At 44.0% G+C, this 55,036-nt stretch overlaps 4 protein-coding genes across 7 annotated transcripts; 2 read left to right on the plus strand and 2 right to left on the minus strand.

Moving 5' to 3' along the window:
* Nucleotides 1–22,899: 22,899 nt before the first annotated feature.
* LOC100382150 (putative protein phosphatase 2C 48) lies at nucleotides 22,900–27,149 on the plus strand. The gene is made up of 5 exons (NM_001174910.1): nucleotides 22,900–23,226; nucleotides 23,478–23,913; nucleotides 24,483–24,850; nucleotides 25,946–26,182; nucleotides 26,704–27,149. Exons 2-5 carry the CDS (start codon nucleotides 23,592–23,594, stop codon nucleotides 26,848–26,850), a joined length of 1,074 nt encoding a protein of 357 aa, NP_001168381.1. The 5' UTR covers nucleotides 22,900–23,226; nucleotides 23,478–23,591; the 3' UTR covers nucleotides 26,851–27,149.
* A 1,905-nt stretch (nucleotides 27,150–29,054) lies between these two features.
* Nucleotides 29,055–33,435, minus strand: LOC100286089 (uncharacterized). 2 transcript variants are annotated; one of them, NM_001414391.1, is made up of 5 exons: nucleotides 32,970–33,435; nucleotides 32,226–32,662; nucleotides 31,436–31,803; nucleotides 30,613–30,849; nucleotides 29,055–30,102 (listed from the first exon to the last, which is right to left on the minus strand). In NM_001414391.1, the coding sequence occupies exons 2-5, from the start codon at nucleotides 32,545–32,547 to the stop codon at nucleotides 29,830–29,832; spliced, it is 1,200 nt and encodes a 399-aa protein (NP_001401320.1). In that variant the 5' UTR covers nucleotides 32,548–32,662; nucleotides 32,970–33,435; the 3' UTR covers nucleotides 29,055–29,829. The 2 variants fall into 2 exon arrangements, with proteins under 2 accessions (NP_001401320.1, NP_001152449.2); NM_001158977.2 differs by having other exon boundaries at nucleotides 32,226–32,670.
* Nucleotides 33,436–44,538: 11,103 nt separating this feature from the next.
* LOC103631685 (probable protein phosphatase 2C 28) lies at nucleotides 44,539–50,452 on the plus strand. Of its 3 annotated transcripts, none has more exons than XM_008652578.3 (5): nucleotides 44,539–44,906; nucleotides 45,213–45,649; nucleotides 48,081–48,448; nucleotides 49,030–49,266; nucleotides 49,851–50,452. In XM_008652578.3, exons 2-5 carry the CDS (start codon nucleotides 45,328–45,330, stop codon nucleotides 50,121–50,123), a joined length of 1,200 nt encoding a protein of 399 aa, XP_008650800.1. In that variant the 5' UTR covers nucleotides 44,539–44,906; nucleotides 45,213–45,327; the 3' UTR covers nucleotides 50,124–50,452.
* An 855-nt stretch (nucleotides 50,453–51,307) lies between these two features.
* Nucleotides 51,308–54,676, minus strand: LOC100275476 (uncharacterized). The gene is given in 3 exon segments (NM_001149540.2): nucleotides 51,308–51,734; nucleotides 53,148–53,508; nucleotides 54,342–54,676. Coding segments are annotated over 3 exon segments (831 nt in total). The 5' UTR covers nucleotides 54,636–54,676; the 3' UTR covers nucleotides 51,308–51,558.
* Between the last annotated feature and the right edge of the window lie 360 nt (nucleotides 54,677–55,036).

The following is a 55,036-nucleotide window of genomic DNA, read 5'->3' on the forward strand; positions in this document are numbered from 1 at the left end:
TGTGTAGGAGCTCCAGTGGCCTGTCGGTCGTCATGATGTTCTTGTGTGGATGATGAGTGCCAACTTGCTTCCCTGCTTGGCATGCGCTACAAATCCTGTCTTTCTCAAAATGAACATTTGTTAATCCTAAAATGTGTTCTCCCTTTAGAAGCTTGTGAAGATTCTTCATCCCAACATGGGCTAGTCGGCGGTGCCAGAGCCAACCCATGTTAGTCTTAGCAATTAAGCAAGTGTCGAGTTCAGCTCTATCAAAATCTACCAAGTATAGCTGACCCTCTAACACTCCCTTAAATGCTATTGAATCATCACTTCTTCTAAAGACAGTGACACCTACATTAGTAAAAAGACAGTTGTAGCCCATTTGACATAATTGGGAAACAGAAAGCAAGTTGTAATCTAATGAATCAACAAGAAAAACATTGGAAATAGAATGGTCAGGAGATATAGCAATTTTACCAAGACCTTTGACCAAACCTTGATTTCCATCCCCGAATGTGATAGCTCGTTGGGGATCTTTGTTTTTCTCATAAGAGGAGAACATCCTTTTCTCCCCGGTCATGTGGTTTGTGCACCCGCTGTCGAGTATCCAACTTGAGCCTCCGGATGCATAAACCTACAAAACAAATTTAGTTCTTGACTTTAGGTACCCAAACTGTTTTGGGTCCTTTGGCATTAGAAACAAGAACTTTGGGTACCCAAACACAAGTCTTGGAGCCCTTGTGTTTGCCCCCAACAAATTTGGCAACTACCTTGCCGGATTTGCTAGTAAGCACATAAGATGCATCAAGAGTTTTAAATGAAATGGCATGATCATTTGATGCATTAGGAATTTTCTTCTTAGGCAACTTAGCATGGGTTGGTTGCCTAGAACTAGATGTCTCACCCTTATACATATAAGCATGATTAGGGCCAGAGTGAGACTTCCTAGAATGAATCTTTCTAATTTTGCTCTCAGGATAGCCGGCAGGGTACAAAATGTAACCCTCGTTATCCTGAGGCATGGGAGCCTTGCCCTTAACAAAGTTAGATAAGTTCTTTGAAGGGGCATTAAGTTTGACATTGTCTCCCCTTTGGAAGCCAATGCCATCCTTAATGCCAATGTGTCTCCCATTATAAAGCATGCTACGAGCAAATTTAAATTTCTCATTTTCTAAGTTGTGCTCGGCAATTTTAGCATCTAGTTTAGCTATATGATCATTTTGTTGCTTAATTAAAATCATGTGATCATGAATAGCATCAATATCAACATTTCTACATCTAGTACAAATAGTGACATGTTCAATGGTAGATGTAGATGGTTTGCAAGAATTAAGTTCAACAATCTTAGCACGAAGTATATCATTCTTATCTCTAAGATCGGCAATTGTAACTTTGCAAACATCAAAATCTTTGGCCTTAGCAATCAAATTTTCGTTCTCTAATCTAAGGCTAGCAAGAGAAATGTTTAATTCTTCAATCCTAGCAAGCAAATCATCATTATTATCTCTAGGAGTGGGAATTGAAACATTACAAACATGAGAATCAACCTTAGCATTTAAACTAGCATTTTCATTTCTAAGGTTGTCAATTATCTCACGGCAAGTGCTTAACTCACTAGACAATTTTTCATATTTTTCAACTTGTAGAGCGTAAGCATTTTTAACCTTAACATGTTTCTTGTTTTCCTTAATAAGGAGGTCCTCTTGGGAATCCAAAAGGTCATCCTTTTCATGAATAGCACTAACCAATTCATTTAATTTTTCCTTTTGAGCTATGTTAAGGTTGGCAAAAAGGGAACGCAAATTATCTTCCTCATCACTAGCATTGTCATCACTAGAGGATTCATATTTAGTGGAGGACTTAGATTTAACCTTCTTTTTGCCGTCCTTTGCCATGAGGCACTTGTGGCCGACGTTGGGGAAGAGGAGTCCCTTGGTGACGGCGATGTTGGCGGCGTCCTCGTCGTCGGAGGAGTCGCTTGAGCTTTCGTCGGAGTCCCACTCCCGACAAACATGGGCATCTCCGCCCTTCTTCTTGTAGTACCTCTTCTTCTCCTTTCGCCTCCCCTTCTTGTCGTCACCTCGGTCACTGTCACTAGATATAGGACATTTAGCAATAAAATGACCGGGCTTACCACACTTGTAGCAAACCTTCTTGGAGCGGGATTTGTAATCCTTCCCCCTCCTTTGCTTGAGGATTTGGCGGAAGCTCTTGATGACGAGCGCCATTTCCTCATTGTCGAGCTTGGAGGCGTCTATTGGTTGTCGACTTGGTGTAGACTCCTCCTTCTTCTCCTCCGTTGCCTTGAATGCAACGGGTTGAGCTTCGGATGTGGTGGCATCATCAAGCTCGTTGATCTTCCTCGAGCCTTCGATCATGCACTCAAAACTCACAAAATTCCCGATAACTTCCTCGGGGGTCATTTTAGTATATCTAGGATTACCACGGATTAATTGAACTTGAGTAGGGTTAAGGAAAATAAGAGATCTTAGAATAACCTTAACCATCTCGTGGTCATCCCACTTTACGCTCCCGAGGTTGCGTACTTGATTCACCAAGGTCTTGAGCCGGTTGTACATGTGTTGTGGCTCCTCCCCTTTGCGAAGCCGGAACCGACCGAGCTCCCCCTCGATCGTTTCCCGCTTGGTGATCTTGGTGAGCTCGTCTCCCTCGTGCGCGGTTTTGAGCACATCCCAAATCTCCTTGGCGCTCTTCAACCCTTGTACTTTGTTATACTCCTCTCTACTTAGAGAGGCGAGGAGTATTGTTGTTGCTTGAGAGTTGAAGTGCTCGATTTGGGCCACCTCATCCTCATCATAGTCCTCATCCCCTACTGATGGTACCTGTGCACCAAACTCAACAACATCCCATATGCTTTTGTGGAGCGAGATTAGATGAAATCGCATTAAATCGCTCCACCTAGCGTAATCTTCACCATCAAAAGTTGGTGGTTTGCCTAATGGGACGGAAAGTAAAGGAGTATGTTTGGAAATGCGAGGGTAGCGTAGGGGAATCTTACTATACTTCTTGCGCTCTTGGCGCTTAGAAGTGACGGAGGGCGCGTCGGAGTCGGAGGTTGATGTTGATGAAGTGTCGGTCTCGTAGTAGACCACCTTCCTCATCCTTTTGTGCTTGTCCCCTCTCCGATGCGGCTTGTGAGAAGAAGATTTTTCCTTCTTCTCTTTGTGGTGAGAAGAGGAAGACTTTTTCTCCTTCCGTTTGGAGGAGTCCTTTTTCTTCTCCTTCCTCTTGGTGCGGGACTCTTCCGATGAAGTGCTCCCGTGGCTTGTAGTGGGCTTTTCGCCGGTCTCCATCTCCTTCTTGGCGTGATCTCCCGACATCACTTCGAGCGGTTAGGCTCTAATGAAGCACCGGGCTCTGATACCAATTGATAGTCGCCTAGAGGGGGGGGGGTGAATAGGGCGAAACTGAAATTTACAAATATAAACACAACTACAAGCCGGGTTAGCGTTAGAAATATAAACGAGTCCGCGAGAGAGGGCGCAAAACAAATCTCAAGCGAATAATGAAGTGTGTGACACGCGGATTTGTTTTACCGAGGTTCGGTTCTTTCAAACCTACTCCCCGTTGAGGAGGCCACAAAGGCCGGGTCTCTTTCAACCCTTCCCTCTCTCAAACGGTCCCTCGGACCGAGTGAGCTTCTCTTCTCAAATCAAAGCCGGGAACGAAACTTCCCCGCAAGGGCCACCACACAATTGGTGCCTCTTGCCTTGATTACAATGGAATTTTGATCACAAGAACAAGTGAGAAAGAAAAGAAGCAATCCAAGCGCAAGAGCTCAAATGAACACGGCAAATCACTCTCACTAGTCGCTAGGGCTTTGTGTGGAATTGGAGAGGATTTGATCTCTTTAGTGTGTCTAGAATTGAATGCTAGAGCTCTTGTAGTAGTTGGGAAGTGGAAAACTTGGATGCAATGAATGGTGGGGTGGTTGGGGTATTTATAGCCTCAACCACCAAAAGTGGCCGTTGGGAGGCTGTCTGTTCGATGGCGCACCGGACAGTCCGGTGCACACCGGACTGTCCGGTGCCCCCTGCCACGTCATCACTGCCGTTGGATTCTGACCGTTGGAGCTTCTGACTTGTGGGCCCGCCTGGGTGTCCGGTGCACACCGGACAGGTACTGTTTGCTGTCCGGTGTGCCAGCATGGGCGAGCCTGCCATCTGCGCGCGCAGAGCGCGCATTAAATGCGCCGCAGAGAGCCGTTGGCGCGGAGTTAGCCGTTGCTCCGGAGTCGCACCGGACAGTCCGGTGCACACCGGACAGTCCGGTGAATTATAGTGGACGAGTCGTTGGCTTTTCCCGAAGCTGGCGAGTTCCTGAGGCCGACCTCCCTTGGCGCACCGGACACTGTCCGGTGTACACCGGACAGTCCGGTGAATTATAGCCGAGTGCCTCTGGAAATTCCCAAAGGTGGCGAGTTCGCGATGGAGTCCTCTGGTGCACCGGACATGTCCGGTGGTGCACCGGACACTGTCCGGTGGCACACCGGACAGTCTGGTGCGCCAAACCAGAGGTGCCTTCGGTTGCCCCTTTGCTCCTTTGTTGAATCCAAAACTTGGTCTTTTTATTGGCTGAGTGTGAACCTTTTACACCTGTATAATCTATACACTTGGGCAAACTAGTTAGTCCAAAGATTTGTGTTGGGCAATTCAACCACCAAAATTATATGGGAACTAGGTGTAAGCCTAATTCCCTTTCAGAGCCGAGAGCTGCGCAATACGCACAGTTCCCACATTCATCGCAGCAACATTATGGTGCCCCACCAGCAACACATTATAATCATGCCATACCACCTCATGGACATAGGGCTGAATACTATTCGGCCACAAGAGAGCCTGAGGGGTATAGGGCAGGAGCTGGTGACATTAATAGGACACCTAACACACACCTCAAACATACCTGGGAGGAAAGCCGACAGAGTAATGTCAGGCAACCTGAAATCTCCACCCACAAACTCAATGGATGGTCGCCAGACATGGCAGAGAGGGTCAGAGACGAGGTAGCCGGGATGTTCAGGGACAAACTCGGTGTTAGTGTGTCAGGTACAGGGCAATCGTATCGGAAGCCTTATAGCCACCGATTCGACACCGTGCCATACCCACAGGGAACTAGAATACCAGACTTCTCTAAGTTTTCTGGTGAAAGTGGGAAAAGCACACACGAACATATAAGCCAATTCATAGCACACTTGGGAGAATTGGCTGATGGGGAAGCCTACCACGTTCGTTTATTCTCGTTGTCCCTTACTGATACTGCATTTGCATGGTACGCTGCTTTGCCACCAAATTCTATTAACTCTTGGGAAGAATTAGAGCAGAAATTTCATGAACACTTCTTCTCAAGAGAACATGAGTTAGAATTGGCTGACTTAGCTTCAGTCCGACAGGGGCCTGAAGAATCGGTTAATGACTATATTCGGAGATTCCGGGACACTAGAAACCGATGCTTTCAGATTCATGTCGCAGAAAAACAACTGACAGGGCTAGCTTTCAATGGGTTGCGACCCTACTTAAAAGAAAAATTAGATGGCACCCAATTCTTTTCACTAGTGCACTTACACCAGCGGGCTATGACCTGTGAAAGCCGAAGTAAGGAAACATCAAAATCGGCTAGCCATAAGATGCATCTAGTGGGATACGATAATTCGGACGATGAATCCACGGATGTATACACCGCCGAACTGGTTTGGCCAGGACAGGCTAAACCTTCAGCGTGTTCTGCTTTACAGTCAATTCGAAAGAATCGACAAGAGGAAGTTAAGTTTACTTTTAATGTTGCCAAATGCGATAAAATATTTGACGAGTTACTGAAAAACGGCAACATTAAATTAACTCATACTATTCCTCCTCCTGATGAATTAAAGAGGCGTGCTTATTGTAAGTGGCATAATTCCTTTTCTCATGCCACCAATGATTGTAATGTTTTTCGTCGACAGATACAATCGGCCATAAATGAGGGCCGATTGACTTTTCAGGAGATGCAAGTAGACACACAACCCTTTCCTGTTAATACAATAGAACTCACATGCAAAAAGGTCTTGGTTCGGCCCGAAATTGCCGATAAAGGCAAAGGCAAGGGCATCGTCATCAGCAATCCTCGCATGTCAGATATATCACAAATAGAGATTACTCGAAAGGCTTCGGACGAGAAGGCTAAAAGGTCCGAAGACGCCGGGGGGCAGGCACAGTTAATAAACCAAACACATCAGCCTAGCCCCAGCATCATAGATGGTCCGGCACCTACGTGCGGACAATCCGGTGCTCAGACAAACGGTCCGGCTAACTCAGCTGGACAGTCCACCTATGACCAAAGGCGTCAACCTCTACACAAAGCAAGGAAAAAGACGCAAGGTCAAAGCACATATAATCGGCCGATCAAAGCCGATCCTACTTTTGATCAGTTGCTCTCCAAAAATACTAGCAAAAAGACTGTTCCACATGATCGGTCAACAAAGAAACCCCGGTCACCTGCTAAAACAAAACGGTCAAACAAAACGACCCGAAAGGCGACACAACAAGCATCGCCTATTCATTCTATGAGACCATGGTACTTTCCACCTATTTACTCATCGTCGGTATATTATCCTGTTCAAACATGGAATGGCACGATGATGAATCCATGGTACATGTATAGTCCCTTCGTCTATCCAGACTGGGGGGCACCTCCATTCTATTCCTTTTGATCCATTGATCAAATGGTCATGGCCGAGAAAGATACAATCCGAAACGGCCTTTATATTGGTGCTTCATTGAATAATCTCCATATCGAAAAGCCAGTGACCTACATCAGGTTTAGTTCATATGCTTTTGGTTCGTCAAACTTCACCAAAAGGCAGGGGGGCATATGTTGAGCTCTAAAAAGAGCAGTGCGGACGGTCCGGCCCCGAGGCCGGACGGTCCGCGGTCCGGACTGTCCGCGGTGGTGGCGCGGACGGTCCGCGCGCGCGCAGAGTCAGTTAGGGTTCCTAGTTTCTCACGGGATTTGTTACCTAAAACCGCGGGATTAACTCGGGAAACAGTTGGAAACGGATCCAGACCTCCTGAAAGGGAATTAGGCTTACACCTAGTCCCTAATTAATTTTGGTGGTTGAATTGCCCAACACAAATAATTGGACTAACTAGTTTGCCCAAGTGTATAGATTATACAGGTGTAAAAGGTTCACACTCAGCCAATAAAAAGATCAAGTGTTGGATTCAACAAAAGAGCAAAGGGCCAACCGAAGGCACCTCTGGTCGGGCACACCGGACTGTCCGGTGTGCCACCGGACAGTGTCCGGTGCACCACCGGACATGTCCGGTGCACCAGAGGACTCCAACTCCAAACTCGCCACCTTCGGGAATTTCCAGAGGCACTCGCGCTATAATTCACCGGACTGTCCGGTGTACACCGGACAGTGTCCGATGCGCCAAGGAAGATCAGCCTCAGGAACTCGCCAGCTTCGGGAAACTCCAACGGCTAGTCCGCTATAATTCACCGGACTGTCCGGTGTGCACCGGACTGTCCGGTGCGACTCCAGAGCAACGGCTTTCTCCGCGCCAACGGCTACCTGCAGCGCATTAAATGCGCGCGCAGCGCGCGCAGAAGTCAGGCGCGCCCATACTGGCACACCGGACAGCAAACAGTACCTGTCCGGTGTGCACCGGACACCCAGGCGGACCCACAAGTCAGAAGCTCCAACGGTCAGAATCCAACGGCAGTGATGACGTGGCAGGGGGCACCGGACTGTCCGGTGTGCACCGGACTGTCCGGTGTGCCATCGAACAGATAGCCTTCCAACGGCCACTTTTGGTGGTTGGGGCTATAAATACCCCAACCACCCCACCATTCATGGCATCCAAGTTTTCCACTTCCCAACTATTACAAGAGCTCTAGCATTCAATTCTAGACACACCAAAGAGATCAAATCCTCTCCAAATTCCACACAACGCCATAGTAACTAGTGAGAGTGATTTGCTTGTGTTCTTTTGAGCTCTTGCGCTTGGATTGCTTCTTTTCTTCCTCACTTGTTCTTGAGATCAAAACTCCATTGTAATCAAGGCAAGAGGCACCAATTGTGTGGTGGCCCTTGCGGGGAAGTTTTGTTCCCGACTTTGATTTGAGAAGAGAAGCTCACTCGGTCCGAGGGACCGTTTGAGAGAGGGAAGGGTTGAAAGAGACCCGGCCTTTGTGGCCTCCTCAACGGGGAGTAGGTTTGCGAGAACCGAACCTCGGTAAAACAAATCCGCGTGTCTCACTTACTTATTCGCTTGCGATTTGTTTTGCGCCCTCTCTCGCGGACTCGATTTTATTTCTAACGCTAACCCGGCTTGTAGTTGTGGTTATATTTGTAAATTTCAGTTTCGCCCTATTCACCCCCCCTCTAGGCGACTATCAATTGGTATCAGAGCCCGGTGCTTCATTAGAGCCTAACCGCTCGAAGTGATGTCGGGAGATCACGCCAAGAAGGAGATGGAGACCGGCGAAAAGCTCACTACAAGCCACAGGAGCACTTCATCGGAAGAGCCCCGCACCAAAAGGAGGGAGAAGAAGAAGAGCTCCTCCAACAAAGGGAAGGAGAAGAAATCTTCTTCTCACCACAAAGAAAAGAAGGAAAGATCTTCTTCCCACAAGCCGCACCGGAGTGGGGACAAGCAAAAGAGGATGAGGAAAGTAGTCTACTACGAGACCGACACTTCATCAACATCAACCTCCGACTCCGATGCGCCCTCCGTAACTTCTAAACGCCAAGAGCGTAAGAAGTTTAGTAAGATCCCCCTACACTATCCTCGCATTTCTAAACATGCAACTTTACTTTCCGTCCCATTAGGCAAACCACCAACTTTTGATGGTGAAGATTATGCTAGGTGGAGTGATTTAATGCGATTTCATCTAACCTCACTCCACAAAAGTATATGGGATGTTGTTGAGTTTGGTGCACAGGTACCGTCTGTAGGGGATAAGGATTATAATGAGGATGAGGTGGCCCAAATCGAGCACTTCAACTCTCAAGCGACAACAATACTCCTCGCCTCTCTAAGTAGAGAGGAGTATAACAAAGTGCAAGGGTTGAAGAGCGCCAAGGAGGTTTGGGATGTGCTCAAAACCGCGCACGAGGGAGACGAGCTAACAAAGATCACCAAGCGGGAAACGATCGAGGGGGAGCTCGGTCGGTTCCGGCTTCGCAAAGGGGAAGAGCCACAACACATGTACAACCGGCTCAAGACCTTGGTGAACCAAGTGCGCAACCTCGGGAGCGTAAAGTGGGATGACCACGAAGTGGTTAAGGTTATTCTAAGATCTCTTATTTTCCTTAACCCTACTCAAGTTCAATTAATTCGTGGTAATCCTAGATATACTAAAATGACCCCCGAGGAAGTAATCGGGCATTTTGTAAGTTTTGAGTGCATGATCGAAGGCTCGAGGAAAATCAATGAGCTTGACGAACCCACCACATCCGAAGCTCAACCCGTCGCATTCAAGGCGACGGAAGAAACGAAGGAGGAATCTACACCAAGTAGACAACCAATCGACGCCTCCAAACTTGACAATGAGGAGATGGCGCTCATCATCAAGAGCTTCCGCCAAATCCTCAAACAAAGGAGGGGGAAAGACTACAAGTCCCGCTCCAAGAAGGTTTGCTACAAATGTGGTAAGCCCGGTCATTTTATTGCTAAATGTCCTATATCAAGTGACAGTGACCGAGGCGACGACAAGAAGGGGAGAAGAAAGGAGAAGAAGAGGTACTACAAGAAGAAGGGCGGCGATGCCCATGTTTGTCGAGAGTGGGACTCCGATGAAAGCTCTAGCGACTCCTCCGACGACGAGGACGCCGCCAACATCGCCGTCACCAAGGGACTTCTCTTCCCCAACGTCGGCCACAAGTGCCTCATGGCAAAGGACGGCAAAAAGAAGGTTAAATCTAAATCCTCCACTAAATATGAATCCTCTAGTGATGATAATGCTAGTGATGAGGAATATAATTTGCGTTCCCTTTTTGCCAACCTTAACATAGCTCAAAAGGAAAAATTAAATGAATTAGTTAGTGCTATTCATGAAAAGGATGACCTTTTGGATTCCTAAGAGGACCTCCTTATTAAGGAAAATAAGAAGCATGTTAAGGTTAAAAATGCTTATGCTCTAGAAATTGAGAAATGTGAAAAATTATCTAGTGAGCTAAGCACTTGCCGTGAGATGATTGACAACCTTAGGAATGAAAATGCTAGTTTAAATGCTAAGGTTGATTCACATGTTTGCAATGTTTCAACTTCAAATCCTAGAGATGATAATGTTGATTTACTTGCTAGGATTGATGAGTTGAATGCTTCCCTAGCTAGCCTTAGAATTGAAAATGAAAAATTGCTTGCTAAGGCTAAAGATCTTGATGTTTGCAATGCTACTATTTCCGACCTTAGAACTAAGAATGACATGCTACAAGCTAAGGTTGTAGAATTAAAATCTTGCAAACCCTCTACATCTATTGTTGAGCATGTATCTATTTGCACTAGATGTAGAGATGTTAACATTGATGCTATTCATGATCATATGGCTTTAATTAAACAACAAAATGATCATATAGCAAAATTAGATGCTAAAATTGCCGAGCATAACTTAGAAAATGAAAAATTTAAGTTTGCTAGAAGTATGCTCTATAGTGGGAGAAGCCCGGGCATCAAGGATGGCATTGGCTTCCAAAGGGGAGACAATGTCAAACTTAGTGCCCCTCCTAAAAAATTGTCTAACTTTGTTAAGGGCAAGGCTCCCGTGCCTCAGGATAACGAGGGTTACATTTTATACCCTGTCGGTTATCCCGAGAGCAAAATTAGGAGAATTCATTCTAGGAAGTCTCACTCTAGCCCTAATCATGCTTTCTTGTATAAGGGTGAGACATCTAGCTCTAGGCAACCAACCCGTGCTAAGTTGCCTAGAAAGAAAACTCCTAGTGCATCAAATGATCATAACATTTCATTTAAAACTTTTGATGCATCTTATGTTTTGACTAACAAATCCGGCAAGGTAGTTGCCAAATATGTTGGGGGCAAGCACAAGGGCTCCAAGACTTGTGTTTGGGTACCCAAAGTTCTTGTGTCTAATGCCAAAGGACCCAAAACCATTTGGGTACCTAAAGTCAAGAACTAAACTTGTTTTGTAGGTTTATGCATCCGGGGGCTCAAGTTGGATACTCGACAGCGGGTGCACAAACCATATGACAGGGGAGAAAAGGATGTTCTCCTCCTATGAGAAAAACAAAGATCCCCAACGAGCTATCACATTCGGGGATGGAAATCAAGGTTTGGTCAAAGGTCTTGGTAAAATAGCTATATCTCCTGACCATTCTATTTCCAATGTTTTTCTTGTAGATTCTTTAGATTACAACTTGCTTTCTGTATCTCAATTATGCAAAATGGGCTACAACTGTCTATTTACTGATGAAGGTGTCACTGTCTTTAGAAGAAGTGATGATTCAATAGCATTTAAGGGTGTGTTAGAGGGTCAGCTATACTTAGTAGATTTTGATAGAGCTGAACTCGACACATGCTTAATTGCTAAGACTAACATGGGCTGGCTCTGGCATCGCCGACTAGCACATGTTGGGATGAAGAATCTTCACAAACTTCTAAAGGGAGAACACATTTTAGGACTAACAAATGTTCATTTTGAGAAAGACATGATTTGTAGCGCATGCCAGGCAGGAAAGCAAGTTGGAGCCCACCATCCACACAAGAACATCATGACGACCGACAGGCCGCTTGAGCTACTCCACATGGATCTATTCGGCCCGATTGCTTACATAAGCATCGGCGGGAGTAAGTACTGTCTAGTTATTGTGGATGATTATTCTCGCTTCACTTGGGTATTCTTCTTACAGGAAAAATCTCAAACCCAAGAGACCTTAAAGGGATTCTTGAGACGGGCTCAAAATGATTTCGGCTTAAGGATCAAGAAAATAAGAAGCGACAACGGGACGGAGTTCAAGAATTCTCAAATTGAAGGCTTCCTTGAGGAGGAGGGCATCAAGCATGAGTTCTCTTCTCCCTACACGCCACAACAAAATGGTGTAGTGGAGAGGAAGAATCGAACTCTATTGGACATGGCAAGAACCATGCTTGATGAGTACAAGACTTCGGATCGGTTTTGGGCAGAGGCGGTCAACACCGCTTGCTACGCCATCAACCGGTTATATCTTCACCGAATCCTCAAGAAGACATCATATGAACTCCTAACCGGTAAAAAGCCCAACATTTCATATTTTAGAGTCTTTGGTAGCAAATGCTTTATTCTTGTTAAAAGAGGTAGAAAATCTAAATTTGCTCCTAAGACTGTAGAAGGCTTTTTACTTGGTTATGACTCAAACACAAGGGCATATAGGGTCTTTAACAAGTCTACTGGACTAGTTGAAGTCTCATGTGACGTTGTGTTTGATGAAACTAACGGCTCTCAAGTAGAGCAAGTTGATCTTGATGAGACAGGTATTGAAGAGGCTCCATGCATCGCGCTAAGGAACATGTCCATTGGGGATGTGTGTCCTAAGGATTTCGAAGAGCCTCCAAGTGCACAAGATCAACCATCCTCCTCCACGCAAGCATCTCCACCAACTCAAAATGAGGAAGAGGCTCAAGTTGATGAAGAAGAAGATCAATCAAATGAGTCACCTCAACATGACGGCATAGATCAAGGGGGAGATGCAAATGATCAAGACAAGGAGGATGAAGAGCTAAGGCCGCCACACCCAAGAGTCCACCAAGCAATCCAACGAGATCACCCCGTCGACACCATCCTCGGCGACATTCATAAGGGGGTAACTACTAGATCTCGTGTTGCACATTTTTGTGAGTATTACTCGTTTGTTTCCTCTATTGAGCCACACAAGGTAGAGGAAGCACTTCAAGATTCGGATTGGGTGGTGGCGATGCAAGAGGAGCTCAACAACTTCACTAGGAATGAGGTATGGCATTTAGTTCCACGTCCTAATCAAAATGTTGTAGGAACCAAATGGGTCTTCCGCAACAAGCAAGATGAGCATGGTGTGGTGACAAGGAACAAAGCTCGACTTGTGGCCAAGGGATACTCCCAAGTCGAAGGTTTGGATTTCGGTGAAACCTATGCACCCGTAGCTAGGCTTGAGTCAATTCGCATATTATTAGCCTATGCTACTTACCATGGCTTTAAGCTTTATCAAATGGACGTGAAAAGTGCCTTCCTCAATGGACCAATCAAGGAAGAGGTCTATGTTGAGCAACCTCCCGGCTTTGAAGACAGTGAGTATCCTAACCATGTCTATAAGCTCTCTAAGGCGCTTTATGGGCTCAAGCAAGCCCCAAGAGCATGGTATGAATGCCTTAGAGATTTTCTTATTGCAAATGGATTCAAAGTCGGAAAGGCCGATCCTACACTCTTTACTAAAACTCTTGAAAATGACTTGTTTGTATGCCAAATTTATGTTGATGACATTATATTTGGGTCTACTAACGAGTCTACATGTGAAGAGTTTAGTAGGATCATGACACAAAAGTTCGAGATGTCTATGATGGGGGAGTTGAAATATTTCTTAGGATTCCAAGTGAAGCAACTCCAAGAGGGCACCTTCATCAGCCAAACGAAGTACACTCAAGATATTCTTAGTAAGTTTGGAATGAAGGATGCCAAACCCATCAAGACACCCATGGGAACTAATGGGCATCTCGACCTCGACACGGGAGGTAAGTCCGTGGATCAAAAGGTATACCGGTCGATGATAGGTTCATTACTCTATTTATGTGCATCTCGACCGGACATTATGCTTTCCGTTTGCATGTGTGCAAGATTCCAATCCGACCCTAAGGAATCCCACCTTACGGCCGTAAAACGAATCTTGAGATATTTGGCTTTTACTCCTAAGTTTGGGCTTTGGTACCCTCGGGGATCCACATTTGATTTGATTGGTTATACAGATGCCGATTGGGCGGGGTGCAAAATCAATAGGAAGAGCACATCGGGGACTTGCCAGTTCTTGGGAAGATCCTTGGTGTCTTGGGCTTCAAAGAAGCAAAATTCGGTCGCTCTTTCCACCGCCGAAGCCGAGTATATTGCCGCAGGCCACTGTTGCGCGCAATTGCTTTGGATGAGGAAAACCCTGCGGGACTACGGTTACAAACTAACCAAGGTCCCTTTGCTATGTGATAATGAGAGTGCAATCAAAATGGCCGACAATCCCGTCAAGCATAGCCGCACTAAGCACATAGCCATTCGGTATCACTTTCTTAGAGATCACCAACAAAAGGGAGATATCGAGATTTCTTACATTAACACTAAAGATCAATTAGCCGATATCTTTACCAAGCCACTTGATGAACAAACTTTTACCAAACTTAGGCATGAGCTCAATATTCTTGATTCCCGCAATTTCTTTTACTAGATTGCACACATAGCTCATTTATATACCTTTGATCATATCTCTTTCATATGCTATGACTAATGTGTTTTTCTAGTCTATCTCAAACCAAGTCATAGGTGTATTGAAAAGGAATTGGAGTCTTCGGCGAAGACAAAGGCTTCCACTCCGTAACTCATACCTCGCCGACGCTCCAAGTCACTCTCCATTCATGGGGGAGAAAGCATGAGCACCAAGAAAAGGACTTTGTCTTTGGAGAAGAGAGTAGGAGCCCAAGGCAAAAGGTCCGGACTTCGTCTTTGGTATAATCTTAACTCATTTATTTCATGACCAAAGGGGAAGATAGCACTTCAAGGGCTCTAATGGTTCCGTTTTTGGCGATTCATGCCAAAAAGGGGGAGAAATGAGCCCAAAGCAAAAGGACCACACCACCACCTATTTCAAATTTCAAAAACTCAGTGTTGAATATTTTTCAATTGGTATTCTATCGTGTTCAAAAGGGGGAGAAAGCAGTATTTCAAAATGATACATCAAAACCCTCTTGAACACTAAGAGGAGAATCTCATTTAGGGGGAGTTTTGTTTAGTCAAAGGAAAAAGCATTTGAAACAGGGGGAGAAAATTTCAAATCTTGAAAATGCTTCTCAAAATCTTACTTATTTGCCTTTGACTATTTGCAAAAGAACTTTGAAAAGGATTTACAAAAGAGTTTGCAAAAACAAAACATGTGGTGCAAGCGTGGTCCAAAATGTTAAATAAAGAAAGAAACAATCCATGCATATCTTGTAAGTATCTATATTGGCTCAATTCCAAGCAACCTTTGCACTTACATTATGCAAACTAGTTCAATTATGCACTTCTATATTTGCTTTGGTTTGTGTTGGCATCAATCACCAAAAAGGGGGAGATTGAAAGGGAATTAGGCTTACACCTAGTCCCTAATTAATTTTGGTGGTTGAATTGCCCAACACAAATAATTGGACTAACTAGTTTGCCCAAGTGTATAGATTATACAGGTGTAAAAGGTTCACACTCAGCCAATAAAAAGATCAAGTGTTGGATTCAACAAAAGAGCAAAGGGCCAACCGAAGGCACCTCTGGTCGGGCACACCGGACTGTCCGGTGTGCCACCGGACATGTCCGGTGCACCAGAGGACTCCAACTCCAAACTCGCCACCTTCGGGAATTTCCAGAGGCACTCGCGCTATAATTCACTGGACTGTCCGGTGTACACCGGACAGTGTCCGGTGCGCCAAGGAAGATCAGCCTCAGGAACTCGCCAGCTTCGGGAAACTCCAACGGCTAGTCCGCTATAATTCACCGGACTGTCCGGTGTGCACCGGACTGTCCGGTGCGACTCCAGAGCAACGGCTTTCTCCGCGCCAACGGCTACCTGCAGCGCATTAAATGCGCGCGCAGCGCACGCAGAAGTCAGGCGCGCCCATACTGGCACACCGGACAGCAAACAGTACCTGTCCGGTGTGCACCGGACACCCAGGCGGACCCACAAGTCAGAAGCTCCAACGGTCAGAATCCAACGGCAGTGATGACGTGGCAGGGGGCACCGGACTGTCCGGTGTGCACCGGACTGTCCGGTGTGCCATCGAACAGATAGCCTTCCAACGACCACTTTTGGTGGTTGGGGCTATAAATACCCCAACCACCCCACCATTCATGGCATCCAAGTTTTCCACTTCCCAACTACTACAAGAGCTCTAGCATTCAATTCTAGACACACCAAAGAGATCAAATCCTCTCCAAATTCCACACAACGCCATAGTAACTAGTGAGAGTGATTTGCTTGTGTTCTTTTGAGCTCTTGCGCTTGGATTGCTTCTTTTCTTCCTCACTTGTTCTTGAGATCAAAACTCCATTGTAATCAAGGCAAGAGGCACCAATTGTGTGGTGGCCCTTGCGGGGAAGTTTTGTTCCCGGCTTTGATTTGAGAAGAGAAGCTCACTCGGTCCGAGGGACCGTTTGAGAGAGGGAAGGGTTGAAAGAGACCCGGCCTTTGTGGCTTCCTCAACGGGGAGTAGGTTTGCGAGAACCGAACCTCGGTAAAACAAATCCGCGTGTCTCACTTACTTATTCGCTTGCGATTTGTTTTGCGCCCTCTCTCGCGGACTCGATTTTATTTCTAACGCTAACCCGGCTTGTAGTTGTGGTTATATTTGTAAATTTCAGTTTCGCCCTATTCACCCCCCCTCTAGGCGACTATCACCTCCCCTTTATATAGATGAAGGGCTACGGCCGATTGAACCCCCGAACACATTCCAATCGAACCAATTACCTTACTTACTTTTCCTGCCCTAGGAGTAGATGTAGCATAGTTCTAGTTGTAGCCTTCCGCATATCCACCTTCACCCCTAGTCGACTCTACGTCGTCTAGATCCGTCTTGGGTGGCCTGCCGATCCCAAGACGACCCTAGGATCTCACCCCTCCCGGGGGGGCAAGATCTAGTTGTCCATCCAAGACCTCTTCCTCGATTTGATCTCTTAATTTCTAGGCGACTCCACGTCGTCTGGGGACGCCCCGGAGTGACCTGTCGACCCGGAGCACCTTAAGATCTTTTCCCCCCAGGGAACGAGATCTAGATTCCAGCAAGGAGGAGGAAGACGACCCTGTCGCCAGGTCGCGGACCGTCCGACCCAGAGCTGCGGACCGTCCGGTGTGACGCAGGGAAGACACCGCTCCTGCGCCCAGGTCGCGGACCGTCCGGCCCAAGGCCGCGGACCGTCCGCGCCGTCGCAGAGGGCACTACCAGGCGATCCGGCGACCTATCGCAGGCCGCTGCTACTGTTCACCTTGCGGAGCCGAACCCAAGGTGCCAAGTACCGCCAAGCGGTTCATTATTGTGTTTGGTGACCAAAAAGGCACCAACACAAACCAAACAGAAATAGTTTTGCCTTAAACTACATTTTACATGGCCGAACGAGAGCGACTGGGCGTACGTGAGTTGTGACTGGTCGGCGGCTTCGCCGGCCAGGCTGGCGGTGTGGCCAGTACAGGCGGCATCAATCGAGGTCGAGGGCACCCGGCCTCCCTACAGGCGCATACGACGGCTATCAGGCCAGGACAGCCAATCGCTCGCTCAACCATTCGTAAGGTGGGCCCGGCATGCAAGAGGCGAGGCTCCGAGTCTCCCATAGAGAGGCGCGAGCTGGGCCGTTGGACAGGACTAGCTGCCGGGCATTCGGCCATGGGGGTGCTGGACCACTCGGCACTGTCACGACCTAACCTGGTCGTTCTCGCCATCAAATCAAATCCCACGCATTTTCTCACCGACCCTTTTGCTTGACCCCCCGGCGAGACCGGTGCGGGGGAGGTCGTAGCGTGCCATCACGATGCTGACCGACGCCATGACCATGTTGCAGCTCACCGCCGTGCTGCCCAGCGCTTTATTACCTTTACTCCACTGCTGCCTACTGTACATGCCTTCGTCTAATCGTTCTAGCTTATAAAAAAGTCAGTTGGATCTGATGTACTGAGAAATGTGACAAGAGAAATAAAAGCTGACCATTTCGAAGGATAACCCTTATTTTGGAATACAAGCTAGGCCATGTTTAGAATCTCCTCGCTAACAATTAGCCCGTAAATAATTAGTTAACGACCAATTAGCCATAGAATGTTTGAAGTCTTGACTAATAGGTGTCTTTTTTTTCTTTTTTATGATCTATTAGCACCTATTAGCGAGGTCAAACCCCTAATGGGTAAATAATTTCCAAGCTCTTCGGCTAACAATTAGCCGATTTATTAGTCAGTCTGTTTGGAGTATAAAGTGCTAAAATTAGCCTGCAAACTGCTTGTCAGAAAGATCCAACCAGTCCCTTGTCGTGGATAAGATCCCAAGCCCCTGGGCCCCACGTGTCAGATGAAGAACGTAGGAGGAGTACGCCTCGGAGGGACCCGCCCTCGAATAACCCTGAGGCACCGAGTCTAGGGTCGGGCGAGATGGAGCCAGAAGGGGGGTTTTGTATTTCTCGTATTCTAGTTCGTGCTCAACAACTTTTGCTTCTAGTTTTGCTACATAATTATTCAAACTTTTCATCATAGCAACATTATCAACAAAAGAATCAATATTTGCACATTACCATCTATTGCAAATATAAACATGTTCAACCGAAGATGTATAAGCATGGAAAGAGTTTAATTCCTTAATCTTACCATCAAGACCAGCATCTTTAAGCTTAAGACAAGTAATTGAATCATTGCAAACATTTAGCTCATTAGTCAATATTTTATTGTTCTCAGTTGCATGAGCTAGGGCCTTCTCTAGTTTAGTGCATTTCACATTTTCATCAAAGAGTAGGTCATCTTGCTTTTCCAAGAGTTCATCCTTCTCGTTGATGGTTTTGATCAATTCGTTTACCTTAGCTATTTGATCTTTACTAAGGCCCTTGAAAAACATAAACAATCCAACCCATCACTATTTTCATCATTTGATTCATCATCGGAGGATGTGTATTTAAGAGAGGAATGTGTGATTGACCTTTGGCAAGAGGGCACTTTTGTTCAAGGCAAGGGTGGCAACATCTTTGTCATTGGAGTTGGATGAGCTTTCGTTGAAGTCCCACGCCTTGCCAGCATGGGCTTTGCCTCCCTTATTTTTGTAGAAGAATTTCTTCTTCTTTCTCTTCTTTCCTTTCTTGTCATTTCCTTATCATCATTACTGCAATATGGACATTATGCTATATAACGACCGATCTTACCGCACTTGTAGCACACCCTCTTTCCACGGGGCTTGTAGTCCTTTTCCTTCTGAGTTCGTAGAAATTGCTAGAAGTTCTTGATGATGAGGGTCATTTCCTCATCGTTAAGTCTAGAAGGATTGATCAGGAGCCCTTTGATTGGGGCCTCCTCCTCATTTGTTGCCTTAAAGACAACAACTTCTAGCTCGATGGTAGTAACATTTCCTTGAACTAATTCTTCAAGATGCTTGGACTCATTAACCATCATCTCATGGCTAAGGAATTTACCAAACATCTCCTCTAGAGACATCTTCTCTAGAGACATCTTCTCGTACCTAGGATTTTCACGAAGTAAAGTTACAAGAGTTGCATTATAGGAAATAAGGGACCTTAGCATGAGCTTGGCAACTTCATGGTCTATCCACTTTGTGCTCCCATAGTTGCAAACTTGGTTCACCAATGACTTGAGCTAATGTACATCTGTTGTGGGTGGCTTGGGAGCTGCAATGAATAATTTGGGCCTCCTTCTCGTAGTATTCATGATCGCTCTCTGGTATTTGTATCCCTAATTCAACAACATCCCAAATGCTTGGGTGGAGTAAGCATAAATGACTCTTCATTTGTGTGGCTCCACCATGAGTATTCTTCACCATCAAAATATGGTGGGTTTTCCAATGGAACCAAAAGCAAGGGAGTATTTTTAGGAATGCAAGAATAATGAAAATGAGTTCGGTTATAGTTTGATTTAACTGGTTTGCATTATTTACACTTTGAAGAGGCTGACTCGTCGATGTTTGAGGTAGATGGCGACAAGTCAGTTTTGTAGTCGATGACCTTCCTCGTCTTCTTCTTTTTGCCATCCCCTTTCTTTGCGACTTAGAGGAGCCTTGGGATTCTTCTCCTTTTTTTTCCTCGTGCTTCTCCCAGGAGGGCACCTTTTGCTCTTTCTTCCCTTCCGAATTTTCTCCCGAGGACACCTTTTCTTCTTGATTCTCTCCTAAAGGTACCTTCTTCTTCTCAAGAGGATTTTCCCCTGACATCACTTTGAGTTGTTAGACTCTAAATGAAGTGTCGGGTTCTGATACCAATTAAAAGTCGCCTAGAGGGGTGAATAGGTGAAACCTAAAATTTATCACTTAATACAAAAGTTTGAACACCGATTAGGCATTAGAACGAGAGACAAATTAATCAGAGTGAGGGAGAGGTGTTCTCTTTGCTAGCGTTGCTCTTATGATATAGGAATTTCTCAGGAGCAACACAAATGATTTAGAATCAAACACAACCAAAAGAACTTAAGAGAAGGAAGGGAGGAATAAATCACAAGCAAATGCAATACAAGAGACGCATGTGATTTATTTACAGGAGTTCGGTTTCCCGATGAAACCTACGTCTCCATGTTGAGGTGTTCTAAAGTATAGGGTCTCTTTCAACCCTCTTGAGTGATTCCAAAGATCAATCCTGAGTTCTCTCTTTCTTCTCGAACAATGGATCTAAGTCCCCGTAAGGATCTCCACACATAGAGTCTCTTGCTGGCCTTTTATAATCTCAACGGGAGTCAAAACTCTAAGCTCAAGAGCACACAAAGCAACAACAAACTCTTCTCTTGATTTTCCTCACATAAGGTACTATCTCAATTCACTAATCTCTCTAAAGTAGCACTTGTGTATTATTGATCTTTTGGAGGTGTTGCTATGGATTTTGGAGTAAATACTCTAGCTCTTGTATTGAATGCGGGTGAATGAATGCTTGGATGCATGAATGGGTGGTTGGGGGAGTATTTATAGGCCTCAACTACCCATATAGCCATTACACCCTTTCTCTAGTTTATGCGCACTGGCGGACAATTTGCGGGCTAGGCCTGGATGGTCCGACCTCTCACAATGGCTAGATTTGACTGCTCAACGAACATAACTAACAATCCAACGGCTAGAACGAGATAGTCCGCCCTTTGGCCCCGGACGGTCCACGACATGCTCTATAATTCTTTTCTTCAACTTGTTACCTTCAGGTTGATCCAATACTGAACTGGTGGATGGTATGCTAGTTATAGCCGGACAGTCTGCACAAGGGTCCAGACGATACTTGGCTTGGATCTGGACACTATGTAGTACAAATTTGTGGATCAACATAGTTCCTGTCTATTTTCTGAAACTTGCATTGTGGACATTCCACCCTTAGTGCCAGACGGTTTGCGACCGGGCATATTTTCAGACTTTGAGTTTCTCCACATGGTTTCACAAACTTTGAATAGTTATTTTATGTAATATGAACTTATGATTATTTACTTAGCAAATAGTTAGTCCAATAGATTGTGATAGCCATGAAGCAACAAAACAAATGCAAAGGTGTAACTTTGCCCCTAATCAGGAGATGGTACATATGCCTTGTGGAAATTGGTTTTAGGCTCCCTCTCACCATTCGTCCTATAGATCTCCTCTTATCCTTACTTTCTAATATATTTACTATCTTTTTTCAAAAGTATTTTTTTGATACAGTCTGTCTCCAATCATTCTCCCTAAACAACTCCCCTTAGGCTGTCACCACCAGATCATACACATGGCTATACAAAACATTGTTCTTGTACTATAGACAATAATGTTTACATAATAGAATTTAAAATAGGAAGTGAGATTGGAGAGCTACTCGAAATAGCCTTATACACTACAACTCAATCAATTAACATATATGTAACATTTTTTTGAATTTTTAAAAAACTATAAAATATTTTACTACCACAATGCACATTATTATTAAGTTATGAAGCTTAATAAAAATTAATATTGGTGTAATTAAAAATAAGAGCTATATAAAGAAGATGGGACACAGTTCAAGGCTTTTGATGCCCCAACGTTCAGCCTGGCGTGCAGTGTCGGGAGCTATTGGAGTGAGCGTTATGCTATCTTCAACAACCTTCATATCTCTATCACTATTTCAAACTTTACTATATAAATAGTACATCCTAAAGTGCAAAACAGTGTTTTGTGTGCCCACATACACGCTTCGCTGGAGATGGCCTCAGGGAATGAACAAATGACCTACGTCAGCACTCATCACACACAAACTACAATTGGTAGATACACATGTACATATGGCCTGATACAAGCTGGACATTGCCTAGACACATTACGTCACAGCTCACTAAAACATAACTCCAATTGTGGACCATGTTGTATCAGGCCACATGTCAAGTCATTGGCCACGACACAACACACAAATATTTAAGCGGGGCAGACTGGTCTAGATAGCCCAAAAATGTTGTAATATGTTAGACCGACCTATATAAAAAGAACTACAATACAAAACAATTCATTCAATCATTGAATCATATCACATGAAATGAAGCATAAACAAAAGTATATAACATATATGATTAAAAGAAAACTGGGTCGTTTTGTGGTGTCTTATTAAAAACATTTTATCAAAAGGAAAAAAAGAGTGAAATTAGCCCAAAAATGTTTAATCTTAAGTTCAATGTTTCCGGAGTACAGTTCAATACTATAAAGAATAAACTCACAACATCATTTTTATTTTAAACTAACACCTTCTATTTCAAAATAAATTTAATTATATAATCTGAATAGATTATAATTTCAAACATACATGCCCATAGTTAGGGTCCTGTTAGGCGGGTTCATATGCATGCCTTTATGTCCAAACACGGTCCACATGTTCTGCTGTGCCGCTAGAAATAATTTATATCATGCCAGTTTTGAATCGTGCCTCTGCCGCGGGCCAGTTCGTTAGGCCCAGATGTACCTGTATATTGATAGAGCCCATCTCTGCCTTGCTTCCTCGGTTGTTCCTCCCCCTTCTTTTATTAGGTTTTTTTTGTCTCATTGGATTTGCGCCTGTGCTGCTCACCTGAGCGCATACTAGTCTCTGCATCAGCTGCATCAGAGAGTAGAGACCTCCGAGCTGCTCTTCAACACGCAGATTGGGCAGAGCCGCAAGGTGCCTGCCGGGAGAGAGTGAAAAGTGAGAGAGCGCGCGCTCAAGGGGGCCAAAAGGAATTTTTTTTTATCCAGCTTCTTAGCTTGATTCTATCTGATCCGGGAGAGCAGCCGCCAGTCCAACTAATCCTTGCTGTTGGTGTGCCGGGGCTTTGATTGCTCTCCAGATCTGAGGCACCTGCTGGGTGGATTCCAGGAATCCTAGCACGAAGTTGACAGTGGAGTTCTCAGGTAAAAGGTGAGCTCCTTTTTCTTCTCCCTCCCCATCCGTCCACCATTGTTAAGCTTCAGCTGTCACCTCTTGTCCCTTGACATGTTTCTGCCGCCTACACTGGACGACGCTTGATGCATACGAGATGATGAGTTGGCCGCAAGTTTTCTTGGATCCCAGCATACGATACGATCCACCAGCTCACCCGCACACACAAATTATTGACTTTTTTTTTAGCTCGCTTTGATTTGGTTGCATCCGTTGTTTCCGTTAAGCAGGGAGGAAGGAAGAGGCTGAAAGGGCGGCGGAGAGAGAAAGGCTATAAGAGCGAGCTGGGTCCCTCGAGGATGCCATCAAGAAACCGCGTGGAGGGGAGGGCGATGAGATGAGGGATGCTGGCCGCGGTGATGGACTACTTTAGCTCCTGCTGGGGCCCGCGATCGGGTGCCGGGCACCGGGAAAAGGGCTCCGACGCCGCTGGCCGGCAGGACGGTCTCCTCTGGTACAAGGACGTCGGGCAGCTCGTCACTGGGGAGTTCTCCATGGCCGTGGTGCAGGCCAACCAGCTGCTCGAGGACCAGAGCCAAGTGGAGTCCGGATCGCTCTCCCTGGCTGACACGGGCCCGCAGGGCACCTTCGTCGGCGTCTATGATGGCCATGGCGGCCCGGAGACGTCCCGGTTCATCAATGACCACCTCTTCAACCATCTCAGAAGTAAGGACTCGATATGTCAAAGTTACCGCTGATGATTCCTCTCTGTTTTTTTTGCTGGTTAGGCTATCTCGAGCAGGTTACTCATCCACGTCTATTATTTTTAAAGCTTACTCATTCACGTCTCTTATTTTTAAACACCACTCTATAAACAATCTCAATGCAAAACAGTGTTTTACACGACCATATGCACGATCTATAGCCTTAGTTTTAGAGGTACTGACGATGAAGCAATGATAAGTCCCAACCTTTTCTTGTGTAGCTTTGATGGGTAGCATTTCTATGACTATTAGCATGATGACGCTGACTGTCTCAAAAGGTGTCTTTGTACTTATTGCCTTCAGAATTGAAATGATAATTGGTTTGGTAGATCTGATTGGTAAACTTGCATGTGATGATCGGATAGTACGGCAGTTGGAGTTGTATTAAGGTTATCCCAGAAAAATAAAACACTGATTTATTTACTTATCTAGTTTGGTTCTGATATACTGTCTTGGCTCGAGTGTGTTACAGTACTTACTCTAAGCTTTATCAATCTGTTCGGTGTATTGAAACTATTAAGTGTTTTCTAGGGTTTGCAACTGAGCACAAGTTTATGTCAGCGGACGTGATCCGGAAAGCTTTCCAAGCAACTGAGGAGGGCTTTCTTTCTCTAGTCAGCAAGGAATGGTCTTTGAAGCCTCAGATTGCTTCAGTGGGCTCCTGCTGCCTTGTTGGTGTAATCTGTGCTGGGACTCTCTATGTTGCAAACCTGGGCGACTCACGTGCAGTTCTTGGAAGGCTTGTTAAGGCAACTGGAGAGGTTTTGGCCATTCAGTTGTCATCGGAGCACAATGCGTGCTATGAGGAAGTTAGACAAGAGCTGCAGTCATCACATCCTGATGATCCACATATTGTTGTTCTCAAACACAATGTTTGGCGTGTGAAGGGTATCATCCAGGTAGACAAAAATATTATCAGGTTGCTAATTATTTACTCAATTGTGTACACACGTCTAGACAATTAATCTTTGATTTTTGAGCTTTGATGTCATCTATTGCTCTCGTCCATAGTTATTAAGGCGGTAAGGCGAGACATAAGGTGTCCGACACCTTTTTACCTTTTAGGCGGTAAAGCGTAAGGCTAGGCGACACCTTATTTATAGAATAATATAAAAAAATTAGTATATCACTTAGACCAAATAGCATAGAATTTGTTGGCAACTTTCCACAACTTTCAACAACTTCCCTATTTCGTCCCTTAGTCCGTCACCTTCCCTACTCCCTATTCTGTTAAAATTGAAAAAGAAAAGGGAAGGAAAAGTAAATGAGAGATGGATATGCTTCAATTCAAATGCCCATCCAACCCACTTAGATCACCGCCAAGCCACCACACATATACCCTAATCCAGTTCTCATGCACACACAGTCAGAAGACGGGCGGGCGAAGCAAGAGGAAGCACGCGCGCGTTGTCGCTAAGGGAGAACGGAGCCGCGCCGCCGTGGAAGGTTTGACTGGCGGGCAGAGCAGGAGGGTCGTGCCACTGCGGAAGAGGGTTGCTGCCACCACCTAGGGATGTAAATGGTACGAATATTATCCGTCCATATTCGATTTCGATCCGTCTAATAAGAGGGCTGGGATCCGATCCGTATTCGAGTCCAGGTTTTTAGTATCTGATCCGTGTCCGATTTATACTCAAAGTTGGATATTAGGGTCCATCATCAGCTGTCAGTAATCACTGTGATACTTTTCATATATGTCAAAATTTATGTGGATGGTAAAATGTAACTTGTGGTGCAGTATACTATGCCACTATCTAATACTGTCACTCCTCGCCCTTAACCCTCATTGTACAGCTTCAGCCTTTCACTTTAATGAAAAGTGAGTGCACCAACCATGTCTAGGAGAAATGATGTATTTAGTGCTGCTATTGTTTATTTCTTCACAAAACCATCAAGCTAGCTTGCACCCTCATTTTCTATTGTTGGTTCTTATTCATGTAGCTTTGTCAGCATACTTTGTGTGATATTTTTATGAGGTGAGGTCATTTCTGCAGATCTCAAGATCTATTGGAGATGTATATCTAAAGAAACCAGAGTATAATAGAGAACCGCTTCACAGCAAGTTTCGGCTTCGAGAAACCTTCCAGAGGCCGATCCTTAGTTCTGAACCTCAAATTACTGAACATCGAATACAGCCAAACGATCAATTTGTTATATTTGCTTCTGATGGTCTATGGGAGCACCTCAGCAATAAGGAAGCAGTTGACCTTGTCCAAAGTAGTCCCCGAAATGTATGTTTTCTTCTCTCGCACTACAACTTCTATGAGTTGAAATCCACTTTTCTTTTGACGCTTGTTACCGTTCAATCTAATTGGCCTTTTGATAAATATATCCTGTGGATTATGTTGTGCTTTTATTGGATAGCAATTCTCTTAAATTGATAGTTTGCAGATTTGGCTTTTCAAATGCTACAGTTGAATGAATCGAGTCAAACTGGAACTTTTGAGTAAAATATATAAAATGTGGATGTAACTCACAAGAATGTCATACAAGCTTTTACATAATCTGCATTGCGAAGCTTAAGCATACCTAATGCCTGTGAAAGTGTAGTTAATTTCGACAATTTCACAACGCTTGATTGTTCTGTGCTGTGAAACATATCCTTCAGTGATTTGACTAGTTTGTTCTTGTGAAATAACCCAGTCACTATCGCATTATAATACCTTCAAGTTTCTAACCGTCTGTCTGTCAGCATGTTTCCCCTATCCTCATTTATTCACTTCCTCTGAACCTGTAATTCCCTTTCCCCCAGGGAATCGCTCGGAGACTAGTGAAAGCCGCGATGCAAGAAGCTGCCAAGAAGAGGGAGATGAGATATTCAGACCTCAAGAAGATCGACCGTGGTGTGAGAAGGCATTTCCACGACGATATAACTGTCGTCGTGGTGTTCATGCCATGAGCAAAGCTAGCTGGAGCAAAAGCCCCTCGGTTTCTCTTCGAGGGGGCGGTGTCACCCTTCCTGCGGAGTCCCTCGCACCTTTCTCAGCTCCGGCATGGTTGAAGAGCACCAACTGAAGCTGCTGCTACTCTTGAAAGGAAGAGCACAGTGCAGGTCTGCAGGAGAGATGAAAAAAGAACAGCAATCAAGTGTAGCGTTACACTTGCACCTGCTGTGTTGTTGCTCTTCGCGAAACTACTGTCTTGACTCTAGACTACGCCTGGTAATTAGTGCACTGATAGCGACGCAAATCCTTTCACATTCTTTTCTCTCCCTCGACATGAGATGAGAATTGAGATACTCCATTCATCCAGGAAAATAGGACCGATTATGGAGAAAAGACAAAATTTAACCAACAATTACTCAATGTATGTGTAAGTTTAGGATACAACTTATATTAGTAGATTTATTATATTCAATTGACTCCGAGATTATATTACTAATTTCTTTTAGAAATTGAAAACACTCCATTCGTTCCAAAATAGTAGTAATTTTAGAGAATTAGTAGGTTCATATAATTCTTGATGCATGTGTTTTATATGTGTCTAGATTTATTATCATCCATTCTAATATAGAAAAAAAATCAAAAGTTAAAAGGACTAGTATTTTTTTGACGGAGAGAGTATATTATATGGCAGATTAATGGGTAAATTCTACTCCATCTTAAGATATACTCCTTCCATTTCAAAATACTATTTGTTTTAGCTCTAGGTTGTAATGTCTACATTCAAATAGATAATGATGAATATATATATATATATATATATATATATATATATATATATATATATATATATATATATATATATATATAAAGCATATACATCAACATACATCAAGTGTTGTATGAATATATTAATAATTTTAAAATGAATTTTAATTTAGGACGAGTAGTTCTAATCTTTTTTTTTCATCTAAAAATATAGATATACATGATTTATTTACTAATAAATATAGTATGTTTAATCTAAAATAAATACTATTTTGAGGCGGGTAAGTATTATATATGAGTTTTTGATTGTCGAGGTACCTCTTGCACTTTTGGACGAAGGGTGTAGGAAACACAGGACGTAGTTTCTCCGCTTTAGATTGTAAGGTGTGCATATATGTTAAGATTTAAAATTTACAATCTTTGATCAATAATTTATTAAAAATAACTACTCTCCATTTTAACTATAAGATGTTTTAGCTTTTTAGACGTATTTTTTATTATATATTTAGACATAATATAAATACATAAATAAGTAACAAAAGTCATAAAAAAACTAAAATATATTATAATTTAGAACGGAGATAATATTGCTGACAATGGGAGGAGCATGTGGGTTTCGCTGCATATAAGTCTAGAAACCCCCTACCTGCTTTTGTGCTTATTATGGCATTGTTTGTTTATTGGAGGAAACCTGGTTCAACAATTAGGTTAATTCTGCTCTTGTACCAATTTTCATTCATACATTTAGGCTGCCCGCAGTCGCGGACTGTGAAGCCAACTCTAAAAATTTACAGTGAAGTGGATGGTGCAACGATTGACTGGATGGCGTACTCAATTTTAGCGTTTGCTGCCCGCAACTCTATTCCTGGCGTTTGCTGCCCGCAACTCTATTCACTGTGACGCTGTGTAGAGCATGGGTGGTGAGGCCCACAGTGGGTTTGCTGCAGACGCAAAGGAGATGGGTGGTGGGGTCCACAGTGGGTATTTTTTATAAAAAAATATGGTAGTTTGTATAGGGTTGAGATATAGAGTAGTTGTGGATGCGGAAGTTTGGCTACTGTATTTTAAAATATTGATGACTAGGATAGAATATTCCTTTTAGAGTAAAAATTTAGAGTAGAATGAGTGCGGATAGCCTTAGCATGCAATCAACACTTTCTGTGGTCCTGTCCAGGTAAGGTTGCATTGATCACTGTCGGGGGACTTGCAGCTGGTGCAACTGTCGGATCGGCAGTGGAAAATTTCCTGCAGGTTGATATCGTGCCCTTTCTAGGCATCCACTCCCCTGCCGTCGTTGTCAGTGAATTTATTCTGTCTTCCAATTGTTGATATCACTGTTTGTTAGGTAGGATCTGAAATCAAGCTGTCATCCTGGCATGTAATTAACTGAGATGGATCATGTTCAAACTTCGAAGGGTCAGGGAAATGCTTAAGATGGAAGTAGACGTGTATAGCAAACAATACATTCACAGCTCTGCCCCTTACAAAGATCAATTCAATTGTATCTAGTTCTCTCAATCCCAATCCCAATCTTTCAGAAGGAAGCTTGTATCCATTGCAGAATGTAAATTCTTGGATTAATACTCTAGATCTGGAATATCGTAGCCTCTTGTGTTTTTTTTTCTGAGGGGTGTTTGGTTTCTAGAGACTAATTTTTAATAGCTCTATTTTAGTCTCTAAATTAGAATTTTAGTTTATGTATTTGGTAGTTTAAGGAATAAATATAATAAAATAGAAGAACTAAAAATTAGTCCCTAAAAACCAAACACCCCTTATATTGATTTTTTCCCCAAATACACATAGCCGATGAGAACATCTGTACCTCTATGTTTTATAAGGAACATCTATTGACTTTGGATTGAGCTGATCCCTTACTCTTGTGGATCACTGTCCCATGAGATAACAAAGCCAGATGCCGCCAGTAAAACAGCTTCACTTCGTGTCGTGTGCCGACCAGCCAGGCTGCCGCGAGCCATCAGGATAGCAGAATCGGTGGACACCGTGTTGTTGTTCCTTAGATGTCAAATCACTGCCGCTGCTAACAAATAATCTAACTTTTTTTTACCTCGCTATCAGTACACTAATTACCAGGCGGAGTCTAGACAGTAGTTTTGCAAAGAGCAACAACACAGCAGGTGTAACTGTAACGCTACACTTGATTGCTGTTTTTTTTTCTCTCACCACTGCAGATCTGCACCGTGTTCTTCCTTTCAAGAGTGGTAGCAACTTCAGTAGGTGCTGTTCAGCCGTGCCGGAGCTGAGAAAGGTGCGAGGGACTTCGCAGGGACGGTGACACCGCCCCCTCGGAGAGAAACCGAGGGGCTTTTGCTCCAGCTAGCTTTGCTCATGGCATTCAAATCAAGGAATACCACGACGACCGTTATATCGTCGTGGAAATGCCTTCTCACACCACGGTCGATCTTCTTGAGGTCTGAGTATCTCATCTCCCTCTTCTTGGCAGCTTCTTGCATCGCCGCTTTCACTAGTCTCCGAGCAATTCCCTAGGGGAAAGGGAATTACAGGTTCAGAGGAAGTGAACAAAAACGCTAGGAAATCAAGGATAGGTGAAACATGCTGACAGACAGACCGTTAGAAACTTGAAGGTATTAGGTATGCTTAAGCTTAGCGATCCAGATTATGTAACAGCTTGTATGCCACAGGCATTAGGTATGCTTAAGCTTAGCAATCCAGATTATGTAACAGCTTGTATGCCATACGTTGCGAGTTACATCCACATTTTAATTATCTATCTATTTCATTCAAACGTTCCAGTTTGACTCGAATCATTCAACTGTAGCGGTTGAAAAGCTGAATATGCAAACTATTTTATATATTTCACTACTGCACAAAAAAGCATCATTGTATTAATTTAAGAGAACTGCTATCCATCCACAGGATATATTCATCAAAGAGCCAATTAGATGGAATGGTATCAATGGAATGGTATCAAGCCTCAAAAGAAAAGTAGATTTCAACTCATAGAAATTGTAGTGCGAATCAAGAAAACATACATTGTGTGGACTACTTTGGACAAGGTCAACTGCTTCCTTATTGCTGAGGTGCTCCCATAGACCATCAGAAGCAAATATAACAAATTGATCATTTGGCTGTATTCGATGTTCAGTAATTTGAGGTTCAGAACTAAGGATCGGCCTCTGGAAGGTTTCTCGAAGCCGAAACTTGCTGTGAAGTGGTTCTCTGTTGTACTCTGGTTTCTTTAGATATACATCTCCAATAGATCTTGAGATCTGCAGAAATGACCTCACCTCATAAGTAATATCGCATAAAGTATGCTGACAAGACTACATGAATAAGAACCAACAATAGAAACTGAGGGTGCTTGATGGTTTTGTGAAGAAATAAACAATAGCAGCACTAAATACATCATTGCTCCTAGATATGGTTGGTGCACTCACCTTCACCTTTCATTAAAATGAAAGGCTGAACAATGAGGGTTAAGGGGGAGGAGTGGTAGTGAGTGGCATATTATATTGCACCACAAGTTACATCTTAGCATCCACAGAAATTTTGAGATATATGACAAGAATCACACTGATTATTGACAGCTGATGATGGACCCTACGATGACATAACTATAAATCGTGCAGACAACTTTAGCTCTAGGAATGAGAACTTACCTGATACCTAACTTGTGAGAAATAATGCATATATGAAAGTCATTATCGGTTCCCCACAAAGAGGAAAGTGGGATTATGACGAGAGCAATAGATGACATCAAAAGTTCAAAAAAAATCAAAGACTAATTGGCTAGACGTGTGTACACCATAGAGTAAAAAATTAGCAACCTGATCCAGAGTACATATTTTTGTCTACCTGGATGAGACCCTTCACTCGCCAAACATTGTGTTTGAGAACCACAATATGTGGATCGTCAGGATGTGATGACTGCAGTTCTTGTCTAACTTCCTCATAGCACGCATTGTGCTCCGATGACAACTGCATGGCCACGACCTCTCCAGTTGCCTTAACAAGCCTTCCAAGAACTGCACGTGAGTCACCCAGGTTTGCAACATAGAGAGTCCCAGCACAGATTACACCAACAAGGCAGCAGGAGCCCACTGAAGCAATCTGAGGCTTCAAAGACCATTCCTTGCTGACTAGAGAAAGAAAGCCCTCCTCAGTTGCTTGGAAAGCTTTCCGGATCACGTCCGCTGACATAAACTTGTGCTCAGTTGCAAACCCTGGAAAACACTAAATAGTTTTAATACATCAAACAGATTAAGAAAGCTAAGAGTAAGTAATGTTACATACAGAGTCAAGACAGTATATCAGAACCAAGTTAGATAATTAAATAAATCAGTGTTTTATTTTTCTGGGATAACCTTAATACAATTCCAACTGCCATCCTATCCCGATCATCATATGCAAGTTTACCAATCAGATCTACCAAAACAATTATCATTTCAATTCTGAAGGCAATAAGTACAAAGACACCTTTTGAGACAGAGTCAGCATCAGCATCATGCTAGTAGTCATAGAAATGCTACCCGTAATCAAAGCAACACAAGAAAAAGTTGGGACTTGATAATTGCTTCATCATTAGTACCTCTAAGCAGCTAAAAGAAGAGGAATCATAAGTAACTTTGACATATCGAGTCCTTACTTCTGAGATGGTTGAAGAGGTGGTCATTGATGAACCGGGACGTCTCAGGACCGCCATGGCCATCATAGACGCCGACGAAGGTGCCCTGCGGGCCCGGGTCAGCCAGGGAGAGCGATCCGGACTCCACTTGGCTCTGGTCCTCAAGCAGCTGGTTGGCCTGCACCACGGCCATGGAGAACTCCCCAGTGACGAGCTGACCGGCGTCCTTGTACCAGAGGAGACCGTCCTGCCGGCCGGCGGCGTCGGGGCCCTTCCCCCTGTGCCCGTCACCCGATCGCGGGCCCCAGCAGGAGCTGAAATAGTCCATCACCGCGGCCAGCATCCCTCATCTCATCGCCCTCCTCTCCACGCGGTTTCTTGACGGCATCCTCAAGGGACCCAGGTCGCTCTTATAGTCTTTCTCTCCGCACCGCCCTTTCAGGCTCTTCCTTCCTCCCCTGCGCAACTAAAACAACAGATGCAATCAAATCAAAACGAGTTTTAAAAAAAGGCAATAATTTTTGTATGCGGTTAAGCTGGTGGATCGTATCGTATGCTGGGATCCAAGAAAACTTGCGGCCAACTCATCATCTCGTATGCATCAAGCGTCGTCCAGTGTAGGCGGCAGAAACAGATCAAGGGACAAGAGGCGACAGTTGAATTTGAAGCTTAACAGTCGGACCTAAGACTACACGATTACTCCAGTGGCGGTCGGACAGTTTAGCAACGGTGGACGGATGGGGAGGGAGAAGAAAAAGGGCTCACCTTTTCCCTGAGAACTCCCCTGTCAACTTCGTGCTCGGATTCCTGGAGTCCACCCAGCAGGTGGCTCGGATCTGGAGAACAATCAAAGCCCCGGCACACCAATAGCTAGGATTAGTTGGACTGGCGGCTGCTCTCCCGGATCAAAGAGAATCAAGCTAACAAGCTGGATAAAAAAAAACTCCTTTTGCCCCCCTTGAGCTCTCTCTCTCTCTCTCTCTCTCTCTCTCTCCACTCTCCCTCCGGCAGGCAGCTCTGCCCAATCTGCGTGTTGAAGATCGGCTCCGAGGTCTCTACTCTCTGATGCAGAGACTAGTATGCGCACAGGTGAGAACAGGCGCAAATCTAAGGAGACAAAAAAAACCCTAATAAAAGAAGGGGGAGGAACAATCGAGGAAGGGGAAGGGAGGGAGAGGTCAGAGCCAGCAAGGCAGGGCGCAGAGATGGGCTCTACCAATCCTGATTTGTGTGTGACCACTGACCAGTGGTGTCGTAGGCCTTCGTTCGGTCCCTAAAATCAGTTTCCACGTTGGATTCACCCACTGCAACAAAAGCACCCTTTTTTATTGCCTTTCTTATTTTGATGGTGGTGGAAGTATTATTTCTGTACTGCCATAATAATACTTCCACAGTCAGGGCCCTTGCAATGTACGCCAGCATTTTCCAGATACAGATTGTAAGTCATTTAAATCAGCGACACGGTCTTAAAATAAAGATTTATCTAATAGTTTTTGTTAAAATATAAATAAACTCTTATTACATTTATAGCTTTGTAAAAATACTTTTTGAGACAAATCGATGCATATGACTATTAGATTTCGACACTAAATAACAAAATGGTTATTTGTAGTTAATTTAAATCTTGTCTAGAACAACTTATAATTTAGATCTAGAAGGAGTAGTTCACATACTCTTTTAACAAATAATATTGTAGAAAATCAGACGTTGGGTAACCTATGAACTATATATGTTCTTTCGACAAATATTGCAGAAAACCACATACATTCCAACATACTCTCTTCTCTCTCCATTTTTACACGTATTGGTTTTATGCAGAATGAAATATTTCTAACTTTAATCATTGGTTTTAAAAATAAATATATTAATAACATAAAACTTGTGTTTTTAGATTTACTACAATAAAAAGAACCAGTTTCCACTGTTGTCGTGCTTCAACACTTTTGCAATAAAACGTTATATTTATTAATAATTAATACGTGGTCCAACACTCCCCATCCCGGCTCCCTCTCTCCCACGGCGACAATAGAACCGCCATGTCGTCGGGTCGCCCGTCCGCCTCGCGACGTCCCTAGCCTAGTGACGCGTCCCGATGACCCCACCACTCTCTTGGCTCGATGGGGACATCCGCGCCGTCCTGCATGCTCTTGGCCCTAATATCAACGTTGTTCTTGTTCCTCCCCTCATTCACGCCCACCAGCGCACGCGAGGTCGCGCTGGACGAAGAGGTGGCAGAGTATAAGTCCACCTATGCTATGAAGTTAACTGGGATAGGGATGACTGGAAAGAAAATGAGAGGATCCACTACAGTTGCGGGAAGGATAGAGACATGGAAGGGAGGGGACATGGGGAGAGGGAACATGCACCGACTTAGAGAGAGGGAAATGAAACGATAGCGGAGTAACCGGAGCCGCTTGGAACAACGTTGTGTCGAGAAAGAGGAGATGGAAGCGAGTAAGTACACATAAGGTAGTAAGAATACAATTATTAACCTAAATAGATTGTACGAGTCACTCATCAAATATGATTGTGTGATTTTTATGACATATATGACTTATGTGTCATGAAACTATATTTTATTTAAATGATGGGTAAAGATGCAAATAGTTAATTTAGAGCAAAATAACGTGACATCGAAAAAGAACCGAGGGGTAATATTCAGAAAAAGTGGGTCCTGCTAGACTGCTAGTTAGTGTTATTGTTATAGTTCGAAATGATGAGCTTTTATTTCTCTTATAACACTTCTCATGACTTGGGATCTTTCAGTCTTTTTTATAAGCTAGGACGATTTGACGAAGGCAAGCAGGCAGCAGCGAAGTAATAAAGGTTATATAAAGCGCTTGGCACGGCCACGCCGGTGAGCTGCATGGCGTCGGTGAGCACCGGGGGGCGCGTCGTGCCGGTCTCGCCGGGGGGGTCAAGTGGGGGTGCGCGAAGAAAGGGTCTGGCCGTCTGGGAGAAAATGTGTGGGATTTTGATTTGATGGCGAGAGCGACCAGGTTAGGTCGTGACAGTGCGGAGTGGTCCAGCTTCCAACGCCGAGCCCGACCCCGGCACTAGCTAGCTAGTCCAACCCAGCTCGCGCCTCTCTCTGGGACTGGGAGCCTCGTCTCGTGCATGGCGGCCCCATCAGCGCGGACGAATGCCTGGCTGTCCTGGCCTAATTAATCGCGCAACTAGCCGACTAGTATGCGCCTGTCGGGTGGGGCTGCCGGGGGTTGCTGGGGGTGGACTGGTGGTGGCATTTCCTTTCGCTCCGCGCCAGGCCCGGCCAATCTCCAATCACCCACCCGTAGCGTAGTGCGCCCGCGGGGTCGCACGGACCGGCACCGTGTCGTATCTGCATGCGCAACGGGACAGGCCCTCGGAGGCCCGCCTGCCGCCTCTACTGGCCTGGCCACCCCGCCAGCCTGACCGGCGAACCCGCCGACCAGTCACAACTCACGTAGTACGTACGTGGGGCTCGCTCGCTCAGTCGGCAGTCGCTCTCGTCCGGCCATGTAAAACGTGCGTGCGTTGGAGAGTAGTAGTAGAGACGACTGCGGGTGCGGGACAGGGCGGCGGGCGCGCATGCATGCGAGATGTTCCGGCCGGTTCCTTCCTCGGCCACTGGAGCTGGACCCGGCCTGTGCCCTCTCTGTGTCTTGTTGCCAGCAGGTGTCCAGTGGCCTAGATGGACGGATATGCATGGGTCCTGCTGTCTGTCGTCCTCCTAGTCGCCAGGGACGCTGGCCGGCCGCCGGCCGAGGTGCAGTGCAAGGCTGGAACGGCGGACGACGCTGCTGCAGTGCGGAGAGAAAACCCAGCCGAGCAGAGCACGCGCTCAAGCTCAAGTAACACCGCCTCCGAGCACCAGCTTGCAAACAGAATCGGACAGTGACGCGTGACGACCGGCCGGCTCGTCCTTGCCGCTGCCGCGCGCCACCGTCCATATATAGGCCGTTGTACTGTGTACGAGTATGCGTGTGCGTGTCAACTGTGTGGAGTCTATGAATAGAGGAGCAGTACTGTGTTAGGCGCTGCCTGCCTATAGAGCTACTGCACAGTAGTAGAGTGAGTCTACAGAACATATTCATGCCCGATCACCGTGTGTTGTCACCAGCAGAGAAGTCCGTCCGGCCAAACCGCACGGGACGACGACGACGACACTATGCGCTCGCCTCGAATGTCGTGGCGTGGTCCGTCCGGTGGTCGCGCTCCCCTTCCGTTGGTTGCGTTGCGGCAATGCCAGGCTGGATCGTCCGGGCCGACGAGTACAGCGTTGCATTGCATGCGATCGTCGCGCGCCGTCCACCCCGGCCACCACCTCACGTAGCAGCAGAGCAGACCCAGGCGCATGCAGCTAGCTCGAGCTGCGCTGCGGACAACGTACACAGGCACAGCACGTCAGCTGCGGGATGGGCACGCGCGGTGTGCTGGCTTCAGCTAGCGTGTGATGAGAAAGAAGCAGCAAGCTAGGGGCTGGTCTTTCCTCTCCTTTCCGACAGCTCTTGTGCCTTCCCTTGCATGATTGCATCATCCCCTGTCGACTTGCCGCGGAGGCGGAGCGCTTTTCTGCCGACTTTGCCGTCGAACGATGACGATGATCGACGCTAGTAGAAAAAAAGACAACTCTAAGCATTACGGTGAGATTTAATTTTTACGGACGGTTTCGATATATCAAGAGTCAGTGTTATTTCTAGTTATGATTTCTTAAGAAAGCCGTCTATAGAAATCATATTTCTATGTACGATTCCTTTACAATAATGCCACAAAAATCATTTTTATCCTAATTTTTTGAGTTTTTTTAAGGGAAATTTGGATCCATACCATTAAAAGATCACCACTTTGGATCCATACCATTACTATCTCACTTACATGTGGGTCCACATGAGTCAATGACATGTGGGGTCCATGGTATATATCTAAAGTTTAGATCTTTTAATGGTATAGATCCAATTGTTCCTTTTTTTAAATGACCTCGTATGAAAAAACACTAACATAAAAAATATAGATCTCTAAAAATTATACATTTTTGTAGATGAAAACTATTTTTGCTCTCAAAAACTACATCAAACTTGCCAAATTTAAAATGCAAATTTTGCAAATGACCTCGGATGAGAAAAGTACCAAACTAAGTTGTAAAACTTTAAGTGTTATGAAACTTTGTAGTTGAAAACTTTTTCGTTTGAATTCGTTTACATCTTTAAATAGTCAATTTATACTTGGATTAATTTAATATATGGACAACAAAACTGCAACATAGACACGATGTAAGTGATAGGTAGAGCGACAGAGGAGGCTACATGCGAGGGTGAGGTAGAGAGTTCGATTCCCACTGGCGTGTTTAGCACGCGAAAAATGTCGTGACTTGCGACTTCGATGGAGATGAGCGGACGAGGACCTAGATGAGGTCTCCCCTAATTAAAATATTTTTATTTTTAAAACTCCTTTTATGTTTCCTGGAAAAAATTTTCACTTGTAGTTTTATTACCTTGACCATCAGTGGAAATCGAATTCTATTGACGAGTTTTTAGCCTAACCGCCAGTGCAAATTGATTTCCACATACGTAAGTAATAAAACCACAAGTAAAAATATTTTCTAGAAAACATAAAATGAGTTTTAAAAATAAAAAATATTTTAATCAGGTGAGGCCTCATCCAGTCCCTCGCCCGCCGACCGCTAGTGGAAATTTCACTGGCGGTTCTCAGTTTATTATCTGTACAAATAATTATTTCTACTGATCCTTAGCATGGACGGTTCTGAAAAACGCCTATGCAAATAGGTTTCACAGTTGCCTCTATAGAGATTCTCTGAATTAGTGTGATGTACTATACGCCAGCAGCAGCACCAGCTTAAGACTAACTGCAATGGTGCACTCTACACCCTCCCTCCCCTATTACTATTCATGCGCTAAGGGCAACAGTTGCCCTCTACCACCTGCAACGGCCAGCTCTACTGAGCCCCCTATCGCGCGGTCCCCTTCTCTCTCCCCCTCAATCTAGGGGTTCACTGTTCATCCCCTACGACACTGTGATGTGGGTCCACGAGTAATTGTTAGTAGATAAAAAATTGATAGTAGATATAGAAAATGATATTTTATAGTTGTAGTGGGGTATAGGGGAAGTATTTAGGGGGAACCGCTGCGGGAGATGAAAAAATAGAGGGTGAAATGTTGATGATGTGACGCAAAAAAATAATATAGGGGGAAAAATTTAGAGGGAACCGCTGCGGATAGCCTAACAGCTGCCTCGCTAGTTGATGCCATCATTCATCGATCCATGGCCTGACGCATGCCCTTTCCACACTCGGCAACGACGCATGCATGGATGCAGTGGTGCTGCATGGCGGCAAGAGCCAATGACACGCCGTCGTCCTTAGCGCTCTTGCTTCGGTCTCGGTGGCTGCCACGCAGATCATTGTGCGTTATGTGCTTACGACGCGGTGTTAAGCGATCGACCTGCGCGAGCCTCGGCCGCCGGCCGCCATTGGTGTGGAGCAAGGGATTCTTCTCTATTTCTTCCCTTCTCTCCCTATCACGGGGTGGCCAACGCGCCAGCCAGAATCGCTCACAACAAATAAACACGGAGGTAGAAGATAGACAGTAGATTTAGATAATCAACGCGTCGCCGAAATCATCTGTATTTTAGCCAAAAAAGTGACTAACTGATTGCACAATGGTAACTTGGCCGAGCACACCAGGAAACCTAGGTGCTGGTCTCTATTTATATCAATGATAGACAGTTAAAACTTAGCGAGAAAGTAGAAATAAATAAGAACAAATAGGTACATAAAAGATAATACGTAGTTGCGCAGCTCTAATCTCCTACTATCTAGATAATATAGTTTCTATCTTTAACAACATCTTCTCAATCTGGACGCAGATCGTTTCGAAAAATATTAAAGGACGTAGCAGATAGAGCATGGGTCATAATGTCTGCGACTTGGTCCTTTATAGAGATAACCCGCACATCCAGTTGTCACGTAGCAACACTTTCACGAACAAGATGATAATCGACCTTAACATGTTTGGATCTTCGATGAAAAATCGGATTGGCACATAAATATATGGCACCAATATTGTCACACCATAACACGACCGCTCGAGGTTTTGAAATTCCTAGTTCTTGCAACAAGACTCGGAGCTAGATGAGCTCTGTTATAGTATCTGCAACAGCATTTCATTCAGCCTCTGTATTGGACCTCGAAACTATAGGGTTGTTTGCGTGAACTCCAGGAAATAAGATTAGCACCAAGATAGATGACATATCCTCCTATGGTGCACCTATCATCTGGATTCACCGCCCAATCAGCGTCGGAAAAAGCACAAAGATGTAATGAAGTATGCTTCACAAGACTCGTCCCCATATGTATTGTACTGTGAAGATATATGAGTATCCGTTTGACAGTCATCCAATGATCACTAGTAGGTGGCGCCACAAAATGACACACACGATTGACGGAAAAAGCAACCATATTAAGTTGCATGTGTCAACCAATTCAATCCAAAAGCTTAAGTTGATAGAAAGATATGAGAAATTCACTTATATTATATTCCAACATCCCCTATAGTCGAGCCTCTCTTGGGCCTTAGACATGGAATAGGAGCAGACAACAATTATTTTATTTTAATTACGCTAATCAGTATTCAAACTCATGAACTTTGGCTCTGATACCATGATAACTTGGTCGAACACACTAGGAAACCCAGGTGTCAGGCTCTATTTATACCAATGATAACTTGGAATAGGAGCGAACAACAATTATTTTATTTTAATTGCGCTAATCAGTATTCAAACTCATGAACTTTGGCTCTGATACCATGATAACTTGGCCGACCCACTTTAGCAAGTCACCCTTAACTAGTCTAGCTTAGCCGTGAGCGTCGACACGTGGGCCCCGGATGTTAGTCTCCTTACGCGTGGTGTGGACATTGTCAAGTGGGGCCTATCCACCAGTGGCTTATCCGTGCCTGCCTCTCGTTACTACCACCACCAAGTGGGACCCAAACATCGAGTTCTTCTCCTCCACGGAGTTGGCCAGCATGGTTGTTGCAATCCGTCTAAGTTTGTTGAGATTTTGTTATCCGTCTGAGTTTGTTGAGATTTTGTTGGATCGGTCCTGCCCTGCATCTTTTAATCGTAACTCCGATTTTAATGATTCCCGAACCTACGATCTTGTAGCAACGTGTAGAATAAGATTACGTTGTTTGTTCTTATGCTTTGGTGTAATGTTGTTATATTCATTTTTTTGCTTGATTGTATGTATTGCTACGAGTAGAGACGAGGGGACGAGGAATTTGAATCCCAACTTTTGGGTCAACATCTGTAGTACAAAGTTATCACAAGTAAAAGACAAGTTGTGTCCTTGATTACTCTTCTTTACCTAATAATGTTCATGTTAATCACTGTGACATGCTCAGGTTAATTTGATGGGACCTAACAGATTACCCTAGTTTTGTTCACCTCACACCTTGCAAACAAATGAACTATCGGGTAGGCTTGCTATTGCTCTACCTGGTTTTGAGATTAATGTTATATATGAATTATGACCATGTTCCATTATTACTGTTGGTTTAATTATTGTTCATGATAAGATTATTGTGTTAATTGGAACATGAAGAACCACCCGGGAAAACAGTGCTACCACAAGGGTGGTATGAGACATTCTTGGCTGACTAATTAGGAAAGCTAGTGGAGGACTACCTTACCCAGAAGGGGCAAGGGCGGTAGAGGAGCTACCGGTATAGTGAGGTTCTCGGGTCGATCATGGTGCGATGGCTTTTCGGACGAGGGATTTCTATATCGCCCTTCTCAGAAACCGTAGCGGGTTTTCTGAAGCTAGTGGAACTTTGTAAAGGCCTCGTAGTGCTACCATGCCTCGCCTCCTTGGTAGAGGTGTATGTGATTCATGACCCCATGGCCGATGGTATCATGGCTTGTGGGTAAAGATGCGCAGCCTCTGCAGAGTGTAAAACTGGTATATGAGCCATGCTCATGACCAAGAGCAGATCGGTCACTCAGATGAGTAATTTATGGAATTAAAATTGATCTATCATTTGTGTTTCATTGTGGAATTTATTATTATTTGCGATCTCTTATTTAATTGAGATGACATCTAATTATACTTAGTAACTGCTAATTTTTTTTGACCAACTTATTAAAAGCGATGCTCAACCTTAACCATCTTCTTTCTTAAGCCTTACACTTCACATGAGCTCTCACTGTAAGTGAGCTCATACACATTATTCCCCACAACTTGTTGAGCGATGAACATATGTGAGATCACCCTTGTTATACTCACCTTAGGTCAAGGACAGATACCGTAAAATAAGGAGCATGAAGGATGCCACAATAAGTTCATGAGAGGTCTAAGCCGCCGTCTCCCAATAAATATGTTTGCGGAGGATCATTGTCTTCCTATGATGTAATTATTTAGCTATTTTGTACAGAACTCATATTATATAGTAAATATGTGACATTTATTTATGTACTATGAGTTATCATATGTGCGAGACTTAATTGTAACACATATTTGAGACACGTCCAGACTTACCCTTAAATTCGGATGTGTTAGTCATTTCTCAGCCTACAGTGTTGTTCTATCGTGACACGATTGTGTTGTTTTTTCAAACTATTAGTATATATATTTATAATATTTATTGTTCATATATCACAAACAAACGTCAGCTTCATTAGTTCGGAGGCGCCATTTCTTGCCCAACGACCACGGTTTGACTCCTTCAAGCGCTCTATTTTTGTTCCAATTTATTTCGCTGACTTCACGCTTTAAATCCCTTTACACACCTCCCCCGTACCCGAGTTAGGGTACGCCAAACTAGAAACTATGTTATAGTTCTTTAAACCTTAGATACCTCTAAAAATTTGTTCATACATCCTAACGTATCTAAGCCTTATATTTTATTTACTAGAATCTTTTAAGATACAACTTATTTATTAGGTTGTACTACTTCTGTTTGTTTATATATGACTCTGGTCAATTTAACCTTAAACTAAGGAGCATCATATAAAAAAACTCGGATCATATCTAAACTTAGAGAACCGTGTTAGAGATATTTCTTCGCCAACCTAGGTCTTTTGTTTTTATACTTATCCCTTAGATACCGTTTAGGATCCCTTTAAACTATTTGGGTATACCTGTACATTTTAGGAGGCTGTCGAATACAGACTGGGAATGGATTGAGGAACACTTTGAAAAAAAGATTGAGTAGTTAGAAAGGTAAGCACCTTTTTGTCGGGGGTGTCTTACTCAGTTTTGAATAGCCTATCTATGTACATGATGTCTTTCTTTGCGATTCCTATAGGAGTACTTAAGAGACTTGACTACTTCCGCTCTAGGTTCTTTTAGCAAAGTGATGGTAAAAAACCGAAGCATCGTCTAGCCAAATGGAACATTTTGTGCCAACCCAGAATGTCAATCTCCTTGATTCAGAATGATGTCTCAAACTTAAACAAAATATTATGGAAGCTTAAAACTCCACTAAAAATTAAGATCTTTTTTGGTATTTACGTCGAGGAATAGTCTTGACAAAAGATAACTTGGCCAATTTAGCAGTAAAGTTTGTTGTTTTTGTCACAAATATGAAACGACTAATCATTTATTTTATGAATGTCACTTTGCTTGATCTGTGTGGTTCATCATTTATGCTGCTTCTGGGTTTTCCAGGCCTCGTAGTGTTTCTCACATGTTCGGGTCTCGGTTGTGGGGCATTGGAAAAGACAAAAAGCAACTAGTCCTGTTAGGGGCGAGTGCTACTTGCTGGTCGTTATAGCTTTGCAGCGACCAACTTCACAAGACATGGTTGTTGCGGCATCTCAACACTTGATGCTAGTGGCCAATGATTTTTTATTCAGGCACATAGGTGTCAGTCTAGCCTTAGGATCGATTTTCATCAGTGATTGAGTTGTACCAAGTGGTATTTTCCTTTTTTAGGTTGTGTGCATTCCGTTATGGAGAGGAAGAAAGTGTTTTCAAGATTTTGTATCACCTTGATGTATGGACTTGAAAATTCAATAAAGTTTCATTTATCGAAAACAGTTATCTATGTGGTTGTACATATCATTAGGGTGCGTTTAAAAGTAAGGGTAATGAAAATGACTGAGGGGACTATTCACTATTTAAAATTGAATAGTGAGATATTCTTATAGTAAAGGATTTTAGCGATCCTTCAATTACCCTTTCTCCTAAACAAGCTCTAACAATTAGGGATGAAAACGGTCGGAATCGGTCGGTAAACACTAAAACCATTATCGTTTTCATAATTTTTATCGGAAACCAAATCGAAAACGGTAACTCCGGAAACGGAAACGATATCGGTATTTCGGAAACATCGGAAACGAAAGTTTGGTGCGGAAAATACACCGGTAACGGTCGAAATCTAAAATACGATAGGTAAACATATCAAACTTCATAATACAACAAAGTTGACAAAAGATAACAAAGACCACAAGTTCACAATTCATGATATAATAAGTTCACAAGGATCACAAATTTATAATATAAAAAGTTTACAAAGATCACAAGTTCACAATATAACAAGTTCATAAAGATCACAAGTTCACAGACTCAAAGTTCACAATTCACAATATCCACTCGATCTAGCCGAAATGACATGCTTACTTATGAGATATTTTTTCCTCACATAAAGAGTTTTTCACAACCTCACAGAAAAACCCTAAAACCTAGTGTGTGGAAAAGACCAAATTATTAATCTCAACTGCCTTCCAATACCATCTATCCCAAAAAAATCTTAAGCCGTCCAAAAAATACAAAAAAATAATCCTTATCTAGAGACGTACAGGTGATGCGAAAAATTACATGCTGGAAAATTCCGAGACACAAATCCGGTAATTTCCGACAAAAACCGGTAACCGAAGGAAACGGTCGGTAAAACACCACGCTGATTTCGATACCGATTCCGATAGAAAATTCCGAAAATCGATTCCGTTTTCGAAAAATACCGTTACCGATGAATCCGATCGAAAAATTTCGAAATCGGTTTCCGGAATACCGAAAAATTCCGAAACCGTTTTCATCCCTACTAACAATCTCTTAAAAGATCTAAGTTTTCAAAGTATTAAGGGGGTGTTTGAATGTAATAGAGCTAATAATTAGTTGGCTAAAAAAATACTAGTGAAATTAGCTAACTAATAAATAGATAGCTAAATATTAACTAATTTATTAAAAATAGCTAATTGCTAAACTAGTATTTAGGATGTTTGGATGTCTCTAACTAATTTTAATATAAACTATTAACTTTAATGTATTCAAACACCTCGTAAGATTATCTTAATTAAATTATACCTATAGCCGTATAAAATAAATACAAGGAAGTTTGAAATAAAAAATGCGATGATGTTAAGGTAGAGACAGCGGCGTGCCTCGGAGAAAGCTTGAGTGCATACTAGTCTCTGCATCAGAGTAGTGGCCTCCGAGCTGCTCTTCAACACACAGATTCGGCAGAGCCTGCCGAGAGAGAGTGAAAAGAGAGGGAGCGCGCTCAAGGTGTGGCGCAAGGAGATTTTTCTTTTATCCAGCTTCTTAGCATGATTCTCTTTGATCCCGGAGAGCAGCCACCGGTCCAACTAGTCCTTGCTGTTGGTCTGCCGGAACTTTTGATTGCTCTCCAGATCTGAGGCACCTGCTGGGTGGATTCCAGGAACCCGAGCACGAAGTTGACAGGTGAGTTCTCAGGGAAAAAGGTGAGCCCCTTTTTTTCTCTCCCTCCCCATCCGTCCACCATTGCCAAACTGTCCGTCCGCCTACACTGGACGAACAATAGTAATCGTGTAGTCTTAGCTCCGATTGTTAAGCTTCAACTGTTACCTATTGTCCCTTGATCTGTTTCTGCCGCCTACACTGGACGACGCTTCATGCATACGAGATGATGAGTTGGCCGCAAGTTTTCTTTGATCCCAGCATAGGATCCACCAGCTCACGCGCACACAAAAACTATTGACTTTTTAACTCGCTTTGGTTTTATTGGATCTGTTGTTTCGGTTGCGCAGGGGAGGAAGGAAGAGGCTGAAAGGGCGGTGGAGAGAGAAAGACTATAAGGGCGAGCTGAGTCCCTTGAGGATGCCGTCAAGAAACCGCGTGGAGAGGAGGGCGATGAGATGAGGGATGCTGGCCGCGGTGATGGACTACTTCAGCTCCTGCTGGGGCCCGCGATCGGGCGCCGGGCACCGGGGCAAGGGCTCCGACGCCGCCGGCCGGCAGGACGGTCTCCTCTGGTACAAGGACGCCGGCCAGCTCGTCACTGGGGAGTTCTCCATGGCCGTGGTGCAGGCCAACCAGCTCCTCGAGGACCAGAGCCAAGTAGAGTCCGGATCGCTCTCCCTGGCTGACCCGGGCCCACAGGGCACCTTCGTCGGCGTCTATGATGGCCATGGCGGCCCGGAGACGTCCCGGTTCATCAATGACCACCTCTTCAACCATCTCAGAAGTAAGGACTCGATATGTCAAAGTTACCGCTGATGATTCCTCTTTTTTTTAGCTTAGGGCTTGTTTGGGAGTAAAGTATTTTTACAGTTTTTAGACAATACCATGTTTTTTTAGTAATGCCATAAGTTGTTTGGTTGCATTCCTGAAAACTATGTTTTCAAAACCATGGTATTCTAGATACCATTGTGTTTTTTTGGAGTATTGGAAACTCCAACCCAAAGTTTTCATGACATTATGACTATGTCTAATACCATGATTTACAATGTTTTATCCAAATAATGTTTCTAAAAAACATGGTATTTTTAGCTGGCCAAAACTACGGTATTGTCAGACAATTGCAAAGTATATGCAAAGTATAGTATTGTAAAACCATAGTTTTGAGAAACATTGTTGCCTAACAGGCCCTTAGTTTTAGAGATACTTGAAAGATTGAGTATAATGCGGGATTTAGAGTTACTTGAAAGAATGAGTATAATGCGGGGGATGTATTGCATTGAGCCTTTAAGGTGAATATATAGGAGTACATGACTTGGAGGGCAAACAGTCTATCCTAGAGATAAGGAAGGTTATCCTGAGATTACAATCAACACTAAACTAATCATATCTTGAGTTGTCTAATATACTCTAACATCCCCCGCAGTCATAGCGGTAGCAACACGAACTGACAAACTGGTTAACAATGGAGATCCCCTCCCCCCCTCCCCCGTAGTCGGAACGCGGTGCGAATGCTTCGGCTGGAGTAGCCCATACAAATGGTAGCCCCTTAGTGCCGAAGTAGCAGAGGTGGAGGTGGACGTGGTCGAAGCCGTGGAGGAGGGCACAGATCCTAAGTGTCAACGAAGGCACATGAGTGCACAAAATCAGCAACTTCTTGCCAGGCATGTTTAGTGGGACGATGAACCGGCTGGATGGCGATGGAGATGGTGCAGCTAAAGAGTGCAACTTGTCTTCCTTCAGCAACATCGGAGGCGGTGTCCGCGAGCTTGCGGCGATGAGCGCGGACTCGGATCGATGGTCAGCGTGATGAGGACCGGCAACACGGATGGCGCCACCGCCTAAAGAAGGTGGCGACACCGGCAGTGGTGGCTTGAAGCCTTGAACATGAGTGTCGACGCTACAGCCGGGAGGCGCAGCGACAACCTCGTCTCGGGAGTGTCGACGACGATGCGGCGACTAACGGCAGTGCGACGCAAATCAATCTTACATCGGGAAAACAACAGTAGACAGTCAAAAACCTTCGGGGTACAATCTCGACTGCACCTAGCTGGCCCCCTACCACCTCATATCCTTGTCTCTTCCTGTCGGTGGATAGAGAGAAAATGAGAAAGTGGGAACAAAGGGGCGAGGCCCGCCCGCATGACATAGCTTGATGGGGTGGCGTGCAGCTCGAGTGGCACCTCTACTCTGGCCACACGGGCCACTTTTTTAAAGGTGTCGCCTAGGCGTCCAGGTGCCCAAAAAAATTCTAGGTACCTTGCTCGCCTAGTCGTCCAGACGGCGGTCTAACGCCTTGTCTCGCCATACAACTTTAAGAACCATGCAGACGGCAACCCGACGAAGCGACGACCCCAACAAGCCCCCCTCGCAGTTGCGACCTCGCGCTTGACGGCAGCGGCAGAGCGGCGATGAGCTGATGAGGAAGGAGGGGAGCAGGCCCGACGTTGGCGCATAGGAGAGGACCAACAACGTCCACATGGCAGTGTGGTGCCTGACGAGGACTGCGAGTGGCGCTGCCATGTGTCGGCCACGAGAAGAGGTAGACCCCATTGCTGCTTCTTGACCACGACGGGCACGATGGATCAGAAGGATCGTCCGCGCATCCTATGAGGGCGCTGCCCCGATGAAGATCTATCTCCCCGAGGGCGGCATGAGGGCAACAAAAGCCGGAGGTCTTGGGTTTCAACCTAGACTCGCATTACCATTAAAGATTGGGTATAATGCGTGGGATATATTGCATTGAGGCTCTAAGGTGAATATATAGGAGTACATGGCTTGGAGGGCAAGCAACTTATCCTAGGGATAAAGGTTATCATGGGATTACAATCAATCCTAAACTAACCATATCCAGAGTTGTCTAATATACTCTAACAGTTCTGATGATGAAGCAATGAATCAATGATCAAAGTCCCAACTTTTTCTTGTGTTGCTTTGATTATAGGTGTCATTTCTATGACTATTAGCATGATGGTGATGTTGACTCTGTTTCAAAAAGTGTCTTTGTACTTATTGCCTTCAGAATTGAAATGATAATTGGTTTGGTAGATCTGATTGTAAACATGCATATGATGATCGGGTAGGATGGCAATTGGACTTGTATTAAGGTTATCCCAGAAAAATAAAACACTGATTTATTTAATTATCTAGCTTGTTACATTACTACTCTTAGCTTTCTTAATCTGTTCGGTGTATTAAAACTATTTAGTGTTTTCCAGGGTTTGCAACTGAGCACAAGTTTATGTCAGCGGACGTGATCCGGAAAGCTTTCCAAGCAACTGAGGAGGGCTTTCTTTCTCTAGTCAGCAAGGAATGGTCTTTGAAGCCTCAGATTGCTTCAGTGGGCTCCTGCTGCCTTGTTGGTGTAATCTGTGCTGGGACTCTCTATGTTGCAAACGTGGGCGACTCACGTGCAGTTCTTGGAAGGCTTGTTAAGGCAACTGGAGAGGTTGTGGCCATGCAGTTGTCATCGGAGCACAATGCGTGCTATGAGGAAGTTAGACAAGAACTGCAGTCATCACATCCTGACGATCCACATATTGTGGTTCTCAAACACAATGTTTGGCGAGTGAAGGGTCTCATCCAGGTAGACAAAAATATGTACTCTGGATCAGATTGCTAATTTGTTACTCTATGGTGTACACACGTCTAGCCAATTAGTCTTTGATTTTTATTTTATTTTTATGTCATCTATTGCTCTTGTCATAGTCCCACTTTCCTCTTTGTGGGGAACGGATAATGACTTTTATACGTGCATTATTTCTCATAAGTTAGGTATCAGGTAAGTTCTCATTTCTAGAGCTAAAGTTGTCTGCACACTTTATAGTTATGTCATCATAGGGTCCATCATCAGCTGTCAATAATCAGTGTGATACTTCATACTTGTCATATACCTCAAAATTTATGTGGATGCTAAGATGTAACTTGTGGTGCAATATACTATGCTACTCGCTAACACTATCACTCCTCCCCCTTAACCCTCATTGTGCAGCCTTTCACTTTAATGAAAGGTGAAGGTGAGTGCACCAACCATATCTAGGAGCAATGATGTATTTAGTGCTGCTATTGTTTATTTCTTCACAAAACCATCAAGCTAGCTTGCACCCTCAGTAGTCTTGTCAGCATACTTTATGTGATATTATTTATGAGGTGAGGTCATTTCTGCAGATCTCAAGATCTATTGGAGATGTATATCTAAAGAAACCAGAGTACAACAGAGAACCACTTCACAGCAAGTTTCGGCTTCGAGAAACCTTCCAGAGGCCGATCCTTAGTTCTGAACCTCAAATTACTGAACATCGAATACAGCCGAACGATCAATTTGTTATATTTGCTTCTGATGGTCTATGGGAGCACCTCAGCAATAAGGAAGCAGTTGACCTTGTCCAAAGTAGTCCCCGAAATGTATGTTTTCTTCTCTGGCACTACAATTTCTATGAGTTGAAATCCACTTTTCTTTTGAGGCTTGATACCATTCCATCTAATTGGCTCTTTGATGAATATATCCTGTGTATGGATAGCAGTTCTTTTAAATTGATAGAATGATGTTTTTTTTGTGCAGTAGTGAAATATATAAAATAGTTTGCAGATTCGGCTTTTCTACCGCTACAGTTGAATGAATCGAGTCAAACTGGAACGTTTGAATGAAATAGATAATTAAAATGTGGATGTAACTCGCAACGTATGGCATACAAGCTATTACATAATCTGGATCGCTAAGCTTAAGCATACCTAATGCCTGTGAAAGTATAGTTGATTTGGACAATTTCACAACGCTTGATTGTTCTGTGCTGTTAAACATACCCTTCAGTGATTTGACTAGTTTGTTCTTAGTCACTATCGCATTATAATACCTTAAAGTTTCGGTTTTTTAAGGTGGCGCCCTTAAAGTTTCTAACCGTCTGTCTGTCAGCATGTTTCCCATATCCTTGATTTTCTAGTGTTCGTTTATTCACTTCCTCTGAACCTGTAATTCCCTTTCCCCTCAGGGAATCGCTCGGAGGCTAGTGAAAGCCGCGATGCAAGAAGCTGCCAAGAAGAGGGAGATGAGATACTCAGACCTCAAGAAGATCGACCGTGGTGTGAGAAGGCATTTCCACGACGATATAACTGTCGTCGTGGTATTCCTCGATTCGGATGCCATGAGCAAAGCTAGCTGGAGCAAAAGCCCCTCGGTTTCTCTCCGAGGGGGCGGTGTCGCCCTCCCTGCGAAGTCCCTCGCACCTTTCTCAGCTCCGGCACGGCTGAACAGCACCTACTGAAGTTGCTACCACTCTTGAAAGGAAGAACACAGTGCAGATCTGCAGTGGTGAGAGAGAGAGAAAACAGCAACCAAGTGTAGCGTTACAGTTACACCTGCTGTGTTGTTGCTCTTTGCAAAACTACTGTCTAGACTCCGCCTGGTAATTAGTGTACTGATAGCGAGGTAAAAAAGTTAGATTATTTGTTAGCGACACACATCCTTTCACCTTCTCTTCTCTCCCTCGATTCCTATCCCTTTTCTCTTCATCCTTGAGAGAACAGGTGGTTGTAAATTGTTCAGAACATGTTTTCCCTTATAGTCCATCATATCCCGCTTTTTTCGTGTTGATATGAAGGGTGGCAGCATCACCGCTCGAGATAATGTTTGCGGGGCGCATGATTTGACCAGTTCCGATCAAAGCTATTGGTGATGTATTGTAGCAGCACGTTGCTCTCAACGAGGTAAGCACTGAGCTGCAGGGTTTCCTTTTCTCTTGACATTTTTTTAATGGAAGATCTGGACGCGTGGCTTGCCCGTTCATAGGTGGACCCGGTTCGTGATTTCACCGAGAACAGGTAGCAGCGTCAGTGATTTGACATCTAAGGAACAATAATCACACGGTTCCCACCGATTCAGCGACCCTGATGGCTCGTGGTCGTGGCTATGGAAAAATGCATACTTACTCGATATCAATTTTTAGTTTTTTTTATGAATAAATAAGATACAGAATCTACTATATAAATTTGTATTATTGTTTTTAGCATTGATCTTATAAATATTCATAAAAAGATAAAATTTTAAATTTATCATATATATCTTCTCAAATATAAAATTCAGAATGGATTTAGATATTTTTCACCTTTTTCGTTGTGGGAAGCAAATAATAAAGACAATTCATGCAAAATTGTATAACATAGAAAACATTAACACCAAACTTTGTATATATTTATTTTAAAATATCAAATTTATCCCCGTCAGCCTGCCAGGTCAGCGCACGACACGAAGTGAAGCTGTTTTGCTGACGGCATGGGGCTTTGCTGTCTCATGTGAGTATGGGACAGTGATCCACAAAGAGTAAGGATCAGCTCAATCCAAAGTCAATATATGTTCCTTATACAAAAAGTAGAGGTAGAGGTGTTCCCATACGCTATGTGTATTTTGAAAAAAAAAACAGGAGGCTACGATATTCCAGACTCCAGAGTATTAATCCAAGAATTCTCATTCCACATTCTGCAATCGATACAAACTTTCTTCTGAAAGATTGGGATTGGGGTTGAGAGAACTAGATACAAGTGATCTTTATAAGGGACAGAGATGTCCATGTATTGTTTGCTATACACAGCTGCTTGCACCTTGAGCGGAAAATAAGCATTTCCCTGACCCTTTGAAGTTTGAACACGAACCATTTCAGTTACTTACATGCCATGATCAGGATGACAGCTTGATTTCAGATCCTACCTAACAAACAGTGATACCAACAACTGGGAGAACAGAATAAATTCACTGACAACGACGGCGGGGGAGTGGATGCCTAGAAAGGGCACGATATCAACCTGCAGGAAATTTTCCACTGCAGATCCGACAGTTGCACCAGCTGCAAGTCCCCCGACAGTGATCAATGCAGCCTTACCTGGACAGGACCACAGAAAATGTTGATTGCATGCTAAATGTATGCATGAATATTGGTACAAGAGCAGCATTAACCTAATTGTTGAACAAGGTTTCCTCTCATAAACAAACAATGCCATAATAAGCACAAAAGCAGGTAGGGGGTTTCTAGACTTATATGCCAGCGAAATCCACATGGTCACCCATTGTCAGCACTCTATCTACACATGTAGTTCATAATCAATTTGCTAAAGGATTATTGATATGTGTAGCTCTTTATACCAGAAAGCTGGCATAGTTTCTATTACCTTAACTGAATATCTGTATATATGTTTCTGAGGCCTAATACTGTGTGCACCATTAAGATTAGCTAATTTTTATTTTTCCACTTCTATATTGCAGATGTCGCGAAAGGGTCTCTAACTGAGTTGGTTAGGTGGTCTGAGTAACACTCATTAGGTCCTGATTTCGAATACCAGTGGGAGCGAATTTCAGGCTGAGATTAAACTTTCGTGACCTTTCTCGGTCGCGGCTCCGATTGAGCTTCTTCTTAATATATAATATTGTGGGGGCGGTCTTTCTCCTACCGGCCGAGTTTTTTTTTATATTGCCGATGCCTGAATTTTAAGATAATTTTAGGCAATATTCTTGTACAACTAACTAGTACAAGCAAATTGTTACTTTTGTGATTTACTATTTGTATTTGTCTCGCAATATATCAATTTTGTCCTTGTCTGACTAGGAACAATTGTTAATTGTCTTTGTGCCAACACAAGTCAGAATTTGTCAGGGTTGTGGTTTTGTCTAACAGTTCTTTTAATTCTCGGAACCGAAAATCACAGATTATGACTGCATAAATTGCAATGAACTAATGTTGCAATTTTACTATAAAATCTGTGGAATAACTGTTGCCTGAAAGGAACCTAAAATCCAGGCACCGGAATTCTAGCAAGTCCCCACCACTATAGCCAACAAGGATTAAGTGGTAGATCTAGGTGGCACCTTTCTTAGTAGTGCTGTGGTAGAATCTATGTTTTGTTACTATATTAGAAACAAAGTGTCTCCAATAATTAAATGGTTGATAAGAAGTATTAGTTTTTTTAAAAAAACTATCACGACAAAACTGTTTCAAAAAGCAAGAGGTAATATAGGTTTCATATATGATGAACAATGCACAACTTACGATATGGGCTACACAGTATTGCATCAGGGTATTGCCAAAGGTGAATGATGTGATCGGCAGGGCAATATCACAGTTGCTAGGAATTGGGGACCATTGCAGCTTCAACCTTAAAGGAACATTCTTATACTTCTACAGTAAGAATTGTGCAGGTTTAAAAACAGTGGCGTATAGGTTCCAAAACTGATGGCCAAATGTACCAACATAAAGCACTGGAGAACATAACTAAAGGATAAGAGTGGTGGATCAAATTACCTAAGTTCATATTTTTCTTTGCCAGGAAATACAGTGATGCACCAAATCCTGTTGCTAGGATAAAACCTGGGACATCAGGGCTAGTGTATGCAGATGGCAAAGATGTCGAGCTTCCACTAGCATACGTGAAAACCATTAGTGCACCATAAACACAAGACTGGATGCCCAAGCTACTCGAAGATGGAGTCTCGAATGTAATAGGTGCATTCTTCATGGTTGCCTGCATCCACTGTGGGACTGCCCCAGCTCCTGCACTCTTTACAGGTTTAACATCAGCATAGCGGATGCTGTTATTAGCAACCTTTCCAGCCCTCCGCTGTGATAAGCTCTGCATAAGCAACATGTCATAGGCTGCTTCGACCTGAAATGAAGAAGGAAATGGGAGTCAAATATGGCAACAGGGAAGCGTGTGAGATTGGATGCTTGAGAAACAGCCGTAACTACTTGTAAAACTGTCTTGAAATAGACAGTTCAGAAATCACTAAAGGGTCTGAGGAACAGCCACAAGCAAGTGTAGTTATCAAGAGTATGACTTGCAGAAGAAAACAAGGAAATAGAGCTAGTTTATCGGAACAAGGAAGGGTATAAATAAATTTCATAAAAAATAACAGCAAGACAGATAAAAAAAATGAGCACTAGGAACATGAGAAAACAAAGTTCTCAACATTTTTTACTCCATTTTCCAATCCTACGGAACAGGCTACTACCTCAGTATGGTAATACATAAATGATTGTGAGATCATCTCCACCATAGATATGCAAAGACCAAAGGGCTAAGCTAACGCACTGCATAGCCTTTTCACCCACTATATAACCTTAGATCACGCATGATGCATCCAACATCCAAGGTGCACGAACCAATGATCAGCCAGTCCTTTGCCAACTTAATAAGCTGTATAAGTAAATTCATCATCCTTACCCTCTACTGTATTACGAATTGCGTTCATAAACAAAAATTTGCTTCTGCATTTGGAAAGTCCTGGTATAGAATATATGACAACAATCCCTGTTCTCACACATTCCCGATTGATCCAGGCGGCTTCTTAATAGTTAAATACTAAATCAGCAACTTGAATCGGAGGTACCAAGAACGTAATAAAGAATCGCTTCGCTTTATTCCCCTGAGCGGCTGAGCTCAACAAAAGGCGGGCGCGAATGGAATAATAATGAGTAGAGGGGAAGAGTCTTGGGCACCTGGGCAACGGCGTCCTGGTCATCCTTGCAGGAGGCCAGGACGGAGTTCTTAGCGCGCAGGATTTCGTCGAAGGACGCGCCCTCAGCGACGCCGAGCAGCTTCAGCGCGCCCTCCACCGTCATCTCGAACGGCGCCGGTGAGGAGTCGTCCGCGCGGGAGGCCGACAGGCGCGGCGGCCTCCACCGCGAGCGCGGGAACGCGCAGCACCGCCCCGAGGCCAAGGCCGCGTGCCCCCGGAGCAGGGGAGTGCCGCCCCCGCCGCCGCTGAGGGAGAGGGCCGTCGCCGTGGCCATTATTTCTCTTCGGCTCCGCTTGCGTGGAGAGCCGCTAGTCTGGCGTGCGTGTGCCTGCGCGTCGGTTTCTGCCGTCGCGAGTGATTTTTTTTTTCAAGGCCCTCTCCTGACGGGAAAATTTTGGGCCTTTTTCGGCAGGAAGTTTGGATAAGCTTTCCCAGTTCCAAGACGGGCCATCATTTTATTCTCCCCTAATAATTGCCTTTGGATGCCACACGGAAATATTCTTCTCCTTAAAAACTGAATTTCGAATTTCTTCTTGAGCAGGTTTAGGCCCCGTTTCAATCTCATGGGATAAAATTTAGCTTCCTGCTAAACTTTAGCTATATGAATTGAAGTGCTAAAGTTTAGTTTCAATTACCACCATTAGCTCTCCTGTTTAGATTACAAATGGCTAAAAG

Source organism: Zea mays, chromosome 1 (assembly GCF_902167145.1).
Source record: "Zea mays cultivar B73 chromosome 1, Zm-B73-REFERENCE-NAM-5.0, whole genome shotgun sequence".
NCBI classification, from domain to species: domain Eukaryota; kingdom Viridiplantae; phylum Streptophyta; class Magnoliopsida; order Poales; family Poaceae; genus Zea; species Zea mays.

Coding starts and splice junctions, on each gene's coding strand:
- LOC100382150 (NM_001174910.1), top strand. CDS start 23,592: ATGCTGGCCGCGGTGATGGACTACTTTAGCTCCTGCTGGGGCCCGCGA. Junction 23,914..24,482: donor CCTCTTCAACCATCTCAGAA/GTAAGGACTCGA, acceptor AGTGTTTTCTAG/GGTTTGCAACTGAGCACAAG. Junction 24,851..25,945: donor GTGTGAAGGGTATCATCCAG/GTAGACAAAAAT, acceptor TCATTTCTGCAG/ATCTCAAGATCTATTGGAGA.
- LOC100286089 (NM_001414391.1), bottom strand. CDS start 32,547: ATGCTGGCCGCGGTGATGGACTATTTCAGCTCCTGCTGGGGCCCGCGA. Junction 31,804..32,225: donor CCTCTTCAACCATCTCAGAA/GTAAGGACTCGA, acceptor AGTGTTTTCCAG/GGTTTGCAACTGAGCACAAG. Junction 30,850..31,435: donor GAGTGAAGGGTCTCATCCAG/GTAGACAAAAAT, acceptor TCATTTCTGCAG/ATCTCAAGATCTATTGGAGA.
- LOC103631685 (XM_008652578.3), top strand. CDS start 45,328: ATGCTGGCCGCGGTGATGGACTACTTCAGCTCCTGCTGGGGCCCGCGA. Junction 45,650..48,080: donor CCTCTTCAACCATCTCAGAA/GTAAGGACTCGA, acceptor AGTGTTTTCCAG/GGTTTGCAACTGAGCACAAG. Junction 48,449..49,029: donor GAGTGAAGGGTCTCATCCAG/GTAGACAAAAAT, acceptor TCATTTCTGCAG/ATCTCAAGATCTATTGGAGA.